Genomic DNA, 72089 nt, shown 5'->3' with positions numbered 1-72089 from the left:
GGACTTGATGTTGGTCTCATGATAGGAGTTAGTTTCCCCTAGAGGGAGTTGTTGTAAAAGAGCAAGCCTGATCCCTGGATCGCTCTAACTTCCCATTACACCATGGGATTGATCTCTTCTGCTCCTCTCCTACTCTTGTGGGAGGCTCTCATCAAAAGCCAAATTGATGGGGCCATTTCATTGACTTTGGTCTTTCAGCCTTCAACATTGTAAGCTAAACAAACACATTTTCTCATGCATTTCCTAGACTATTATGTATTTCCTAGGTATTTCTTATAGCAGTGGTACAAGTAGAATAAAGCACCTGAGTGCATGAATTTTTGAACATGCGAACTATTCATTTATAATTGATGCACATTTCTGCACGTATATTATACCTTAATAGAAGGTTGTTAAAAAGGACAACAGTAAATAATTCTGACTCTGGTTTCTAAACATTTTCTTACATTTTTGACTTTCTTTAAACTTCATTGCTTTGAATTAATAGCAAAACAGTCGTTCCACTTACCCTTGCTCATCTCAGCATGCACTAAACCCACAAAAGTGACGTAAGACCTCAGGCTTGTTCTGAACATGTCCCTTTCAGTTGCCAGCAAGATTTCTGCCAGGTGATGTTACTACAGCATTGCCTCAGTAAATACTTGTTCTGAAAGTGGAATATCAAAGCCTGCATTCTAAAGTGGAAACTGAGCTACATCTGTGCTTGGGTTCTGAGATAACTTAGTTTATGGGCCAAGCTGGAATGGCTTAGAATAAGACCTGGGCCAGAGGGTGTTTCCTAACACCGCCTGAATCTGAGGAGTTGATCAGTGCTACAGGAATAGTCACTGAGGGCAGCCAAGGCTTCCTCTTTTGGGGCTCCTTTCAGCGCCTTCATTCGACAGTGCCTTCTCACCCTGGTTGGCAGAGTTGATGTTGGCATTTGCCCACACAGCCAGTCTTACCTTCTGACTCTGCTGTCTGGCAGTCCATGAAAAGTAGAGAAATCAATCACACATTCCAGTCACAGACTGAACTAAGGCAGGTTTCTGAGCTGTCTCTAAAACTTGGACTATGCCTTCCAACTTCTTTGTCACATCAAAGAGTGCCGAACATCCGGACGCTAACCTCATAAAATGGTTTTTTTTGGGGGGGGGGATCTTTTTGAGACAGGGTCTCTCTGTAGCCCCAGCTGTCCTAGAACTCACTATGTAGACCAGGCTGGCCTTGAACTCACAGAGACCTGCCTGCCTCTGCCTCCCGAGTGCTGGGATTAAAGGCGTGCGCCACCATGCCTGGCAATAAAATGTTTTCTTAAAACCCAGCCACATAGAGGCTTCCTTTACTACAACAAACAGCAGCCATGCTGTAAAGGACTCAATTTCATAAGATAGAAGGTAACCATGTCTGAGAACTATGGCCCAAAGGAAAAGAGCAAATATTTCTTTCACTCCCCAAGTTTTCTCAAACTCCCTGCAACTCCCACCTCCTCGGCTGCCTCACCTCATGGTCAGTATAGACTACTTTTCACTTTCTGGAATAATCTGGCCTTTGAATAAGTGAGTGTGGTGACAGTCTAAATCTAAGCACGTACACACATGCACACATACATAGATGCACGCGCAGACATATATGAATGTGTGCATGTGTACTCACACATGCTTCATTCTAAAAGAAATTCCTTCCTATAGGTGCATACCAAGGCAAGAGGCCCTAGGTGGCTTTGGAGTGTATCTCATGACCTCCTGGCCACAGAGTTGGGGTAGGGAAGGGAACCTCAACAGTGTGTGAAAATAGAGTTGTTTCCAGTGTTCTACCCACAGCAGTGCAGGTAAGCACAAGCTTTGGTCTCAAGTCACTCAGGGAAAAGTGGATGGAGCCAGTAGCAGCAGGAACAAAAACAGCTAAGGCCCTTCCCCTGTGTGAATTTGCTGAATTGCTGTAACATAGCACCACTGGCTCAGTGGCTTAAATGACAGAAATTTATTTCTCCCAGTTCTAGAAGCTCAAATGTCTAAGATCAAGGTGCTGGCCTATTAGTTTCTCCGAGGCCTTTCTCCTGAGCTTGCAGGTGACTGCTGTTTGTGTCCTTAAGTGGTCTTCTCTCATGTGTGACTCTGTCCTAATTTTCCCTTCACATAAGGACACTAGTTGTATTGGATTAAAGTCTGTCTGTATGACCTTATTACTTTTCTGCAAAGACCTTGTCTCCTGCTACAGTTTGGATATGGTTCTTGTCCCCTGAGATACAAAGCTGGGTTCCAGTGTTGTGACTAAGGCAGTTAGGAGCACTCAGCAGTTAGGAGCACTGGCAGAGGATCCAGGTTTGGCTTCCAGTACCCACATGGTGGCTAACAACCATCCATAACTCCAGTTCCAAGGGATCTGACACGCTTTTCTGGCCTCTGTGGGCATTGCATGCACATGGCGCAGATAAAACACACATACATACATAGAAAAAAAATAAATCAAAATAATTTTTTAAAATAGAGGTGGAACATATATGGAAATGATTGGATCATTTGGAATGTTGATTTAGGAGGGGAATTGATGTTGTTCTCATGGGATTCTCCCAGCTCTCTGGCTTCCTAATTCATCATACCAAGGCAAGAGGCCCTAGGTGGCTTTGGAGTATATCTCATGACCTCCTGGCCACAGAGTTGGGGTAGGGAAGGGAACCTCAACAGCGTGTGAAAATAGAGTTGTTTCCAGTGTTCTACCCACAGCAGTGCAGGTAAGCACAAACTTTTTGATCTGTCTCTCTCATAGTAACTATTGCCATGATGTCATAGATACAGCCAAAGGTCCTTCACAGTAGGCCTAATTGATGGGGTTGCCCAGCATTGGACTTTCAGCCCCCAATATTGTAAGCTAAGTCAAAATTAACCTCTTTTGTTTTTAAGTTACCCAGCCTTGGATATTTTGCTCTAACAATGGAAAAGGATTGATACATCTCCTATACATCTCCAATATATCTCCTAAAACAGTTACATTCTGAGGTTCTGGGGGTTAGGACATCAACATATAAATGGGGGGGACACAAGTCAATCCATAATAAAGGTAGGGGATTAGTGAACTTTTTCGATGAACTAGAGAATCACATGCCTCCTTGATGGAACTGAGCGTAGGGGATCAGAGGCTCCTCTTGGTTCCAGACATCAATTCTCAGTTCTAGTTCCTCTAAGATTTTACTCAGCAGAGTTGTCTATGAACTTAGAAAATGGCTTGCCACTGTTCCTCATCTCACCTTGGCGTAAACAAACCCATCCCTTGAGCATAAGCCAGCTGAGTAGCTTTTCCTGGAAGCTGAAAACATCACAGATGTTGAGTTAGGACAAATGTTGTCTACTTACAAATAGGTGGATGTAGGGAGAAAAGGTTAAGAAATGAGATCCTTAGGGACTGGGGCTACAGCCAGGAGCTCCTTTTCTTTCTACTAATTATAAAATTCCTTCTTTTTCATGTTCTGGCAATTAAGTTAACAATGAAATCAGGTGATTACAGTTATTACAAAGAGATGGGTGGTTATGCGCCTTTATATTGGTGCTTATAAACTCTTGGGTACGTAGTGCCCAATTATGTATCTTTTAAAACAAAGTCTTCCCAAGGGCAGGCAGAAATAGCAGGGCACAGAACACAGACTCCAGCTCCTGTGGGGTCATGGGTTTTGGCGCAGCTGATAAGGGAATTTGTTTGGCTCCACACTTTTCTAAATATAACCTCTGCCAAGTTTCCTCAGCAGAGTAGTCTTGTGGCTCAAGGGAGTGAGATAAAGGCAAGTTCTTAAAGGAAAACGATTCAGAAATCATTGACTCAGCAATGAAATAGGAAAATATTTCTGTCTACCTTGTCTGGGAGGTGAAAGCTCATATGTCAGGAAGTACTTTTTATTTATGCCTCATAAATCAAACAGAACACAAAAGGACGATTTGCAAAAGCACTGTTGACAAAGACTGGCATTTTTACAAGGAAAGAATGATCAAGGGTTACTTTCTTTCCCATTAATTTCTGCAGACTGCAGATTGGTGGTGTGAGGGCCAGAGTTCACCCCAGACAGATTTTTGTGAGCTTCTCTGCCTTACATTACATATATGTGTGCATATATGCATATGTATTTGAGTAAGTTCCAAATTTTAAAAATTAGATTTTATACAAGCATTTCCTGCTCTTTTAGGAAATCTTTTCTTTTTTAAAAAAATTATTTCTCTTTATTTTACATGTATGAGTGTTTCCCCTGCATGCAAGTGCACTTGTGTCATGCAGTGCCCGTGGATCCCCTGAAACTGGGGTTACAGACCGTTGTTAGCTGCCATGCGGATGCTAGCAAGCAAACCTGAGTCCTCTGCAAGAATAGCAGGTACTTTTTACCCGAGTCATCTCTAGCCCCTTGTACTAGTATGTTTATTTCTGTCCTTCCTGTAGGAACTAGAGGTCAATGTGGTGCTGGGGCCTGGGTGGTACTATTCCTCAAGAACTGGGCTGAAGTATGGGTTTGTTGACTCCAGGACAAGGTGAGAAACAAGGGCCAAGTATTTTCCTCAGTTTACTTCTGTTCACACCCACCCTTCCCCTTCTCTGTGTTTAGGTCAAATATAAATAGCTTTTATTTTTATTTTTATCAACATTTTATTCTGAATTTTAAATATTTTATTTATTATTTTTTATTTTATTTTATGTGTATGTGTATATTGCCTGCATGTGGGTAAGTGCACCTGTGTCGTGCAATGCCCATGGAGGACATAAGAGGCTGTCGAATCTCCTGGAACTGGAGTTACAGACAGTTGTTAGCTGCTGTGTGTGCTGGGATTCGAACCTGGGTCTTCTGCAAGAACAGCCAGTGTTCGTAACCACTGAGCCATCTCTCCAGCCCTTATTCTGAATTTTAAAAAGTATTGTTATTATTTTAAATTAGCTTACAAAGTAGCATGTTTCCTTATGGAATTTTCATACATACTAAGTTTTGGCTGACCTTCCTCCCCACCTCTCTGCTCTACCATTTCTTTGCCCCTCAGCCCTGCTTAACCCTTCCACCCCCAGTTATCCACACTTCTACTTTCAAAGCACATGTGTTTTACTACCCTCCTGACCCCTTCATCCTCAAGGCCTCTTTTTGCTCCCTTCATGAATCCCTTTACAGTTTCCTGTCCTCTGGTTGGTTGGTGTTTTGTTTTAGATAGGGGCTTAAGTACTCTGAGCTGGCCTCAAATTTGCTAGGCAGTCAGGAATGACTTTGAACACTGGATTTTCTGCCTCTACCTCCCAAGTGCTGAGATGACAGGTATGTGCCATCATGTAAGGCTACCTAATATAAGTTGTTAACTACTAACTTACTCTTTCATTTACAGGAAAGAGAGAAATAAAATAATTTTATGCCCATATGTGTACCCTAAAAGAGAAAAATACAGCAAAGAAAGCTATAAGCTTCATGGGTTTCAAGAAACATGGCAGAAAGCTTGTTTCTCTCAGAAGTAAAGGCAGGGGTTGGGGATTAGCTTAGTAGTAGAGCACTTGCTAGGTCAGCACAAGGCCCTGGGGTCAGTCTCCAACACCAAGAAAAAGAATCAGAAGTGAAGACAGAGCTTCCTGTGATGTAAGTTGTTCTGGCCTGGTTCCTCTTAGACATTACCTCTCTGCATCTTGTAGACACTTGTATACTTTCCCAGCTGCATTGATGAAGGGATTCACCACTCAGATGTCTGGACGGTAGTAATAAGACCCTAGGCTTAAACGCTACCATGGTCCCACCCCATCCTCTTCAGATGCCCCTTCAGGTGATCTTTAACTTCTAGACTTAGTTTTTAGTTTCTGATTTCTCATTGCTCTCACAGCAGGTTTCACATGTTTGAAGAGAAACCTAGTGGAAAGTCAACAGCATGTCCCAAAGAAGAGCAGGGTTCATTATTCTGTGTCAGTGCGTTTGTTCAGTCTGCGCCTCAGACAAGACTGATGTTGGGACATTCACATCAGAGCCCCTGAAGGGATCAGACGCACGGAGACTGTTGGTATTGTCAGGATACAGCATCAGCTGTGGCTTTGTGCATCTGGGAGCTGGTCTGTGATGGCCTGCTTATTCTTAGTAAAGCCTTAATTCCAGTATTTGTTACTTCAAGCAGCTGAAAGAACTTGGTTGTATCCATGTCCAAGACCTTCTTAATAGAAAATTTGAAAACTGTTACCGTTTTTTGAACATGAAATCGTCCAGGCATTTAAGCTTAAGATCATTTGTGAAGTTAATGCTTTTATCCTAGGGAGTTGTTTCAGAAGTTATGGATGGGTAGGCTGGAACTTTTGTTCATGTTGATTTTTTTCTGTTGTCTTGAATGTTTTTCCTTAATTCTATGCTTCCCCATCACTAAGGATCAGGATTCTTGACAAGATCCTGACTGTCAGGAGTTCATGAATTAAAGGCAAGGACCACCCATGGAGACTCTTGGGGTGAAGCAGATCACCCATGTTCAAAGTTCCCATAGACCCAGGGGGGATCCAGGGGACCATATTACTCCTGTATAGATGGAATTACTTGATACTAGACCAGTTAGAGAGAAAATACAACAAGAATAAAGCAACAAATAGCACACAGTGATTAGGTATGTACTCAACTCTGTGTGTGCACATGTGTGTGTGCACGTGTGTGCGTGTGCATGTGCGTGTGTGTATGAGCATGCATGCGTGCATGTGTGTGTGTGTGTGTGTGTGTGTGTGTGTGTGTTAGGGGTTGGAATTTAAGGGTAAGGTGCTCTGGAAACTGTCAGCATTAAGTGGGCCAATCCTGTCAATAGCCTTAGGGAACATAAGTTTATGTGTTCCACTCTCCATATGGAAAATTTGAAACATGCATAACAGTCCACAGAGCCTTGTGCTAATGCACTGATGGCCAGCCTCTACCACAATCCACCCCAGGGCTCATCCCCATCTGCATCTCCTTCCATGATAGTTTTATGAACATTTAAATACTATGTAATTTTTTTCAGTTACTTCCACAAATAAGCACCATGTTTAATATGACCAAGTGAGAAAAAATAATTAAAAATATTTTATTTATTATTTTTATTTTTTGTGTATGAGTGTATTGCCATGTTGTGCAATGCTCATGAAGATCAGAAGAGGACATCAGATTCCCCTTGAACTTGAGTTATGGATGGTTGTTAGTTGCCACATGAGTGCTGGGAATTGAACCTGGGTCCTCTGCAAGAGCAGCCAGTGCTCTTAACTGATGAACCATCTCTCCACCCAGAAAAACATAGTTTTTTAAAGATTTAATTAAAAAAATTTATGCATATATATGTGTGTCTACATGAGCATATGTGTACTATGTGTATGCAGGAGCCAGAAAAGGCCAGAAGAGGGCATCAGATCCCCTGGAACTGGAGTTATAGGCAGTTGTGAGTCATCATGTGGGTGCTGGAAACTGAACTCAGGTCCTCTGCAAGAGCAGCAAATGCTCTTAACTGCTGAACTATCTCCCCAGCCCCAACAATAATTACTTAATACCATGACCTATATTTCTTTTTTGGTCTCTTTGAGACAGTGTCTCCCAGTAGCCCCAGAGGGCCTGGAACTCACTGTGTAGACTAGGCTGGCCAGGAACTCACAGAGATTTGCCTGCTTCTGCCTCCTGACTGTTAGAATTAAATGCGTGCACCACCATGCCTGGTTCATCACCTATATTTCTGATTGTCTTGTAAATGACAGAAAATTTTCAATTTGTTTGAATTAGGATCCAAATAGGAGTCCACTATGACTAGATTGCTATGCTATGTGTTTCTCAAGTTCCTTCTAATCTACTTTACCCACCCCACCTCCACCTCGGTAACACTTGCTGGAGAAAATGAAGTTTATTTTTAACTGCAGTCTGAAGTAGGAGACTATATAGCCGAATGAGTAAAAAGGTCTTACACTCAAATTCTCAACCATTACAGTCACTTTCCTTTCCTCTGTCATGTCCCTTAATAGTTTGCATTAGAATTATGAGTCACACTATTTCTCTATCAATCAGGAGCCAGTGGCTCTCTCTTACTCATTTCCTGGTCTCCACATTGGCACAGGGTCCAATAAGCATTTTCCTGGTTAAATACAGACATCCTGTACTGGTGGAAGTCCGTGACTCAGTGTGGAAACTCAGCAGGCTAGAAGTTTTGTTTATGTGGGACCTGTGAGGAAGCAGTTCTCACACAGCAGGGTGAGGTTTTCAGGGATCAAAGGGAGTCAAAATCCCATGGTGGAGGATTATGTATAGGGAATTATATGTTGCCAAATTATTTCTCAGCACTAACCCTCACGAACTGCATGAATGGCTTCAGTACTCTACCTTCCCTGCATCCAGGCTCCCATTGTGTGACTGTTCAGTTCTTTCACTAAAGAGGTGAGCCTGTAGTCCCATGCTTTAACTTGGCTTTGGCCAAAGCATGTCAGAGACATGTTGCATGCAAGGTGTGACATACACTTTTCCATTTGTTCTGTTGGTGGACGCTAGAAAAGAGAGACAGGACAGACCAGGGCTTTCAGCGGGAAGCAGAGTTTACTCATGCTGTCACTGGCTCAGTGGATTCACATCTAAAGACTGAGCCTTGAGCACAGCAAAGCATTGCCTTACATATTCTTTGTCTGTTCCCCTTTACATTTTAGTCCCCTTCTCTCCCCTAAATAGTAACATACATGCTGATTGGGTGTTCTATGCTATAGAGTTACAACAGGGGCGTGCATTAATTGATCATGCCATGTTGTCTTTTCTTTGTTTTGGAAGACCCTTACCACATTCTTTCTTCCTCAAGGTCAAAGGGTATCATCTTGGTTTAGGGGTTTGTACTTCCATAACATCATTACATGTGTCTTTCTTTTGACTGTGGCCTCTGTGAGGCTGGAGACAAGTCTTAAACCAGGGAGGCAGACGGTAGAATCAGGCAAGTCCCCCAAAGAAAAAATGTAACACTTGTGAGGGTTTGGAATCCCCTGAAGTTGAACACCATCCCCCAAACAGCTCCTCGGGGTTACAGCTTTTCCATTTCTAGACCAGATCATGAATGATTTTTCTCATTTGGTCTGTGATCTCCTCTATGACTGTTCCCTCATCATCTATCTGTAAGCAGCAGTTGCTTAGGTTAAACATTTCACAAACTCTTCTCTCAGAAGACAGCAAGTGCTGTAAGGCCAAGCAGTTTTAGATAGCATTGTGCATTTTGGTTTGCTGCTTGGCTAGTACATTAAGCCCTTTGCAGTTTCATTAGTTATAATCTCAGCAATAGCCTACAACCTAATCATATGGTTTAGGATAGAGATGGGAGCATGGTACCCATAGGACCCATCCTCTACTCCAGTGGCTGGACCATAATAATGGATTATACCATAATAATGGATAATAATGGATAATAGGTGACTTCATCATCTTTCTGGTTCCCTTTTTTTTTTTTTGGTCTTTTTGAGACAGGTTCTCCCTGTAGCCCCAACTGGCCTGGAACTCACTATCTAGACCAGGCTGGCCTTGAACTCACAGAGACCCACCTGTCTTTGCCTCCCAAATACTGGGATTAAAGGTGTGCAAGGGGCATTTGGTGTTGTACTTTGGATGTAAAATACCATTCATGGGTTGAGAACCATTGACAGAACTAAGACATCTCAAAACAGATGAACCAAAATAAAGGCAGATTCTTTCCTGTCTTCCATCTCTTCCTGGTCATTTTGTTTTAAACCCTTGTTATCTGAGGTCAGATAATCCCTTTTTGTTGTATTTTATTTTTGCTAAGGGAGCAAAGGTCTCCCTTTTCCCCTGAGAGTCCCTAACTTTATGGGCTCAGCTCGACATGCTCAGGTACTCTTGGGTCATGTGGTTCCCAGGAGTGACTGCAGGGGAAATCAGACCCTCCTTATGGGACCTCATTCTCTACGTAACAGATAGTGTGGGATACTCTTAATAACTGACAGACTATGAGAAGAAAGAAGCTATAAATTCAGCTCCACTGGATTGTAGTACCTAAGTCATATTCTATCATCTTAATGACATCCTCATGATCCAGTGGGGGATACAGAACAGCCTAAGGTCTGGGAAACAGGCTTGAATTCTGGGACATTTTCAGTACATGGGTTGTTTGTTTGTTTTAGATAGGGTCTCTTTATGTAGCTCTGACTAGTCTCAAACTTGCAGTCCTCTTGCCTTCAATTCTTAAGTGTCGGGATTACAGGTTTGTGGCATCATGCCTACTTCTAATGTTGGCTTACAACAGGCATGTATCAGCTAAGAAAATTCTACCTATGCAATAAACTAACTAGTCAGAGTAAATCATTTAAATACTGCAACATTAATTTCTGTTCACAAAACCTGGGTAGATGGTTATACTATTTGCATACTGTGTTTGGCCACTTTTTGTAAAATACCTAGGCATACCTTGGTTGTAGTGTGGTTTGGGGACGGGTAGCAGAGGGGAGGTAAAGTGGGAAGGAAGGCCATGTAGATGGTGAAACACTAAAAGGTTGAGATTCGGCATCGTACCTTTCCTCAGATGGGATCAAGTTTTCTTCCTAGAAATAAGGGGGTTCTTAGGAACTGGGGAGATGACTCTGTTAGCAGAATGCTTTCTGAGTAAGCTTGAGGACCTGAGTTTGGATACCCAGCACCCATGTGAAAAAGCCAGGAGCAGTGGTGCACACCTGTAATCCTAGTGATGGGGAAATGGACATAAGTGAATCCTTGAAGCTCGCTGGCTAGCCAGTCCAGCCTCAACAGTGAGCTTCAGGTTCAGTGAGAGACCCTGTCTCACCCTGTCAAACAATAAGATGGAGAGAAAATGAGGAAGACATCTAATGTCAGCCTCTGGCCTCCACACACATGCACTTATGCATTCACACACATGTGCACACACACATAAACATGTACACACACAGACACATGCACACACATAGAGTGAGAATAGGATTCTCAGATCTGTCATGACCAAATTATTGAGTGATATATGTATAAAAATTTTTTGATACAGATCTTGCCATATAGCCCAGTCTAGCCTCAAACTCACAATCCTCCTTGCCTCAGCCTCCAGGTATGTACCAGCACATCATGGCATTTTGTTTCTGTTTCTTAAATATTTTTTTTTTGGTCTTTTTGAGACAGGTTCTCTCTGTAGCCCCAGCTGGTGTGGAACTCACTATGTTGACCAGGCTGGCCTTGAACTCACAGAGATCCGCCTCCCTCTGCCTCCCAAGTGCTGGGACTAAAGGTGTGTGCCACCACACCCAGCCTCAAATACTTTTCTAGTTTCCTTTCTGTTCTTGTGATAAAATACCTGACCAAAAGCAACTTGGGGAGGAAAGGATTTATTTGGCTTTACAGTCTGTCATTAAGGGAAGTCAAGGCAGGAACTTAAGGCAGGAATCTGGAGGTTGGAACCATGGAGGAATGCTGCTTGTTGACTCACTCTCTTAACTCCCTCACAGGCTCATGCTTACCTAGTATTCCTTTTTTAAAATTTTATTTTATTTTTATTTTTAAACATTTTATTTATTTTTTTATTTTATGTGTATGAGTGTATTGCTTGCATGTATATAAGCGCACTTGTGTCATGCAATGCCTTCAGAGGTCAGAAGAGGGTGTCGGATGCCCTGGAACTGGAATTACAGATGGTTGTTACCGCCATGTGGGTGCTGGGAATCAAACCTGGTTCCTCTGCAAGAACAGCCAGTACTCTTAACTGCTGAGCCATCTCTCCAGCCCTTAGTTTTCTTATACAGCCCAGGACCATGCTGTCCACAGTGGCTTGGGCCCTGAACCAGTTAATAATCAAGACAACCTCCAGCAGACGTGCTCATAGACAAACTTAATAAATTACTCAATTGTGACTTTCTTCTCATATGACTCTAGACTGTGTCAAGTTGACAGCTAATGCTAACTAGGACAAGCACTAAAAACATCGTCACCACAACTCCTTCACCATCCTCTCTTTTTATAAGACAGATTGCCAGGTATAAAGAATTATAACTTAGTTCTGAAATCTCCCCCAAAGGCCATATGCTCAGACCTCGGCTTGGTACTATTGGAAGGATATGAAACCTTTAAGCTGTAGAGCCTAACAGAAAGAGACTAGGTTATTCCTTGAAGAGGATGTTGGGACCTGGCAGTTTCTTCCCTCCTCCCTCCCTTCCTCCTGTTCCTTCCTTCCTTGCCACTATGATGTGAACAGTTTCCTCTATCATGAACTGCCACCATTATGTCCTGTTTTACAGTAGACCCAAAGCAACATGACCAAGTGGCTCTGAAACTGTAAGCTGAAATAAATCATCCTTGCTTATATGTTGCCTAATGTCAGGTATTTGGTCAGAGCACTGGAAAGCTGATGAACACAGAGGGCTATTTCTCTAGCTTTTCTACCAGCCAACCACACACCATGAGGACCCTAACTCTGCCACTCCTACCCATGTGTTGGCTGAAGCTACTATTGGGCTTTCATGAAATGGGACACGTTCTCACAGAAACATTCTTCCTGACTTCTGGAGGGTCCCAGAATGAACATTGGTTCTTTTCCTTACCTTCCCATAATCTGCCTGGCTCCTGGGACAAAATGATATTTGTAAAAGAACATGCTGTACTGGGAAGGAAGGGTCTCATCCATATGCCTGCAGCACCAAGGTCCAGATATGGTGCAACAAACTGTCTGGCCATGGAATCCCTGTTCCTGAGTGCACTTGCAAATATTTAGCTATTGGAAATGAATTATGTTGAGAAGGGAGCTCTGTAGACAGTCTGCCTGGGTACAATTCCTGGCTTTACTCCTTACTTCTGGGCCTTAGTGTCTTTATCTGTTGAATGAATAATATTAACAGCCCCCAAAACTGATATGAAACATAAATAAGCTAGAAAATCAAAAGAAAGCACATAAGGGATAGGGGCTGGAGAGATGGCTCAGCAGTTAAGTGCACTTGCTGCTCTTGCAGAGGACCTGGGTTCAGTTCCCAGCACCCACATGGCAGCTCATAAAGAAAACACATAGAGAAATGCATTTGATAAACATGACACAGGGTATTAAGTCCTTGTGTCTTCACAAAAGGAAGAGAAGCATAGTTGTGTTTGGGCAAGGCAGACTGAGGGACGTCCTGGTGGAATTAACATATGGCGGCTGTGGAATGTGGTGAGGCCAGGATTCTTCAGCCTCTGTACTTTCAACTGGGACCAGATCTTGGCTGTTGACTGTTCTGTGCATTGTAGATCACTTTGTCAAGCTTCCTAGCCTTTACCTACTAGGTGCCATAAACACCTCTTTGTCCCCAGATGTAAAGCTTCCAGTGTCTCAAAGCATTGTCCCACGTCCCAGGAGGAGGGGGGAGAGAAAACCTCCTCCTCTTGAGAATCACTGGTCTAGTGGGAGCTAATGAAGCCACTGCAGTAGATCTCATGAGAAACCCCAAAGTACTGACACAAACTAGTGACTAGTGTTCACTCCTGGAGAGCAATAGAACTAATGCAGAGGGAGCACCGTAGGAATGAGCACGTTCGCCTTCTATTTTTCCAAAATTGAAGACAAATATATTTATTTGGGTAGATGCCTGAGTTATGCAAAAACAAGTCCAGAAAAGAGAAGGAGCAAAAATACTCCTAGAAAAGAAAAACAGCTTAAATAGCCGTGTTTTCACGGCACGTGGCTGAAGATCATTGAGACCGATGAAGCTGTCACCTTTAGGCTCTGTGAGCTTGTGACCCTGCTGTAGCATTTTACGAGGTCATGGGGACTGACGCTACTGTGGATCACCCTATGGCCCATGGCCCCTGCCCCCAAGCTGAGACTATATCAGCTTGTACTTTGTGTCTCCCCCAGACTAGGTTCGTTCTTTGCTTCCAGAACAATTCCCACTGAGGTCTCTGAGGAATCAACTGTCTTAAGGAATTCTAAAGTATTGGAAAATAGCCTAGGAAATGGTACTTTTCCATTTTCAAGGCGTCTTTTTCTAATAATCCATTAACTTTGACTCTTTAGAGTACTTAAACTGTGAGGGTTTTTTTGTTGTTGTTCTGTTTATTTTGTTTTTATTTATTTAAAAAAATATTCTATTTTCTACTTTTATTTTATGTGTATGAGTGTATTGCCTGAATGTATGTAAGTGTGCTCATGTCCTGCAATGCCCACAGAGGACAGAAGAGGGTATAGGATCCTCTGGAATTGGAGTTATGGATGGTGTTAGCCGCCATGTGGGTGCTGAAATCAAACCTAGGTCTTCTTCAAGAGAAACCAGTGCTCTTAAGTGCTAAGCCATTTCTCTGGCCTCCTTTGCTTTGTTTTTAATAGATCTAATACTCGAATCATCTGGGGTTCTTTTTAAAATAAATCCTTATCTGGTAAACAGGGAAGCAACAAAGATTCAGAATTTCTAACAAGCTCCTGGGTTGCACCAACACCACTGGCTATAGACCCCCAGAAGTCATGGTCTAGTGAATGATTTTTTTAAAAGTTCTTCTCGCTGGGTGTGGTGGCGCACGCCTTTAATCCCAGGACTCAGGAGGCAGAGGCAGGTGGATCTCTGTGAGTTCAAGGCCAGCCTGGTCTACATAGTGTGTTCCAGGACAGCTGGAGCTACAGGGAGACCCTGTCTCAAAAAGACCAAAAAAAAAAAAAAGTCTTCTTGATTAGTGCCTAAAACTATTTCAATAACACTCTAAAAGCCACAAAAGGGCATATACAGCACAGATGGGTTTTTCTTTTTCTTTTGTGTCTGTGAATGCGTGTACACATGATTGTATATAGAGGCCAGAGGCTGATGTTAGATGTCTTCCTTAGTAGCTCCTCAACCTTATTATTAAAAAGTTATTGTTGTTACTAGTGTGTGTTCATGATGCGTATTTGTAGACACATATATGCCATTGCATGTGTGTGGAGGTCAGATGACAACTTGGTGGAGTCAGTTTTCACCTTCCACCTTTACATGGATTGTCCAGGGTAGAATTCAGGTGATCAGGCTTTCATGGCAAGTGATTACCCTCCCCGCCCCCTCAGCCATCTCATTGGCCACCACCTTATTTTTTGAGATGGAGTCTCCCACTGAATTTGGAGCTTACCATTTGATTAGACTGGCTGGTAGCTAGCAAGCCCCACAAAATTCTATGTCTCTACTGCTCCAGCCTTGGACTGCAGGTATACACTGCTGAGCCTGGCCTTTTATATAGGTGTTTGGGATTTGAAGTCAGGCCCTCCTCATACATGCACAGCAAGCACATTACCGATGAGGCCATCTCTTTAGCCCACAAAGTGGCTTTTTCTTGGCTATAATTAGATAAGCATCTCTTCTTGTTTTTCTCCAGGATATGCTGAAGCAGGATGGAAGGGAGTCAATACTGCATTTGACTGAAGACTTTATTTTCCCCATGCCTATGTTTCAAAGTGTACAGTAGAGCACAGATACCTTTCAGAGAGATGAAAGGCAAAGATAAGGGGGAAGTAGCGAGAAGGATGAGGAGGAAGAGGAAGAGGAGGAGGAGGAGGAGGAGAGGGAAGAGGAGGAGGAGGGGGGAGGAGGAGGAGGAGGAGGAAGAGAGAGAGAGAGAGAGACAGAGACAGAGAATGCCTCTCCCAACAACAGGTTGAATCCCTGAGTCTGTCTTAACACATAGGCATGTACCAGCACTGGAGGCGACCACCCTGTGTGCAGTACATGTGGCTGTTTGGAAAGTCAATAATAGCCAGGGAGTGCTAAGGAGATGGGCACATAAGACACTGCTGTAAACTATACTAGTTTCCCAAAGGATTTTGTGAATGCTCACAAAAGTTCTAAGGATAACCTGAGCCCTTTATGAACAGGGAGATTATGGACTGGACTTTACCACAGCCTAAGTGTGCAGTACAACAAGTTCATTGTATCCCTTGGGCATTCACATTGAAAACAAAATATTAGCTAGGTGGTCTGGAATAATGAAGGCGTTTATGACTCCAGCTAAGCATATGTACATCAGGTAGATCCACACATTTTCCTTACGGAGTCTGGACGCACACAGGCTTCACAGGGGCCGAGCCACAGAGAAGAGATGAGGATGAAAGGCTCAATGATCTAAGTGACCCAGGGAGACTAAAGAGCTGTTTATCCAGGGACACAATGAAATGAGCGATAGATTCTTCTGAAAACTGGGACTAGTTTCTAAAAGTGTCCTTAAAAATTCTGAAAATAGTTTCAATCTAGTATTCACAGGGGAACACACACACACACACACACACACACACACACACACACACAGAGACACAAACCCCCAAACCCATGTGGTTGTAAAAGGTTTGAGAAGCCTTATAACCCAGTGAGCTGAGAACAAGTCTGGAGGGCTGGATGTGGGAGTCAGAGGTTGGCAGGAGGCTACTGTTGGGTGTCTCAGGCCACACTCACACACCTGATGCCACACGAAGGGTCATTCTCTCTGCTATTGGCTCAAGAGGACTCAGCTACTGGATTCTATTGGCTATTCTATGGCTAGAGAGGCAGAGAATCCCATAACAGTCCATGTGTAACTGGAGACTGGGGTACCAGTAGCATGACCCAGGCTAAGTCCAAAAGCCCAAGACCAGTAAAGGAAAAGATGTAACTTTCTGTCGAAGGCCTAAGACCTAAGATTCCAGAGCCCACTGGTATAGGCAGTCCTGGAGACCAGAGGCAGTAGAATCTGATATGTTGATATCCAGGGGCAGGCGAAGATGGGTGTATCTCAGCTCCACGGATCTATCCAGACTCCCAGCAGACTGCACAGTGCAGGCCCTGATTGAGGACAGGTCTTTACTCAGTTCACTGTCTCCTGAACCGGTCTCTCATAGTCACACCCAGAAGGAAGGTTTTACCCATTCTCAAGATATTCCTTAATCTAGTTGAGTTGGCACCTAGAACCAACATTTCATGCTGTTTCCTATGTGACCCTCTAGTGAGAGGACCTGAATTCCTTTTCAAGCTGCTGGACTCAGAGGGGTTGTGGATCCCTGGTACTATGTGGATTTGTGTTCTGAGTAGTAGACCCTGAGAAAGGCATTTTATTTAGGAAGTATCAGTTGAAGATGGTGAAAGATGCATGAGGAGGCAATCAACACAGGTGTTAATGAAGAGACTACTCTTTCTGGAAAGGGGAACAAGATCTCCCTGGGAACAATGCTTCAGGTTGTACTATCTAAGGGGTGAAGAATTGAAACCTTTACCAAGACTTGGGTAAGTGCCATGTCTGAAGACCATGGCTGGGTTTAGCCTAGTTAGTTAGGCTCCTTTTTACCTGGGTGATGTCTGCAATGTCCAAGAAGTCAGTGACCAATCATAGACTATACATGCAGTACCACAAGCCAATCTGTTTCTGTTTTTTCTTGGGACATGATCACGTAAAGCCACTTCTGAGCAACTGAAGTTCCTAGACTCTGCATGCAAGGGCTGTGCACCCCAATCAGGTGGTGACAACACCATTCAGTTTCACTTGGATATGCGAGCTGAGACACCCATCATAAGCTGCCACTTTTCAATCTTGAGCCTACATCCCCAGATGTTTTCTTTGATGGAAGCAGTGGATATTTTCAGACATTTCTCATAAAGTGTTTTGTTACATGGAATAGCAGATTATTGCAGAACATTCAATTAATACCTTTGCAGCCGCATGATGTGAAAGTTCATGGTGGGATTTGAGTAATTGAAGGCAGCATAGAATAACAGTGGGAAGAGCTAGAAAAATCAGTTTGTTTGATTCAAAGGAGGTGTCAGGTAGGAGGAATCCTTACTTTGGGAAAGGTCAAACTTTGAGCCTTCTGCAAACCTTCAACCAATTATATGAGGCTCACCTACATTAAAGAGGGCAATTTACTCAGCCTACTAATATCAAGACTATTCTCACCCAGAGCACCCTCACAGAAATAATCAGAATAATGCACTTATTCTGAATGAAATATCTGGGCACCCATGACACAATTAAGCTGAAACATAAAGTTAACCACCATAATGCCCTTCGTTTCTTATAGAAACTCCATTGTACAGATGTGCTGAAGTTTATGAACATGGTCTCCTGTTGGTGAATGTTTGATTTTTTATAATATTTTATTATCACAAGTAGTTCTATAAGAAAACAACCTTGTGCATACACATTCTATTGCTTTGCCATTGTACGTGAAGGGTGGCTTCTGAGAGATGAGATTGTGGGATCAAAGGGTCAATGGATATATAATTGTCTCTCTTTTTTTTTTTTTGAGCCAGAGTCTCCCAGTAGCCCCAGCTGGCCTGGAACTCACTATGTAGACCAGGCTGGCCTTGAACTCACAGAGATCCGCCTGCCTCTGCCTCCTGAATGCTGGGGTTAAAAGCGTGCGCCACCACGCCCGGCGTAATTGCCTCTTTCTGAGGGCTGTGCAGTTTTGCATTTTAATAGCAATGTCTGAAGTCTCCAGTTCTTTGGGAAACAGGTGCTCAGTATTGGTCAAAGAGAACAACAGGGCACTTGGCCACAGAAGCTGGCCAGTGAGAGGATCAGTGGGTTTTGGTGACAGTATTAGAACAGAGAAGCTGCCTTCCCTTGGGGATGGCTCAGCTGATTGTTGGAACCTTTGACTCTCTAGAAGCTGCCATGTGGAGAAAGCCTAGCAAAGGAGGAAAAAAAAAAAAAAAAAAAAAAAAAAAAAAAAAAAAAGAACAAAGAAACGAAGAGAGAAGCCTAACATTCCTGATGGACTAATGGAGTTCCTGAATCCAGTTGGGCCCAAATCAGGTTAATCCTTGCCAATCATGAAAGCAAAAATTAAGCTCTTAAATTTTCTAGTTAAGTTTTCTTTGCAAGTAAGTGAGCCTTGCCCAGTGCAACAACTGCCATAAAGCATGATTTCTGCCTTGTGAGCTTGTATACAAGATCAATGTATCAGCAGCCAACCAGAAAACAGCATAGCCAAGTAGCAAATGCCACATTTTATGCTATTGACTGAGTCCCAGGAGTCCTTCAGAGCTCAGAGAAGCCATGAAAGAGAAGGGACACGAAGTGAACCTTAAAGTGCTGAGATTTGGACTGACAAGAAATAGTCTTCAGTGCTCCCATGTTCACCAATTCTTTGAGGCTGGGGTGAGAGCCCATATCTGGACCCCACTTCTGGCAGAGAACAAACCTTCCCATGGGGAACCTTTGTAATCAGGCAGAACACTTTTCACCTATGTTCTGGACAAAGGCTTTGGCCATCATAAGGTTTCCAAAGGCTGATTCTTCTTGGGTTTCCAAAGATGAGCAACCCCACTGCTGCCCAGATGTCTGGTGGGACCTGGTCCTCAGGCAAGTTCATTGCCAGCTTTGTAGTGATATAGAGAGAAGCCTCTTTCAGCTTGGGATAAATGTAATCCTCTAAACAGACACTGATCCAAAATTTCCATACAGGCAGAGCTTAGGGACAGCCATCTGGTTGGAAGTGGGGATTAAGGGACTTCCATTGGAGCTTCCTCATTATATCAGGTTTACTTGGGCTGTATGTTATGTTGGGATGGCTTTGTGGAGGTGTTGGTAGCTATTATAAAAAAAAACTAAAGGCTGTCATCCCTCAGTGCCATCCTTCCTTATGAACCAGCTAGAAGAATCTAGAATCTTCTACACATAGAAGAATCCAGAAAGAATGCATGGGGACAGAAAAAAGCCAGTGTGGGGACCTTGACAGATGCTAGTTTTGTTTTTAACAATACTTGTTTTTGTAGGCAAAACAAGTGGAATCTCTGTTAGAAAGACTAACGATCACTGTTGAATTCAGAAGATCTGCTGTTTTCACTGTTGTAATTTCTACTAAAATCTCTGAAGCAGGCCCTGCAATCTAGCCCCTGGCCTGTCTCCCCAGATGGTTGTGGCTATACAACTGCCTCCATCTGTCTAGCTGTGAAACTGTGTTTATCACATCATTAGTCCATCTGCAGAGATTCTAGAATTTATGACTCTCAATAGTTCACTGAATGGAAACAGATGTTTTGTGAGAAAGTCATTGTCAAAAAGAAACATTTAATATTGGCAATTAGTAAAGGAAAAAGGAGGTCAAAATGCCTAACTCAAACCAAAATTCTTCCCCACAGGATAAATGTAGCATAGTTTGAAGCCATGAATGAAAGATGCTTTTCACTGCAATTTCCTGCTTTTTTGTATGAACCCAGGCGAGCTAGTGATTATGATTTGGACAAAGGAGAAGATCTCTGTAGAGGACATTTAAAAATCACACTAGTAAAGAAATGAATCTGGTGGAGCATCTACTCAGAACACAGCTGTTGGTATTATGGAATAGCACAGTCAGTAACCACTAGGCTTCTCCTATGCATTGGGCTGCATCATTGGTGTGAACTCCGATGCCAAGGAGACCTCTCATAGAAACAAGAAACCTGATGTTCTTTGGAACATAAATTCTTGGTGGAGGGACAAAGTCAAAGGAAGACAGGTTCTTCCTGTCTGGGTCAAGTTCATACAGCGTACTGAGGGAAAGCTAAACTTGCCAAGTGATTCCTGAAAAACAAATGAGTATGAAATCATCAGTGCTCTACTGTCACCTGGAATTCTATGGCTGTGGGATTGTTTCCTTCCTCTGCAAGAAATGCAGACTTTGGAATGGGGAATTATCTTTAAAAACAGAACTCTTCTATGAAGGGAGGTCTTGCACCCGCTAACAGCATCAGCTTTCAGCAGATACATTTTGGCAGTAGAGTCACAGTTTTCAAGCAAGAAAGCAGGGGTTTCTGTTTGTTTGGGCTTGAGTTTGTTTTTTTGAGACAAGATCTCATTGTGAAGCCCTGACTCGGCTCAAAGTCCTGATCCTCCTGCCTCAGCCTCATGAGTGTTGAGACTATTGACAAGCAGCACCATATCTGACTGAAAACTAAGTTTTAATTTTGTTTGCTGTGTGCGTGTTTGGGGGCGGCTGTATACATATGTGAATGCATGATATAGGGTCTCTCATTTGAACCCAGAGCTTGATGATTCAGTCAGTCTAGCTAGCCAGTTTGTTCTGGGGATCCCCTCTCTCTATCTCCTGGGCACTTGGATTACAGGCCAGCTGCTGTGCCACTGGGCATGGGTGCCAGGGTTGGAACTCTAGTCCTCATGCTTAAGAGGTGAGTATCTTATCCACTGAACCATCTCCCCAGCCCCTTGAAAGCTAGGTTTTAAAATATAAAAGTAGCAGCTATTGTGGCTGACAGGAGGTGCTTGCTTTTGTTGACACTTAGTCCCAGAAGTCCATAGAGGATTTTATGGCCTGGAAAGTGGCTATTTCAATCATTCCTTGCAAGTCTTTTGACTTCTTCTTCGTTTTTTTTTTTTTTTTTAGTCTTTTTTGAGACAGGGTCTTCCAGTAGCCCCAGCTGGCCTGGAACTCACTATGTAGACCAGGCTGGCCTTGAACTCACAGAGATCCACCTGCCTCTGCCTCCTGAGTGCTGGGATTAAAGGTGTGTGCCATCACACCCAGCTAAGTCTTGATTTTTAATACTCATTACTATAAGCTAAATCATACCACTTATGTGTCCCTTTATAAGAAGAAAATTCTTGCAGTTCAAACATAAACTCTCTGATTGTGAATATTCATAGTGGGGATAGCCAAGACAGGAAGCCAAAGATGCATACAGAACAATTTCAAATTCAAATACTCCATTACTTTGTCTTTGAAAACCATTAAAGTGTCTCACAAATCCCAATATTCTAAATCCAGATATGTAACAATTAAAACACTAATGAGCATTACAATGACTTTATTCAGATGTCACTCGGGATCGACAATTCCACTATGATTTATTGCAAAATCTGTGCACACTAGTTCACATGTTTTGTTTATTATCATGGTGTTTATTTTGTGTACTTGGGTTTGGGGGTTTGAGTCACAAAGCTCATGATCATCTTAGCGATAAAAACTGTGATGTGGGTTCCAAGCTCACTGGTGCCAGCCTGCCAAGAATGACAGAATTTCCAAGTCAGTTGTACATTTGGGCAACTTGAAGAGGGTTTGAAATATTATTCAGCTATAAAATGCTGGGGCTATGGAGATGGCTCAGTGGGTAAAGTGCCTGCTTCACAAGCATGAGGAACTGAGTTCAGATCCCTAGTACCCATCTAACACTCCTACACTCCTAGCACTGGTAAGGTAGAGACAGGAGGATCCCTGGGGTTTGCCAGCCAGTCAGTCTAGCTAATCAGTGAGTTCTAGATTCAATGAGAGACCCTGTCTCAAAAAATAAGGTGGAGACAGATAGAGGAAGACACTGGACATAGACCCGTGGCCACCTCCCCCCACACAAACGCGTGTGCTCATGTTCTTGCATATACCTCTACATGGACATGTATATACACCACACATACACACAAGAAATAAAAGATAAATTGCATAGCATCAAAAAGAATGGAAGCTGGGCAAAGTGGCACATTCTTGTCATCCTATCACTGAGGCTGGTTCTTGAATTTAAGGGTCTGGGCTACACGGCAAGTTCCAGGCCAGGCTGAGTTACCTTGCAAGACACTGTCACAAACAAATGAATGCAAAGAGTGGAAGAGAAAGTGCTTGCAGGTGTATTTACAGAATGAATTGTTGGGTAGGCAAGGAGTTAAGGAATTGGGAGAGGAAGTGTATTCTCAAAATGGTGGTTTAAAAATTTCAAATGTGTTCCTCCCATCTTGCAAGATGTTGGGTAAAAATGCTGAGATATTTCAATATTCTAAATGCAGATATCACTTGATTACAAAGGAGAGGAATCTGCAGCTAAGAAGGCTGGTGATGGTGCTGGTGTTGGTGCTGGTGCTGGTGCTGGTACTGGTGCTGGTCCTGGTGCTGATGCTGGTGATGGTGCCGTTGATGGTGCTGATGCTGGTGATGGTGCTGGTGATGGTACTGGTGTTGGTGATGGTCCTGTTCAGGCATGGTTGAAAAGGATGACCCTAAGGTTAAAAAGTCAAAGAAGGGGAAGCCACCCTGCTGCAGCCTAAACCCTGTTCCAGTTAAAAAACTGACAGATACTCCCTGAAAGGCCCTGTACAAGAGGAGGTACTCTACTGCTAAATCCAAGGTTGAAGAGAAAAAAAGAAGGTTCTTGCCACTTTCACAAGTAATCTCATCAGTTGATAAGGTTAAGAATGGTGGTACCCAGGTGGTTGAGCTCCCCCAAATGCTTAGGTATTATCCTACCAAACGTGCCACAGAAGCTGCTGAACCAAGACAAGAAACCTTTCAGCACATTAGAAAGATGCAAGCCAGCATCACCCTGGGGCCATCCTGGTCATTGTTACCTGGGTGCCACAGGGGCAAAGAGTGGTTTTCTTGGCATAGCTAGGTAGTGGCTTGCTACTTGTGACTGGACCTCTTTCTTTCCAATTGAGTTCTTTTGTGTGGAACAGACCAAAAATTTGTCATCACCATCTCCACAAAATCTGATATCAGCAATGTAAAGATTCCCCAGCATTTCACTGATGCTTCAAGAAGAAGCAACTATGGAAGTCCAGATACCAGGCAGGCAAGCTCTTCCACAAGTAGAAAGAGAAATACATCACAAAGATTGGCCAGAAAGCTGTGGACTCGCAGATTTCACCAAAGAGCAAAGCTATTTGGCAGCTCCAGGACTATAAATGTATTGTTTTTGCTCTAACAAACAGAATATATCCTCATAAATTCATGTTCTAAATTTCTTACCAAAAACCCAATTTAAAAACTGACCATGCACATCTACATACATACACACACACACACACACACACACACACACACACACACACACACCTTTCTGGGTTAGAGAGATGGCTCAGCAGTGAAGAGCACTGGCTGTTCTTGCAGAGGACCTGAGTTTGGTTCCCAGAACCCACATGGTGGCTAACAACCATCCATAACTCCAGTTCCAGGGGATCCCATGACGCCCTCTTCTGACATCCTTGGGCTTTGCACAACACAGATACACTTACATACATCAAAATACTCATACACGTAACATAAAAATAAAGAAAAAAGAAAAAATCTTAAAAAAAACTTCAAATGCTAACTTTTCAGCAAACAGTCCTTAAACTGCTTATCACTGCTTAGGTAAAAATGAACCAGACAGAAGAGCTGGGGTCTTGTAAGAAAGGTTATAGGTGAACCAATGGCAGAATCTTAAAACCCACTACAAGGCTAAAGGATAAACTGATCACAGTAAATACATCTGCTGTTCCTTCCAGACCCAAAGCTAAAGGGAAATGCGCTGATTAATATGGCTAGCTATCTTCTCTATCAAACAGCCATCTGAGTTGGGGGTGGGAGGCACCAGAACAGCCTTTAGCGGAATGCAAAGTTGAGTCAACAGTAAGGAACGTGGTTAATTATTTCTTCCTCGGTTGACTGAATGAAAAATGAAGAACCCAATTTTCATGTCACCCAGGGCAGAACTGTTGCATACTGATACTCAGCAAGAACTACTATAAGAGTCACAGACAGGGGGCCGGAGACATGGCTCAGCACTTAAGAGCACTGCCTATTCTTGCAGAGGACCCTGGTTCACTTCCCAGCACCCACACGACAGCTAATAACTGTCTGTAACTCCAGTTCTAAGGGAATCTGATGCCTTCTTCTGACCTCCATGAGCATTCCACAACATGGGTACACTTATATGCATGCAGGCAATACACTTATACACACAAAATAAAAAATATAAATAAAATAATTTAAAAAAAGAGTCACACACAGGACCGAGTGACCAGTTCTTTGTTCTTTTCTTGATCTGCTTGCCTTGTCCCTTCTTACAAGATGAATAGTCCTCCTTTCTCTGGGATCATTAAAAGTCCCCTTTAACCTTTTTTTCTGGTGTCCGTTGGTACTTTGTGTGAGAAGGTGCTCTTGGGGAGGTCTTTGTTACCCAACACTCAGGTGTTTCTCTAGTTACAGGATGTCATTTGTTTTAAATAATTGTTAAATTTATTTCAATCTATTTATTGAATAAATGTATTCAGTTACCTGGGCCAGTTATTTCAAGAGCTGCAGAGAGGGCATTTCTTATGGATGGAAATCTAGCAGCCTCGGCTTTCTAGCTGTTGCTGTGGGTTATTAGAGTACGATGGGCATGTTCTTCCCAATGACATCCTCCTTAGATTATCCTCTGCTCATTCCTCTCCAGCTGACCTCCAACACTTCGGCAAACTTCACTCTCTTCATCCCTGAACCTCATTTCTCTACTCAGAATCCATCGATGATCATCCATTGTTACCACTGTTGCTGATGTCAGAGCCTGGGCCCTGGCAGCCCTAATAAGCTGTCCCTTATTGGATACCTGACCTCCTTAGGCCAGTTAAACAGACAAGGAAGTAGTGAAAGCCACATAAGGAAGAGGAACAAAGAGATCCAGTGACCCCCACCCCCAAGTCACTTCCAGATTGAATAGAAGGTAAGAGGTGTGTATAACTAAGCAATCCTAAGCAAGAAGTGGTCTGGCCCATCATTACTGTCTCAGCTCCAGTTTCTCCTGCAAAGACTCTGTGAAGCCTTTTTTTGGAGGCAAGCTCTCCCTCTGGTTGGCACCAGGCTTTAGCCTGTTCCTTTTCCCAGCATGAGACTCCTCAGGGAAAAATTCCAGTTCCTCGGGGACTAGTTTCAGTAGTCTGACAACTAAAGGGAGGGGCACACATGTTTCTTTAGAATATCTTCATTCCTGCCAGGGTGGTCAAACCATGACCTAAGAAAAGAGTCCACATTTTTTAGGTTGAAAAAATTGAGACTGCCCACCTAGCATGCTCACCCAACATCCACTCTTTATTTCTGTCTTAAAACACTGGCTTTGCTCAGTTAAAAGATGGTATTTGACAGTTTTCTGTGCAGTCAACTGTTTTAGTGAGGATTCGCTAGAGGAACAAAACCAACAGAATCAAATCTCATCTCACCCAGCTCCACCCCTCCCCTTTCCCTCTTCTCTCCCTTCCCTCTCCCCTCTCCTCTCTCCTCCTTTTCTCCCTCCTCTTCCTCCTCCTCCCCCCCCTCTCTCTCATAAAAAAAGCTTACACTACAGGAGGCTAGGTCATCCAACAACAGCATGCTAGAAAGATACAGAACCAGGCAGCAACTCAGTTCATGAAGCTGGAAGCCTTAGCAGCCCCAGTGAGATGCTAGAAGTCTGGAAGATCTCTGGAAAGTCTCTGGTGTGAGTCTGCATTGCAAGGCTGCAGAGGCTGGAGCGTAATGCCCATCCCAGTGGCAGCAGCCACAGACGCACTCACTCATGAGGATGGAGTTTGCACACACTAGCTAGCTTTCTCTTCTTTTATTCCATCCAGGTCTCCACCTTAATGGAAAATGCTACCCGAACTGAGGCAAGTCTTTGTCTGACACGTCATTCTCTCTGGAGATACCTCCACATTACCGCTCTGCCAGTTCCAATGACCTGTGTCTTCTACTTCCTCCCAAAGAATGCTCCCCTTCAGGAATGATTGCATAGACTGTGGGTGTAAGATCTGGCCTTAGGCGCTCACTTGAGCGGCTTTGAGCAAGCTATGGGACCAATAAAAATTTAAGAAACCAAAACCTCATGCCAGGTGTATGATGGTACACACTTAGGATCACAGCACTTGGGAGGGAAAGGCAGGATTGCAAGTTTGAGGCCAGCTTAGACTGCACAGAGAGGCCCTGTCTGAAAATTAACAAACAAAGCAAGACAGACTAAAAAACAAAACTCCAAAACTCATTGCAAGGAAATAAACTGCTTTCACTTTGGATGTTAGGCAGTGGTCTGAACTTAGAAATCCAGACCAGGAATTTGATAATACTGTTTCTCTAAATCATTGGTATCCAAAGATGTTTCAGGAGATGCACTCCATTACTCTGCTTTGAGTTTCCTATCCATGAAGTAATGAGAAATAGTTCACTAAGAATTAAAAACAGAGGCTGGGTATAAAGCTCAGTGGTAGAGTGTTTACCTGTCATGTACAAAGGCCTTCAATCCTTGGTGCAGAGAAAGAGGGAGATAGAGAGAGGGAGAGCGAGAGGTACTTTTGTGGATGTTAGCATGCAATTTTCCTGTTAAAATGAATGGCTCATTCATTGTGTCCTACTGGGGTAATAACTTCTACCTTTGTGTAGTGCCAGCCTTCAGCTAATTTACTGCATTTTTGTACACCCAGACTAATTTTTCTCAATTTGCTCTAACACAGGGCCAGATAATCAAGGAGGCAGTAATATATTTGCAGTTGGCAACATTTAATGATCATCAAAGGTGCACACTAGGGATGAGGGGGAAATGAAAAGCTCCATGCTGGGCAAAGGTAGGATCTGGACTCAGCACCAAAGGGAAGTGGCTAAGTTACCCTGTCACTGAATCAGGTGATGTAATTGGATCTCTGTGAGTTCAAGGCCAGCTTGCTCTACATAGTGAGTTCCAGGACAGCTGGGGCTATGGGGAGACCCTGTCTCAAAAAGACCAAAAATTTTTTTTTATTTATTATTTTAATTTTATGTATATGAGTGTATTGCTTGCATGTGTTTAAGTGCATCTGTGTCGTGTAGTGCCCATGGAGGTCAGAAAAGGGCGTCAGATCCCCTGGAACTGGAGTTACAAATGGTTGTTAGCTACCATCTGGGTGCTGGGAATTGAACCCAGGTCCTACAAGAGCAGCCAGTTCTCTTAATCACTGAGCCGTCTCTCCAGCCCCATGATAAGGTTCTTGAATGAAATAAACCTGTTCAGTTTCTTCCAGATATGTGAGTTTTGTTTTTTGCTTGTTTTTTGAAAGACATGAAAACAAAGTATTCTCAAGTCTCTAGGAAGAGGAAGACCTTTCATAAACAAGACCATGATGGGAGTAATTCCTCCATAGAGCTTCCATCCTCAGAGCCAGTGCTGTCTGCTGATCTCTGATCACCCCCTTGCTGGGAATTCCTGTCTCTAGACAAATGTCACTCACTTTTTTTTTTTTTTTTTTTTTTTTTTTTTTGAGACAGGGTTTCTTTGTATAACCGTAACTGGCTTCAAACTCACTATGTCAACCAGGCTGGCCTCAAATTCACAGAGATCCACCTCTGCTGGGATTAAAGGTGGGTCACTTTTTTTCTGTTGTTTTTCTGAGACAGGTCTCCCTGTAGCCCCAGCTGACCTGAAACTTGCTATGTAGACCAGGCTGGCCTCAAACTCACAGTTAATTAATTAATAAAATGGAATTAATAAAATGTCACTTAAAATATTTAAAAGGGGCTGGAGAGATGGCTCAGTGGTTAAGCACACTTGCTCTTACAGAGGACCTGTGTTTGATTCCCAGCACCGATGTGGTGCTAACAACTGTCTGTAACTCCAGCTCCAGGAGATCCAATGCCCTCTTCTGACCTCCATGTGCATTGCATGACATGGGTACACTTGCATACATGCAGACAATACACTCACACAAAAACTAATAATAAATAAGATTATTTAAAAAGATTTCAGAATATTTTTAGATAATAATTTAAATAACTCTTTGATAATTCACACATGTATTTTGATCATATTCACTCCCTTCCCCCATCTCCTCCCAGACCAGATCCACCTCCACCTTCTTACCCACCTATTTCATGTTCTTTGCTTTGTTTTTAAAGTCCATTGAGTTCAACTTATGTTGTCCAAAGCCACTTTGGAATGGGTCCATCCTCTGGAACATGGTAGACCCACCAATGATCACACCCTTAAAGAAAACTGACTCTCCCTCTCCCAGCTGCTATCAGTTGTTACAATCTCCTCAGTTAATGGTGGGACTTTCTGCCTACCTCCTCTCTCCACGCTGGGATTTTGTCTGGCTTAAGTTTGTCCAGGTCTTGTGCATGCTGTCACAAGCACTGTTAGTTGAAATGTGTAACTTCCTTGTTGTGTCCAGGAAAACACTGTGTCATTGTAGTTATCTACTTCCTATGGTCCTTCCCCTCTTCTCCAGTAGTCCCTAAGTCTTGGGGAGGAGAAGAATGTGATATGGGTGTCCCATTTAAGGCTGAGCACTTCACTGTCTCTTATTCTTTGTTGACTAGTTGTGGGTCTCTGTGTTAATCACATCTACTACAAGAAAAAAAAAAGCTCTGATAAGGATGAGAGATGTACTAAACTATGAGTTATAATGCTAAGTCCTTAGGAGTCTATTTAATACTATGCCCATTTAGCAGAATAATAGTAGTAGGGTCTCCCCTATTACCTATCTAGTCACTGGTTCTTGGCTGTGATAACAGGGCCAGATATGGGTTCCATCTTATGGAGCAGGCCTTAAATCCAATCAGAAAGTGTTTGGTTACTTCCATGACATTTGTGCCACTATTGCATCACTGGGCATGTCTTTCCAGACTGGTTGTTATTGTGGCTCACAGAGTTCACAGCTGGGTAAGAATGATGATTACTTTTCTCTTCCAGTAGTGTGCATAATACCTACCAGCACTATGAAAGCTAGTAAGTAGGGATGGAGCTTTGAGGGCCTTACCAGCTTGATTTCTTCATGTTCTATCATTCAAGTGTTAGTGTCTTCAGCAATAGGGTCTTACCATCAAGTATTGAAGGGTAACCAAGAGCAAAGGCAATAGCCAGTAATGCTTGAGAAGGGTCTATGGGACCCTCTGGCCAATGACTCCAAAAAAAGGTAGCCCATCCCTGGCACTGAACTTTTTATTTGCTAGCCTGTGGTGTCTAGTAGGGGCACTGTCCTCCCCATTATTGAGAAGCTCCACTTAGACTCTTTTTCTATGTGTGTATGTATAATTGTAAGCAGCTTTTACAGTAGTAGGTTTACATATGGTGCATGGTAAAGGCAATCCTGGCATACTTGGCAGCCATCAGCAACAGCACACCAGAAGTACATACAGCCATATGGGTGTATCTTCAAAATCCTGTACTGCATGAGACATTTGCAAAATAAAAAATGAATAATGAAAAGGAAAAGAAGCCTAGGGCTTACCACTTACCAAAATAAAAAATACAGGAGTACAGAAAAAGAACTTTTTAAAAAATATTTTATTTATAATTTTTATTTTATGTGTATGAGTGTATTGCCTGCATGTGTGTAAGTGCACTGTGTCATGCAATACTCATGGAGGTCAGAAGAGGCTATCGGATCCCCTGGAACTGGAATGGACAGTTGTTAGCTACCACGTGAGTACTGGGACTCGAACCCTAGTCTGCTGCAAGAGCAGCCACTGCTCTTAATTGCTGAGCCAACTCTCCAGCCCTCATATGACTTTTTCAAAAGACCTTTCGTGTTAGTCATCTCTTCTCACACTCCCTCCTCTACCTTGCCCTCCCATTCCCCAACCCACTTAACCCTTCCTGTTCCATTATTCTCCATTACCCCTTTATACCACTGCATTCTATCTCCCCTACCTTAAAAGCTCCCCCCACACACATGGCTCCTTACTAGTTTCCTGACCTCTATGGGTTTTCCAAATGAAACACATATCTAAAGATTCAAAGCTAACATCCATATATAAGAGAAAACATGTGACATTTGTCTTTCTGGGTCTGGGCTACCTCACTCAGAATAATTGTTTCCTTCTCTATTTACCTGAGAATTTCTTAATTTTAATTTTCTTATCAGCTGAATAATATTTGATTGTGTTAATGTACTACATTTTCATTATCCATTCATCAGTTGATGGACATTTAGGTTGTTTCCATTTCCTGCTATCATGAATAGAGCAGTAGTGAACAAGGATGAGCAACTATCTTTGTAGTAAGATATAAAGTCCTTAGAGTATATGCCCAAGAGTGGTATCACGTGGTAGATCTACTCCTAGCTTTTCATGGTACTTTTACACTGATTTCCACAGTGGCTACACCAGTGTGCGTTCCCACCAGCAGTGAGTAAGTGTTCTTTTCTCCATATCCATGCCAGCATTTTCTGTCATTAACTTTTTTGATGTTAATCATTCTGACTAGGGTGAGATGAAATCTCAAAATGGTTTCAACCTGTATTTCCCTGATAGTTAAGGATGTTGAGCATCAAAAAACATATATTTCTTAACCATTTGCATTTCATTATTTGAGAACTCTCTGTTTAGATCCTTGTTGCAAATTTTAATTGGGTTTTTTTTTATGTTTAGTTTTTGGAGTTCTTGGTATAGTTTAGAAACTAGCCTTCTGTTAGAGATATATCTGGTGAAGATGTTTTCCCATTCTGTAGGCTGTCTCTTCACTTGAATGATGGTGTTCTTTGCTGTGCAGAAGCTTTTTAGTTTCATGTGATCACATTTGTCAGTTGTTGGTCTTAATGTCTGTACCGTCAGGGTCTTGTTCGGAAAGTTCTCTCCTATGCCTATAAGTTTAAGCATATTTCTTTCTCCTCCATCGTATTTAAGGTATTGGGTCTTATGTTGAGGTCCTTGATCCATTTGAAGTTGAATTTTGTGCAGAGTGAGAGATAGGGATCTAGTTCCAGTCTTCTACATGTAGCTATCCAGTTTGACCAGCACCGTTTATTGAGGATGCTGCCTTTTTTCCATTGTGTATTTTTTACCTCATTGTCAAAAATAAGGTGGTGGTAGGTACATGGAATTATATCTGGGTCCTCAAATTTTGGGGATGTCTTTTTGGGATAGGGTCTCCCTGTAGCCCCAACTAGCCTGGAACCCACTTTGTAGAGCAGGCTGGCCACAATCTTACAGAGACTCTGCCTCCCAATCAGCTGAGATTAAAGGTGTGCACCACCATGCCCAACTCACCTCAATTCTATCCCATTGATCAATGTGTATCTTTTTATGCCAGTACCATGCTGTTTTTATTACTAAGACTCCATCAGAAAACTCTTAGAGCTGATAAATACATTCAACGAAGTAGCAGGATACAAAATTAAAACACAAAAATCAGTAGCATTCCTATATCCCAATCAAAAAACATATTGAGAAAGAAATCAAGGTAACAACCTCATTCACAATAGCCTCAAAAATATCTTGGAATATATCCAACCAAGGAAAGACATTGAAAAAAGATATGCAGATGGAAAGACTTCCCATGCTCATGGTCATCCTACCCGAGAGCAATCTACAAATTCAATGCTATTCCCATCAAAATTCCAAATCTAGTTCTTCTTAACAGAAAATGAAAAAGTAATCTTAAATTTCATATGGAAACATAAAAAAACTAAAGCAGCCAAATAAATCCTGAACAATAAAAGAATTGCTGGAGGTATCACCATACCTAAGTTTTAAAAGTTTATTTATTTGTTTTATTTTGTGTGTGTTAGTGCTTTGCCTGCATGTATATAAGTGCACATGTATTGTGTAGTGCTCATGGAAGCCAGAAGTAGGTATCAGATCCCCTGGAATTAGAGTTACTGATGGTTGTTAGTTACCATGTGGGTGCTAGGAACCAAACCTAAGACCTCTGTAAGAGCAGTCAGTGCTCTTAACCACTGAGCTATCTCTCCAAACCCTACTATCCCTGATTTTAAGATATACTGCAGAAATATAGTAGTGAAAACAGCATAGTATTGCCATAAAATTTTCATTTTTTATTATGTGTACGTGTGGGTCTGTGTGTGGGTATGTGTGCATGCGTTCAGTTGTCTTCAGAGGCCAGAAGCATTAGCTCCTTGGAGTCAGAATTACAGGTAGTTGTGCATCACCAGATGTGCTGAGAACTGATGCTAGGTCCTCTGCAAGGGCAACATGCACTCTTCACCACTGAGCCATTTCTCCATCACCAAATGTCACTGTCTTAAGAACTGTTAGCGAATCATACTCCAGTTGAGTGACCATTGTGCTAGGTCTGTGTCAACACAGAGCCATGGATGACTAAAACGTAAAAAGTACATGTTACTTATAAGGTGTATCTGGGGATGTTTTTGGAAATTTGCATTTGAATCTGTGAACTAGGTTAAGCAGTTTGCAATTTCTAGTATAAGTGGACTTTACCCAAACCATTGAACAGGATGAAAGACAGAGGAAGGAAGAACTGGCCTCCCTTTTTCCTGCCTTAGTGCTGGAGCTGGGGACATTTTATCCCCTCAGATACAACCTGCATTATCTCCGCCCTAGTTCTCAGACCGTAAGAATCAGATGGAAGTGCACTCCTGGCTGTCCTGGCTCTTTAGCCTGGTGGCAGCAGATCATGGGACTTGGCCTCATAAACATGTGAGACAATTACTTCTAATAAGCATTCTTTTATTCTGTGTGATTTCTATTGATTCCCTTTTAGCTTTGTTTCTCTGGTGAAGCATAAGAAAAATAGTTAGATGCTCTATTTTCTTTTTTTTTTTTGGTCTTTTTGAGACAGGGTCTTCCTGTATCCCCAGCTGGCCTGCTGGATCTCATTATGTAGACCTGCTGGCCTCGAACTCACAGAGATCCGCTTACTTCTGCCTCCCAAGTGCTGGGACTAAAGGCATGCACCACCATGCCCAGCTAGATGCTCTATTTTCTAAGAAAATTGAAGGAAAAACAGTTTAAATTGATAGTTAACATAAATCTAACACAAAGAGAAGTTTATATATATATTTGGTCTTTTTTGAGACAGGGTCTCCCTGTAGCCCCAGCTGGCCTGGAATGTACTATGCAGACCAGGCTGGCCTTGAACTCACAAAGATCTTTCTGCCTCTGCCTCCCAAATGCTGGGATTAAAGGTGTGTGCCACCATGCCCGGCCAATTTTATACATTTTTATATTTTATTATCCATCATATTTACCAGTTAACGTAACTTTAATTTATTCAAAACAAGTATGTTTTAATATTGTAGATTGGGATGTTATAATCTCTCTTCCTCTCTTTTAATCCCCATTTTTAATTTGTTATCTCTAAATATTATGTATACAATAAATGTTTATGAACAAGGGAGCTGTTACATTGCTCTCCTGAATTAATATTATCACATAATAGTACTGAAAAATGTGATTGCATCTCATGTCACTTTTGTAAGTACTATCAGTCCAGTCTACTCAGCAGACATACAACATGAGCATCAAGTTTAGTGAGTTTTTTTTAAATATTTTATGGGACTGGAGAGATAGCTCAGCAGTTAAGAGCACTTGCTGCTCTTGCAGAGGACTTGGGTTTGATTCCCAGCACCCACATGGCAGTTAACAACTCTCCCTAACTCCAATTCCGGGGAATCCGACGCCCTCTTCTGACCTTCTGATCTCTGAGGGCATTGCATGACTTGGGTGCACTTACACACATGCAGCAATACATTCACATACATAAAGTAATAAATAAAAATTAAAAAAATATTTTATTTGGGGCTGGAGAAATGGCTCAGTGGTTTAAAGTACTGGCTGTTCTTGCAGAAGACCTGCATTCGGTTCCCAGCACCCACATGGTGGCTAAAAACCATCCATAACTCCAGTTCCAGGGGATCTGACCCCCTCTTTCCACATCTTCAGACACTGCACGAATGGGTATTGCCTGTATGCTGAGGTAGTCATATTGGAGTTCGAAGAGCATCATTAAAATTCTACCTATTTCCCCCTCCAGCAAAAGTAATGATTTAAGTAGTTATATTTAGGGAAATCCATTCACTTATAAGTGAAAGCCTTTCTCACTTAACAAGTGTTCTACCATATATATTTATCTCATGTATGCTAGAAATAAAACCTGGGGTACCAGGACCACACTGTATTAGTCACTTTTCTGTTGCTGTGATAGAAACACTGACTGAAGCAATTTATAGAAGGAAGAGTTTATTTGAGCTTACGGTTCCAGGGGAATTACAGTCTATCATGGCAGGTAGGCATGGTGGCTGGAGGTGGCTGGAGCAGGAGCAGCAGAAACTAAGCCCTCACATCATCACACAGGCACAGGAAGCAAGAGAGCAACTGGAGATCCAGCAAGGCTTAAGAACTCTCTAAGCCCATCCCCAGTGACATGCTTCCTCCAGGATAGCCACACCTTCTAAAACCTCCCAAAACAGCACCATCATCTGGGGACAAAATGTCCAAATACTTAGAGCCTATGGGGGACATTTTCATTCAAACCATCACACCCATCAATACTGTACAAAGAACACTTTATCAGAGTAAAACCAACTCTGCAAGGCAGCATTTACCTTTGCAAAGGGTGTCGCCTCATTCAGGTACCAAGTAAGCACACAGAGTAGGAATATTTATAGGTTTTTATCACAATGCAAGAGTACTGTGTCTTTTCCTCCATTGGTTAAGTCCAACTCCACAGTCTTTCTAGGTTGGCTAGTTTTAAAAGAATCTGCACAGGGCTGGAGAGATGGCTCAATGGTTAAGAGTACTGACTGCTCTTGCAGAGGACCAGGGTTTGATTCCCAGCATCCATATGGTAGCTGACAACTGTCTGTAACTCCAGTTCCAGGGGATCTGATGCCCTTTTCTGATTTCCACGGGCACCACACAACATGTGTGTCCTTACATACATGCAAGCAACACACTCACACATATAAAATAAAAATAATAAAAAATAAGAATTTGCACAAAGGAAATAAAGGAAAGGGGGAAAGTTTGACCTCCTCCAGTCATCAAGTTCTGGTATTGCAGTAAGGCCTTTTTGCAAACAAAAATTTTACAAGGTGGGAGAGATTATAAAATAGCACTGCAAAGGTTATGTTCCGTGATTATCTTTTAATAGAAAAGATTTGAATCCTTTGTCATTATTTCCCTCATGTACCTCATAACATCAATTGAAAAAAATTTTAATAGATCAAAAAAGAAATAAGCCCATAAAGTAAAGAGATCTAGTAGTACCTGATGAGTGCATGAGACATTTCAATGCAATTTTGGAAAATAGAAAGTACAGGAATTGTGTTGACAGACATAACTAGAAGAAACTCTGGTCTTGGAATTGGCAGCCACTGTTGGGGGATGGCAGTTGAGGAATGGGCTGGGGAAAGTCAAAGTAAGTGAATGTTGCATGTCCCTGGGGGTTCATATCTTGTATGCTTAGGATCCCCTTCAAATCCTGGGGAGCCTCATCCATAGAAGTTGCCTGTACAGGAAAGGTATCATCTCCTGGGTGGGTGTTGGGCACCTCTTAAGTAAAAAGTACCGTTTTTATTTTGGCATTGCAGAGAGTGTGTGCAACTGCGGTTCAATGCTCACTCATTCTGTGACTTGACATTCTTGACATTCAACTTAGAAAAATGTGAGGAGCATTTATTTACAAGGTAAACACTAGACTCCTTTGAGGGACCACTGTTCTTTGGGCCTTATCTGTTTCTTAGTTCAGCTACTTCACCAGAGTTATAAGGGCTGGACCCTGGGCCCTAGCAGCCACAACAAGCCAGACTCAGCCATCATCTTCAGCAGACCAATGAAGTAGACAAAGTAATAGTGGAAAGCAGAAAAGAGAGATTTATTCAATGTGGTCACACTGGGAAAAAGAACAAAGGAATCCAGTGACTGCCAAGTCCACCTTCAGGGTCCTGACATGAGGATCAGGTTTAAATAGAAGTCGAGAGGTATGCTTAACTAGGCAGCTCTTGTCAGGATGTGGTCCCACCCATCATTGTCTTGGCTCTAGTCTCTCCTTCAAGGTGGTTGACAGATTGTCAGAACTTCAAGCAATCTCTCTGTCCCAAGGACAAGTTCCTCCTCTGGCTTGCACAAGGCTTCCTCCTTTTCCTTCTTCCAGAATGACACTTCTAGGGAAATTCCAACTCCTTGGGGATCATGGTTTCCATCATCATAGCCAAAGGGAGTGACCAGTGTCTCTTTAGATTATCTTCATTTCTGCCAGGATAATATACTGCTACTACAGTGGCCTCTTGCACTCTATGTGCCTTTTAGAAGACGCAATCCTGTGAGGTATGGAGAAAGTTATTACAGATTTGCAAAGGTTAAATGCAGTGTGCTAGTTTTCCATTGTGACAAATACCTGAGAGAAACTACTGAGAAGAAGATATTTGGCTCAGAGTTTCAGAGGATCGAATCCATGGTTGTTTGGCTCCCAGGGCTGTTGGCTTGTGGCGAGGTAGAGCATCACTGCGGAAAGGATGTGGTGAAGCAAAGCCCCTCAGCTCATGGCAGCTGAGAAGCAGAGAGAGACAGAAGCAGGGATCCAGGACAAATAGATTCCCAAGAGAAAGGGCATACCCCCAGTGATCTGCATCATCCAGATAGGACCACCCCTGAATGTTTCCATTACTTACCAATAATGTCATCAAATTGCAACTCTATCAGTGAATTAACCCACTGATGAGGTCAGACCCCCTCATGGGCCAGTCACTTCTCAATGAACCAGCTAGAGATCAAGCCTTCAACCATGAGCCTTTTGAGGAAACACTACATATCCAAACTGTAGCACATGACCGTTAGTAGAAGTTAAATTATATAAGCTCGACAGTTGAAGAAATTATCCTTAAAAGGTCTCAAAAAGACCAGAAAAAAAAGGAAAGTAACAAATGCTCAAAACTTATCTCTTCCTAAATATTTTATTACACTTCATTATTTGTCATGCTTGAAGATCTTTATGTCTATTGGGCCCAAATGACAGTATTGTGTGATACACCACTTCTCCTATCAACATTTAGTGTCTCATATTGATAACTTGAAACCCACCATGGTGAGTGTTTACATCATTGAAATAAGCAAGCCAGTTATCAAATGTTTACCAGAACAACACTGGTGCAATCTATTCAAATGTTTACCAGAACAACACTGGTGCAATCTATCAGCACCTCCTTTCAGACTTTGCATTATTATTTACCTCCTGCCCCAGAATTTGATACTCAGTTATGGACACCATGTGACATGCTTGGCACCTCCTGTGCATCCTGAGAATGCAGGGAAGTTAATGCCTTGTGGAGCTATTTTTGATGATGGGAGCTGGGAATGGGTGGGTTAATCCTTACCTCTTTCTCTTTCCAGACAGTCTCTTCTACTTACACCACATCTTCGCTCGCAGTCCCACTGAACTGAAGAGGTGACTGTGCGTCCTGGCTGCCAGCTCAAACATCTCTCCTAGTGTCAGCTGCAGTGGACTGGCAAAGGGATGAGGGGGTGAGGAGAATGAAGACACAGGTCCAAGCTACTACCCAAAGCCTGAGGAGTTCTCTGATCTTTTTAGGGACATTGATTCAGGTAATGCCAGATTCTTGACCTCAGCATAGAAAAGAACCTCAGGACAAGCCAGTATAAAGCAGAGTTGGAGTCTATTAAAAGACATTTTTAGCATAGATATTAAGAATAGTTTAGCTGGGCATGGTGGCACACGCCTTTAATCCCAGCACTCGGAGGCAGAGGCAGGCAGATCTCTGTGAGACTGAGGCCAGCCTGGTCTACATAGTGAGTTCTAGGCCAGCTGGGACCAAAAAACAACAACAACAAAAAACGAATAAAGTTTAAGAGAAGAAGGATACACCAGATCATGGATATAAGTTGGTTTCTTGTTTGTTTTGGATGCTGATTTTATTTTAGGAGCAAGATAGACTTTGCAAGGATCAAAGGAGACTACTCCGATCCCTGGGCAAAGGTAGGTAAAGGAAATAGCTAGCTTTCTCAGGGTATGGGCTTCTTAAATAAGAATCATGGGCTGGAAAGATGGTTCAGCAGTTAAGAGCACTGACTGCTCTTGCAGAGGACCTGGGTTTGATTCATAGTACCCACATGGCAGCTAACAACTGTCTGTAACTCCAGTTCCAGGGGATCCAACACCCTCTTTTGAACTCCGTGGGCATTGCACGACATTGGTGCACTAACATACATGTAGGCAACACACTCATGCACATAAAAAAATATTCTTTAAAAAGAAGTGTCACAAGTGTCTGTACAGTAATCATAAGTGATCTTGCAGTAACCATATTTGCTGTTTTTTTGGAGGCCTCTTAAGTTATATCTGTCAAGGTTACTAAGGAATCTAAATGAGAGCATATAATGGTACCTATGCACTGGATAGGATCACTGTTGATAAGGTAAAACCCTAATCACAATCATTGGAGTGCAAGTTAAGATGTGTTTACTAGAAACAAAAGTCCATTGTTTCTAAGATTCCCAGGAAATACCAGGAAAGGAGTAAGGTGGTACTTGAAGGTCACACAGGCTTAGGCCTCAAGAATGGTTTATTGCTATTTTAACATTCTTCTTTATATAGAACGAATATTGTCTCTAGGTTGGCAACCATCACAGCAAATATTAACTGTGCTAGAATTCCTGATTCTCTGTTGGTGGGTGGCTTCCACTGGACTCTAGGGTGAGGGACTCCACTTTCTTCCCACGTCCCTTGTCTTTTCTGTCCTGCCTCACTAGTACTGACTATCCCTCCTTGTCCTACCTTCTGTGATTCCTCTGCTCTGGGACTGAATTCTCTAAGAATACATTGCTACAGGCTCTGCCTGAGTTTGGTTTCCAGCACCCATACTAGGCAGCTTACAACCACCTGTAACTCCAGGGATTTGATGCTGTCTTCTGGCTTCCATAGGCACCTGCACTCAAATGCACATACACACATAATTAAAAATAACAATAAAAATCTTAAAAATAAAGAGTCTGGGTTCCCAAAGGGATTCTATCAGTGCACCACAGCACCTACTGGTCTACCCTCTTTGTGCCACTGCACTCCATTTGCCTTGAATAGATCTTTTTCCTGCCAGGTAATGTTTGCCCAAGATTCTGACTGGGCAGGTTGCCTGGGAAGCATAGAAAGGACAGAGATATATGCTGTGATCTCCTCCACCATGTCTGGTCCTAAAGCCGTAATGTACTCTCATCATCTCTCACCTCTATTTTGCATCCTTTCAATACCTTTGCCATGGCCTATACCACCTCTGCTGGCCTGCATAACTTACTGGAGTGAGTGACCCTATTCTAGTTTGCTTTCTGTTGTGATAAACACCATGATCAAAACTAACTTGGAGTGGGCAGGGTTTATTTCAGCTTACAGATCTATTATCAAAGGAAGCCAGGGCAGGAATTCAAATCAAGACAGGATCCTGGAGACAGGAACTGAAGTAGAGACCATAGAGGAATGCTGCTTACTGGCTTGCTTCCCTCTGGCTTGCTCAGCTACTTTTCTTATACAGCCCAGGCTCACCTGCCTAGGCCCTTCTACATCGATTAGCAATTAAGGAAATACTTCACAGACCTGCCCACAGCCTAATCCGACAGCAGCATTTTCTCAATTGAAGTTCTCATTTCCCTGGTGTGTCAAGCTGACAACTGAAATTAGCCATGACAGAGCTGGATCTTCGCCCCTGAGGAGGCTGATTGTCCATCACAGTCTTGCCCACTCAGGCTTGCTGCTGCGTTTATTCATCTACCATCAAAATTTAGGGGGACGTGGCAAACCAAATGTAGTCAGACTAATCTTCCAAATCCCAACCAGAGTAAGTCCATTTTGCAGCAAGATGCCAGTTAGCTGTTCGCTCTATGTGCCAGATTGAAGCAAGATCTGCTGTCCTTCCTAAAGCTGGACAGTATCCACAAAGCCCAGAATAATCCATGATAAGAGGACACAGCACACATAAGCATCCAGTTTTCTCAGAGTCTGGTTTTGTTTGTGACTAAGCTTGTAACCATCTCTGTAGCTTTGACACTAGGTCGTGCTCTGAGCCTAGTGTGCATTAATTCAGCTGTAGGCTTAGTTCCATACAAAACAAGTTTGGTGGCCAGGAGGTGGTGGTTCAGCTGCTCATGAGTTACCCACGAGTTTCCATAAATGCCTTAATATATTTCATCAACCTGAACTTGTTAGAATCTTTTCTTGGTCTGTCTGCGCCCTTCTTATTCGGGGGAGCATAGATGTTTCTTTGAGGTCTCCCAGGAAAGTCATGAAACAAGAGACATTCCAAGACATCACCAGGGTGCCAACCCTGTTAGTCCCTGGACTCGTTCCATAAGGGCAGCCCTACTTCCTCCTGGTGAATATGGCTGACTTGCCTGCCAGCATGGTGCCTTGTACTCTCTTGACAAGAACAGCCTAAAGTGACAAGGCAACAAAAAAAGCTTCAATTTCATGGTGCTCTTCTTTTGTTGTGGAAGAAGTGCTCTCCCATACCGTCCTACCCCAGGGACCAGTGCTGCCCTTTAGGATTCTTTGCAATGACAGGGGCATTCTATATCTACTCTGTCCAACATGGTAGCCACCACCTACATGTAGTTATTGAGCCCTTGAAATCTAGATAGTGTGACTTAGAAAGTGAACTAATTTTATTTACTTTGATTAATTTAAATGTAAATAGCTATATTTGGATAGTGGTTACCATTCAGCTCTGAATCATTAAAGCTTAAATATGCCAGGGCAGAAAATACAAAACGCCAACATGGGTCATTGAACATGTCAGTGGTGGGTCATGCCTATTCATGCCTGGGTTCTACAATCATGGGGGCTACATTCTAGGATCCTCAGTGGGAGCCACTCAAGTAATACCAAACTTTTCATGTACTGTTTTGTTTCTCCCCAAACATACACACCTATAATCAAGTTTAATTTAAAAATTAGGCACAGGGGGCTGGAGAGATGGTTCAGCAATTAAGAGCATTGATTGCTCTTACAGCAGACCTGGGTTCAAGTCCCAGCACCCACATGGCAGCTGACAACAATCCATAACTCCAGTTCCAGGGGAATCCGATGCCCTCCACAGGCATTGCAAGACATATATGCACTTACACACATACAGGCAATGTACTCATACACATAAAATAAATAAATAATAAATAAAAAATTTTGAAAACTTAGGCACAGGCCAGATGTGGTGGTACACACCTTTAATCCCAGAAGTTGGATGCAGAGGCAGGCAGATCTCTGTGAGTTCAAGGCCAGCCTGGTTGACATAATGAGTTCCAGGCCAGTCAGGCCTATATAGCGAGACCCTGTCTCAAAAATAACAACAACACAACAACAACAACAACAACAACAAAACCAAAACAAAGTAGGCCCAGTAGAGACTAACGATAATAACTAATGATAAGATCTAACAATTATAACAATATACTATATCAGAAGTTAAATAACTTTCACCTTTTCATTTAAAGTAAGCATGTTGCAGCTTCTCTTTGGCATATCTGAACTGCCACCATCATTCTTGTGGTTCAAGGACATGATTCAGTAAAATAAGGGGTTTGAAGCCAACGAGATAAGTCAGTGGGTATAGGCACTTGCCACCAAGCCTGATGACCTGAGTTCGATCCTCAGGACACACATGGTGGAAGGAGAGAACAGACTCCTGCAAATTGTCCTTTACCTTCTGCTTGTATACTGTGGCATGCATGCACATGGATGAGAGCTCCTGGGAGAGTGGCTGCAGCCTTGGGTATGATAGGTCCCTTGGGCGGAGGTCAGCAGGCAGAAAGTTCTCAGCTATGAGCAGAACTCTCACAACCGCCAGGTGGCAGCATTTCCCTAAACAGCCAAGTTCAGAAAGGCTCTACAGGCCTCCAGAGAGCAACCTAAGTGAAAAAAAACAATGCCTATTTCCTAAAAAACATTTTGCAAAAATTTCCCTAAAACCATTGATCATTTGAACACATTTGAGGGATTAATTAAAGGAGTCATAATATTGGTTGAGTTATTCCTGCTGATATAATCTGGATGTATCAAAACACCTACTTTAGTCAGTGGAGATTGGGATAACCTCCCTGTGCTAGTGTCCCCAGAGCCCTCAATTTCTTCTCAAAGAATAATAATAATAATAATAATAATAACAAGAGGGAAAAAAAAGACTGAGTTGGTAAGGGAGGGTCACTCTGAGGGTGCTGAAAAGCGTAAGACCTAAGAAAATTGTGGGGATCCACGTGGGCCCCCACAAAGTGCTGAGCTCCAAGTAGTTCTTCCAAACTTTTTACCTTCAGGACAGTGACCATCATAAACGACTTATACTTTTGATTAGAATAACTTTTCGGGGATTGTTTCCTGCTCCATCAGAGGTGGAGAAGGGCTGGGACTGCGCACAGAGATGACAGACCCGCAGAGCTGCTGGGGAGAAGCTTTGGGGATAGTGTGCTGCAGGTTTGTGGTCTCAAGTACACAGCTGGGCCAGCTCTTCTCCCGCGCCCTCTGCTGGAGAAGATCAAGAATTGTTTATGAAAGATAAGGAATGAGTCCGGTCTGAGAAAACTTTCCAGGGTTCTCTGAAAGCCAGCCCAGGATGTCACAAACAAATGCTGTACCATAGACTCCCTAGTCGATATTGTATACACAGAGCTGTTTGCCTGGAGCAAAATTTCCCCATCTTAGACTGGGAATCTTACAGTATTCAGCCTCCTGTGTCTCTTGTGAAACTACAAACCCCCTGAGGGGAAGAAACTTGGTATTTGATTATTTGAGTATTCGATTATTCAGCAGATGGTCAAATAAATAAAAAACACATTCCATTTTTTGCTCGTTATGTTTTCTTTTGAGACAGCTTTGTTCTATAGCTCGTACTGGCCTGCAACCTGTGATCCTCCCAAATGCTGGGATGATAGACCATGCCTGGCATATAACTGTATCTTTAAAACACATTTTAAGTGCACTGCAGAAATGTGACCAATCCTCCCCATAGAGCTTGGTGAACTTTCTGTAATTACACTCCCTTCTATAAACAGCGTCTTAGAACCAGAAAGAGGACATTCATAGACGGTGTCGTAGTCACTACCCAGTCCTTACAGGGTAAGGTCTTCTGCCTCTGACAGGTGCATTCACACCTATCATAGAGTCACTCTTCTCACATGACTTTGTTCATTCCTTGTAGGTGTGTGAGACTTATTCACATTATTTGGTCACCATAGCTACTGCAACATACTGTTTCCCAGAATTGACACACCATACTTTGGTTTGGATTCTCCAGAACAAACCCTGAGCAAGGAACCAGCTATTACTGACAGATGAGGGAACTTTAGAGGGTTAAAGGGGAAGTAAGGAAAGAAAAGGGCGCAATTAGTGATGGGAGTCATACCAAGTACATTTGTCGCCTTAGAATCCTGTCCTTCTGGGACCTGGGGGGACTGTATAGGGGCTTCCAAGCGATTGCTGGACATGGTATCTGTACCTTCCTTCAGACATTGCAACTGGGTCAGAAGTGAGTTGAATATTTCCATCATTCCCAGGATGCCACAAAGATGGGCAAGGGAGCTTTGAGGCCCAAGGAAGACCTTGGGCAAAGAAAATTGGTAAAGACTGTCAGGACCCAAGCAGGGAGGGTTAGGGTGAAGGTCCAGATTCAGTGCTGACAGACCTGCTATAGACCAGTGCTGTGGGACCCAATGTGGATGCTCCCGTGTTCATCAAAGAACATTCTAGACCAGATGCTGCTCTTATAAGAACATTACCCTCCATCCAGCATCCTCTCATTCTTTCTCTACTTTTCCTTTGAACAGCTCTGCTTTGCTGATGTATACAGCCTTACTGGACCAAGGGTAACTTATGACCAGAGACAGGCCAGGCAAAGCCTGTCCCTTGGGGCAGGAAAGGACAGAGACTGACTTCTTGGGGTGGTGGCAGCTTGATTGACTATACATTCATTCTCAGTGTTCAGGTTCCTGAGATGGTCCTGATTGCTACTTAAGGCTTTTCTTATTTCCTGAACTACCCAGAGTCTTCTAGCAAATTCCTCTTCTTGTTTGTATAACCCAGGCTCTTCAAGCTCCAGAGGCCCAGATGTAATTAGATCAAGAAGAGACTTATCGAAGAACATGGGGAGGGGACCAGAGAAGGGTGGCAAACCCTTCATCTGACATGGAAGAGGGGAGAGAGGAAGGAAGTCAGTCTATGCTCCGCCCTTCTTAAACAGCTTCAGCAATTCTTATGGGGAATCCTTAAGCTAAAGTTGCCTGGATTTCTGAGAACACTCCTGCCTTAAAAATATCTACTATACTTTGTGATCACTAAAAGATGATGGTGAGAAGTGTAGCCTCAGTGCATGAAGTCAGCTATAACACCTGAAGATCTTGGTTAGTTATACTCTGTAGGACATCGGAGAGACACATTTCCCAAATGGGAAGTAAAGGGTCCACCAGATTATGGCCAGAGAGGGGAGGAACCTTCAAAACAAGGATGAAGAGATAGCTAGGCAAGCAAGAGGAAGCCAGGGGCATGTGCAGGCTGGCAGATTGTTAATTGGTTTGTGCTATGAGGAGTCAAGGGCTAGAGAGAGGAAGAAAAGATGAGCAAACAGAGCCAGAGGCAACTCTCAAAGATGATGCCTTGAAGGTGAAGAGGGAGGCTCTCTCTCTCTCTCTCTCTCTCTCTCTCTCTCTCTTCTGTGCTGGGGCTGGAACCTATAGCCTTGCACATTCTAGGCAGGCTCTCGACCACTGGCTCTTTGAGACAGGGTCTTGCCATGCAACATAAACTGGCACTGAAGTCATAATTCTTCTTCAGACTCTTGAGTACAGAAATGACAGGCGTGGCCTATTGTGCCCAGCTATTTTCTTTTCTTTCTTGAGTTTTTTGTTAACACCTATTAACTGTACCTGTTGAGGGGGTTCAGTGTGAAGTTTCTATGCAGCACACACACTGATTTAATTCAACCTGTATTGGCCATCCGTAAGGTAGATAGGTTTTTTTTTTTCCTCAAACATTTTTATTCTTTGCTGAAAATATAACTAATTTCCATCTGCAATTATTAAGATAAACGTAAGTCAGCTGAAAAAAACAGGTGGAGCATGGGGCTAAGGACCGTCACTACCGTTGGGCACAGCACTGTGGATGAGTTGCTGGATGGTGGTGGGAAGGACCAGCTAGTGAGTCTTCTATAGGAAGGCTTGCAGCACCTGAGGCATTGCTGCTACACCAGCTCAAAGTCGGAGTCATTGCAATAATATGGATCTTCAATAATGAGTTGTTTCTGTGAATCATAGCTCCCAAGTAGCTCAGTGCTAGCTTTGCCAAAGTTTTTAACTCGATTACTTTTTCTATTCAAATCTTTGAGATTGCTTTCATCTATACACAGTATATAATCGATCATGCAGTCTTTTTTGGTAATTTGTCTTACTTTATGGGCTGTGTGAATGCAATGATTTCTTAGGCAGCTGACAGCTCTTGGGTCTGGGGCCCGCCCCATGTTCCAGTTGGAGACAGCGCTGCTGTCAATGGCTCAATTATCTAAAACATTTTCATCAGTTACCAGTTTTCTGAAACTGCTTCTGCAATGGATGACCGGCAAATGTTACCCAGACACAAGAACAGCACCGAGCTGGACCCACACTCAGATGTTTTCCAGTGCGGACAGTGGCGCCCAGTGACCGCATAGGTTTGTGGGTCATGCGTCAAGAGTTTTTTGACTCATGCTCTTGTAAACTCTACCCAGAGTTTAATAAGTGAAGAATCTACTTTGATCATTTGAAAGCAGGGGACACAGTCATAATCCCAACTGTGTGGCACACATGACTGGCCCCTAGTCACAAACAAATAAAAAAATCAGTCTTCAGTGAGGAGTGAGGCCTAGCCCCTTGGAGCCCTAAGCCACCTCCTGCACCCTGCACACTGTGGCCCTAGGAGCTGTAAGCTTGATCAGCAAGATGAGCCACCATTTACCTCCTAAGCTTGTGTTGGCCTGCTGACTGTTAACTATTGACTGTCTTAGAGCATGTGGGAAGTTACAGGCTTGTCTGGTTGGTGGGAGCCACAGATCTCTGTTGTATCACTGGGCACAGAAAGCTAGGGACAGCTAAGCGGGGACCAGTGGTCTTCTTGTTTGAGGGCCGATGACACATCCTACTTCCATCCCCTTTTCCCACCCACCCACACTGTTTGTATACATGCATGCTGTTTATTCACAAGAGTATCCTGGAGGTTCTCTGTTCATTGAAGATAATGTGGAAGAACAAACACAAAGTTCTCCAAGTCCCATTTGTTCAGAATATGTTCCTGAGTACTTAAGGACTCTCTCCTAAATGCACAAAGCTCTACCCTGGCCACCCCCTACTTCATGTGTGTTTTTCTCTTTTTAGTTAGGTGGGGATGGTGGCTTAGGGCTGAAAGGGGAGGGCATGACTCTCCAGCCCTGAGACACTTGGCGAATTCTTCCTGTGTGACAGCTGAGGTGCTTCCTCTCTCTAAAAGCCTCTGAAATGGCTTTTGACATGCATGTTGACAGTTCGCTGACTACCTGTACCAAATGATGTCCCCACGTATTGCATGCTAATGATAATCTGCTGCTTCACATGAACCTGTTGTCTGTCATCCAAAAACATTTCCGTGATAAATATTGATTTGCATATGTAAAAACTCTCTAACAGCCCATTAATTACTGTGGAGCTCCTGAAGACTGATGAGGGGATGCTTCCTCAACAGTGTTGTTAACCTTGTCCACAAACAAATACGTACCCATCAGATTTACCTGTTTAACTTAAACTGTAATTATTGAGCAATCAAACAAACCAACAAGTGTAGGTGCTAATTATCCAAATGAGACATGGAATGTTCGGTTACCTGGTTATTTTTAGCTTCTCAACTATTACCATGTTACACATCCACTGTCAGCATGCGTAACTTGTGTTCAGTGAATTGACTTAGCAAGTGTTTTCATTAATATTAATGGAAATATTTCATGCATGAAGTAAAGAACACTTCAAATATGTGGGTTTTTAGAATAAAACAATGAAACCACAAATGCTTGACTTAGAGGGACAGCCAAGACCAGCAGATGGCAGTGTGGACCAGAAAATAAAAATCCTACAAAGATGAGCCTTGGGGGTTAGGCACTCCAGCTCTTCTTACCACTCCTGAAGAGCTTTCAAGTCAAAAGACCCTTAGCTGCCCATGCAGAAGGGTTTGTGGTGGAGGATACAGAGAGTCATGCTCTGTACAAGGCTCTTGGGGTCTGTACACAGCTGCCCAATATGCATTGCACAGGCAGAGACCCCAGTCAGCATAGCTGCCTCCTCCAGGTCCACAAGTTTTGGGACTCAGATGAGTAGTGCACATCATCCTGTTTTCCCATTTCCCATTCTGATCCCTTCCTGAAAACCCTTACTTGAGCTCTGTGCTCTAACTCAAATTTACAGCAACTTTACTGCAGTGCTATGGAAGGAAAAGTTATTTTACATTATTGTTTTGTTAAACATTTGTTTCTTAGCCTTAGCTCCAAGGAGGGTTTAAATGAAAATGAGGTCATTTAAAAGAATATATTCATTTTGGACTCTCTTTTTGGAAAATAGCCCACTTAGATATAAGTAAAAGATTTGTGTCCTCTGGAAAATGTGCTCAAGGATCCCACTAAACAACCATTCCAGTTAAAGATACAAACATAAAATGACGGAGATGGAAATGGAATGGTTAGCTGGACGTATTAGCCTGGCTATCAATGTAAAAGGCTGACCCTCTAACCAGATCACTCTGTTCGAGTGGGATTAATGTACAGGCATAAAATTTGTACTATATTTGCTCTCTTCTCATCCTTTGTTGTTACATATGTTTGTTTCTCTGTTAACTTTCTGAAAAGAAGTAGCACTACACCCAGAGCACTAAGTGTCAGTTTTCAGACACTCATTCAACTTCTTGTTTTAGAATTTTGAGCACTGTGGAGCATGTTTTGTTTGTTTGTTTTCAGTAAGGTCTTCTTATGTAGCCCAGTCTGACCTTGAATTCACAGTCCTCCTGCCTTAGTCAGCTGAGTGCTAGGATTATAGGTATGTATACCATGTATGCTGACACAGGTTTTTTGTGGGATGTTTTCATCCCTGAATTTGTCAAGGTTTCCAGAGAATCAGAACCTATAGAATGTGTCTATATATAGACATAGCTGATTTAAAAAAAATTTTTTTTGTCTTTTTGAGACAGGGTCTCCCTGTAGCTCCAGCTGACCTGGAACTCACTACGTAGACTAGGATGCCCCTGAACTCACAGAGATCCATCTGCCTCTGCCTCCCAAGTGCTGGGATTAAAGGCATGTGCCACCACGCCCAGCATTTAAATTTTTTATTTATTTTTATTTTATGTGTATGAGTGTATTGCCTGCGTGTACGTAAGTGCACCTGTGTCATTCAGTGCCCATGGAGGTCAGAAGAGGGTGTCTGATTCCCCTGGAACTGGAGTTATGGATGGTTGCCAGCCACCATGTGGATGCTGGGATTTGAACCCGGCACTGCTGTAAGAGCAGTCAGTGCTCCTGAGCATCGAGCCATCTCTTCAGTCCCTAGAGATATCTGTTTTGAGGAATTGGCATAAAATCTGCAGAAAGTCTAGTGTGGAGATCCAGCTTAGTCTAGAGGTGGACTGCAGCACAGTTCTTTCTGGTTGGGGAGAAGTCAGTTTTTCTTTTAATGCCATCACCTGAATTGATGAGGCCCAACCACTATAGAGAATAATCTATTTTATTCTAAGTCCACTGATTTAAATGTTTATCTCATCTAAACTTACCTTCATGAGAGCACCTAAGATGATGTTTGACTGAATATCTGGGTAGTATGGTCTAACCCATTAATGCATAAAATTAAACCTCAAATGATTTTCAAATTTCTCTCTCTCTCTCTCTCTCTCTCTCTCTCTCTCTCTCTCACCTAGAACTCACTATGTAGACCAGGCTGACCTCAAAATCACAGGATTCTCCTGCCACTACCTCTCACATGCTGGGCTATATACCACCATGTGACACCCCCACTCCCCTGCCTCTGGCTCAAAATCTTCTCTTGAAAGGAATTCCTGAATACATGGAGAGCCTGGGAGGGGTACACACTTCCCAGGTACCCTTAATTCAGGGAACACAGCAGTGCACAGGGAGTGGATAGGGAGGCAGGACACGAGTACAAGTCCCGTCTGTCTGATACTGCCACTTGCGCCACACTGGGGAACATGAGGCTTTTCCAGTCCATAGTTTCCTTCACAAGTACAGTGAAATCCCCAGAAAGCTGGGGGTCTTCTAGACAGGCAGTGACCCACTGAAAGGCACAAATCAGAGGTCAGAGATGTCACAGGAAGGCTAGTTGGGCCAACAGGTTGAAATCCAGCTCCTGGAAGATTCAGGGACTTGGGAGAGATAGCTCGTAGGGACTAAAGGAGAGCCCCTCTTATGGGTTAGAGATGAAGACCAGAGTCTAAACCAGAGCTTGAAATGTATTCTTTTTTTTAAATTATTTTTTAAAATTTATGTTATTAAATTTAACATTTATTTTAAAATTATTTTATGTGTATTGCTATATTGCTTGCACGTATACAAGTACACCTGTGTCATGTAATGCCTGTGTAGGTCAGAGTGTCAGATCCCCTGGACCTGGAGTTATGGGCAGTTGTTTACCTGTCATGTGGATGCTGGGAACTGAACCTAGGTCCTCTGAAGAAGCAGCCAGTGCTCTTACCTGCTGAGCCACCTCTCCAGTCCCTTGAGATATATTCTGTAATATCTTGTGACGGAAAAGGGTTGCTACAGGTAAAAGGTCTTGTAAATGGCTTGCCAAAATGGCTGGGACTATTCTCCTCTCTGCATCCATGTCATTTATTTATTTGTTTGTTTATTTATTTATTTATATTTTATGTGTCTGAGTGTTATGCCTGTATGTGTGTAAGTGCACCTGTGTTGTGCAGTGCCTGTGGAAGACAGAAGAGGGAGTCAGATCCCCTGGAACTGGAGTTACGGACAGTTGTTAGCTGCCAGGTCTTCTGTAAGAACAGCCAGTGCTCTTAACCACTGACCCGTCTCTCAGCTCCTAACCATGTCATTTTTCATAGAATTCTGAAGCTCCTATCAACAAAATGTAGAGCCAATTTTCCTATCCCTTGAATCCAATTGATTTTGAGACTAGTCTTTATCAATATGTTGTGGCAGAAGCCATGATGTGATAGTTTGGAGCCTATCTCTGTAGAGATCTTACATGCCTGCTCTATCCTTCTTAAAACCTTGCTCAACACCATGTGAATAACCCTGGAGTAGCCTGATAGAGAACAATAGACACATGGTCTCAGTACTGCTCTGGCTTTACCTCTGAGCCTCAGATGCTGTCACCCAGCTGACAGACAACGGAGTACTCTGCTGTGTCCAGCAGAGTCACCCAGCAGAGTTACATTGCCAACCCAGAGAGTTGCGAGCTGCATAATGGCTTGTTTAAAGCTACAAAGTTAGGTGTGATTTGTTAAGCAACAGAAGCACAAAGGGGCTGACCCGCAGCTCTAGTGAGACTTGTTCTCCTAAAGGTTGCCAGGGCAGCACAGCTCCAGTGGCTGGATGTTCATTCCACAGCATACCACTAGTAATAGCTAAACTTTGATTGGCACAATTACATTCATATGCAAAGGAGGCAGATAAAGAACATCTTTCTTACCCTTAGTAGCGTCTTTTCTTCCTCCATGGTTCTGGTGCTGAAGCTCTGTCATTGTGAATGTTAGATATATACTTTTCCACTGAGCTATACTTTGAGCCTAAAAGCATCTTTAATTTTCTGGGAGTTCTCAAGATCAAAAGTTGTGTCAGATAAGGCTACAGTTCAGTTCTCCCAATCTAGTGATCTTTAAGTCATTGTATCCTCTTGAGAAATGTACTTCTAGTTGGAAATGTCTAGCAGGCTATCTTTGTCAGTATTCTTTGTCAAAAACCCTGCTTCAAGCTTCTAAAATGCATCTGCTTCTCAGTCTACACCCAGTCCAAAACACTTGTATCTACCCCATATGGCCAAATCCTGTAAGAGGCAGGTTGTCCTCTCCTAAGTACCCCTATCCCTTTCAGACTGTGGCCCCTAAGCCCTTTCAATACCAGTCGAAGTCAAGAATGAGAATTATTAAGCCACACATTCAGGGCACCTGTACTGTCCCACCACAGGTCTTCTTTTTGTTGTCAGTCCAGCCACTGGACTTGTCCCATCTGGCAGCTCCATATCCAAGTCTTTCCAAGGTTGGAGACCAGGCCTGTTTGCTTCCAATCTGCCTGGATTCCTGATCATTCCTGATCCAATGAACTTCACCCTGCAGGTGGCAGGCACCCTGCTATCTCCTCCCCAATTGAGCATGACTCATGCTCAGGCTGTTAAGCCACTTCACTATGCTGAGGGTCCACTTGATATACAAGGTGGCGAACAGACCATGCAAATCACTCAACAGGACTCTAAAAGCTCAGGGAACTTTATTTCCTCTTGGTAAAAAAATAAACAAATTAGCTAGTGATTTGGGCCCATTTCCTAAATGAACTATGGAAGGCTTTTATAACACAGAACAGTTTTCACATGTTAGTGTTGGAGTTTTGTGCAGCTGTCTGAGGTAAACAGGACAGTTACCAATATTCTCATCTTACAGATGGAGAGACTGAGGCTTGAGCTCATGGAACTGAATTCAGTACCACTGATTCCAAACCCATTTTTCTTGGGGTAGAGAAGAAGAGAAGAACCAAAGCTTTGGCAGCATTTGGGGTCCCAATCCCTCTTTTTTCCCCTTGGAGACATATCCGCAAGGATGGTATGGCATGAGATAAGCTGTTGTCTTTGACTGAAACAAATATTAAAGGAACCCATTACTATGGATGTAAGTGTAGTCCAATGGATGAAATGCTCTCTCTGAGACTGCTAGCAGAAGTAATCCCTCTGCCCAAGTTGTTTGTGCTGGAGCTAGGGAGGGAAACTCTGTTTTCCAATTCTAGGATTGGCTGTATAGTTAGCGACAAGAGCACAGGTTTATGGCCCACTCAGAGTGTGGCATTACAAACAGGGGAATTAAGGGGCGGGAGGATGCGTCCTGGATACCTCCTGTGGACCTGGGACTTCAGAAGACTTTGGGGATATATGTGGCAGCTTGTTTCACTTATTTTTTTAAATATTAGAAAAATGATTTAAACTGGATGTAGTGGCATACTCTTCTGTCCCAGTGACATGAGCGGCTGAGACAAGGAAGATCAATTGAGCCAAAGAGTTTGAGGCCAGTTTGGATAACATAGTGAAGCCCTGTATAAGAAAGAAAAAAGAACAGATTTGGTAAGCAGCTAAATCTCCTTTCTACTTTATTATGAACAAAGATGTCCCTCATACCCCTCACCTCCCCTGCATTTTCTGGACTTTGCCTTCAGGTGCTTTGTCTTAAGTGAGCATTTTTGTATTTAGAGACACACATAGGCATAGTATTCTGTGGGCTTTCCTGTGTATCTCCTCCAACCCCAGACTCTCTAGCCATCAGAAGAAAACATCATCTATTAGGGTGTTTTACAAAGGACTCCAGAACACATGGATATTAAGAGAAATGTCTGGAATAGGAGGGTCCTCATGCCCTGTGCTCCTGGATGGAAAGCTTCCAGCATATTCCCTAGTAAGGAAGGACTAGGTAGCACAGCCACTCCTTCCCCTTGCACCCTGGTAAGGCCCAGTATATCCACCACTGGCCACAGCACCTTTGTACTTTCTAATTCTTGGCTGTCATTTAGTTCTTAACAATCACAGTCACAGATCCAAAAAGATTCAAAAGAATGAATTAAAACAATGCTCCCCTCCATCAGTGTGAAGTTTAATAATCAGCCAGGTTAAAGCCTTCTGCTTTGGGATAGTTCTCCAAAATTTCATTGAACCAATAAGAATTCACATACCAAACTGCAAAGATGTTCTCTGCTGTCAGGCCTTGCAACAAGTTTGTGAGGAGCCACCTGAGCAAACTCAGCCAAGCTTAGGACACACTTGTTTAGAAATGCCAGAATTTCCCCTTTTCCCTTGATCTTGGCTGCTCCCATGGAGAAGTCCCAAGAGGGCTGCAAACAGGACCCAGGGCAAGCCTGGGCTGCCATCAATTCCAACCTTCCTTTCCTTTCCTTTCTTTTGGAGCTGCAGGCCTGCCCTATAATGGGCACTCACTAGGGGTCAACTTGGTGACTGTTATTCACATTTCCCTGACATCCCTTCTAAGCTTGCTGTCAATTCTGCAACCTACAGCTGTACTTTCCCTGGGCAAGTCTTTCTGCTCTGGGAACACTCTGCCCTCCCTAAACTCTATCCCTGATGCTCTAAGTGTGAAACTCAGCAGGCTGGGAGAGCAGAGTGACAGCTCATGCTCGGTTCAGAAAGGGTTCAAGTGCTCTGACTCTGAAGAGTTCCCTTGAGGAACATTTCTATGCTCTGTAGCCCAATGTGAGTTCAGGCTGTATTTATAATATTGTTATATATGTGTGCTTATCTGTTTAGGGTTGCTCGGTTGTTATGTGGAAAACAATAGTTCTCCTGCCCCAAATATCTCAGTGAAATAATCACGTGGCTCAGGAACAGGCTGGAGACCCTGGAAATGCCGACACTCCACAAGAAGGACTGAGCTTCATCCTCTCTGAGGTCTCTTCTTGCTCACCTCTGGCCCTAACTATATTTGTATTTCCCTTCTCTTTCCAAGGCCCACATTTGGTCTGAGGGGGGTCCCATCATAACCAGCCAAGGCTGGCACTACAGGATCACACAGTTCCATGCTCTTCCCTTCCAAGTGTCTTCCCAGAGCCCTTGTACTTCTCAACAGAATGACAAAGAGCAGAAGTTTCCTCACCTCTAGCCCTGTAGGATCTAAGGCTGAGCATCATAGACACGTCTTATGTATACATCTTCAGCGCTATAGTCTATAGGGAAGAGGCTTGGAACTTTTATCAGACTATCAAAATCAATCAGTGACTTCATTATTTACTTTTGTGTCATTGTGACCAATAAGCCCTGAGAGAAACTTGAAGGGAGTCATTTATTTTGAGTCATCATTTCAAAGGGTCTAGTTCATGGTCATTTGGCCATGTGCACTTGGATAGAACATCAAGGCAATGAGAGTATGCTAGAAATTATGGCTTAGAGAGAGAGAGAGAGAGAGAGAGAGAGAGAGAGAGAGAGAGAGTCCAAGACTCAGCCCTCGGTGATCTAATTCTCCCAGTTAGGTGTTCCCCTCTTAAAGTTTCCACAGCCTCTCAAAATAGTGCCACCAGTTTATGAACAAGAGTTCAATGAAAGTGTGTGGGGAACACTTCATATTCAATCACAGCGGTGATAAAAAAAAAAATCAGAACCATTGTTGTTCCGAAAGGGGGAGGAAGAGAACGGTGGGAATAGGAGATGGAGGAAAGGAGGAGGGGAAGGAGAGAATGGAAAAGAAGGGAGAGAGAGAGAGAGAGAGAGAGAGAGAGAGAGAGAGAGAGAGAGAGGAGAGAGCAGGAGGAAGGAGGAGGACAGAGAAGAAAGAAAAGGAAAAGAACGAATTACTTTGACACATACAGTAAATTCATGACTCAGATTGAGCATGTTTTCATAAACTGAATTAAAAGATAACCTCAAGCTGGTGTGGTGGTGCACCTGTAATCCCAGCATTTGGGAGGCTGAGACAGGAAGATTTTGAGACTAGCCTGGGCTACATAGTAAGATCCATTTTTAAAACAAAAACAAACACAAAACTAATAAACAGGGGCTAGAGAGATAGCTCAGTTATTAAGAGTGCATACTGCTCTTGGAGAGGACCTGAGTTCAGTTTCCGGTTGGTTTGTAGTGCTGACACTGGGTGGCTCACAACCACTTTAACTCCATCTCCAGGGGGATCTGATGCCTCTGACCTCCAAGGGTACATGCACTCACTTGCACATACCCACATGCAGGCACATACATACACGCAATTAAAACTAAAAATAAATCTAAAGTAAATAAACATCTTCAGCTGGCAGAATCCAGAATCCAATCCTCTACTCACATTGGCAGACAGACACCCCAGGAATCAGTTGGGTGCTTTCTGGGAAGCTTTGTGAATGAAAGATTGAGAGTGGGGGCTTCTGTTTAACCACTTGAGACATTCTCAGATCTTTGTGGAAGTTCTGGGCACAGTGGAGTCCTTACCATTCCCACGGTGACATTATATGAGAGGAGGCAGCCGAGAGCCATACTCAGGACCTTCCTTCATTGAGGGGCAGGGATGAGATGGGATGAAACCCCTCAGCCCCATCTTCATTCAGTGGGCTCCCCCTTCCTCCTCCCTTCCTCTCTTCCCTCCTGAAGTGCTGTCCTCTCCACACTGCTACTATCTAGGTGTTCACAGTCACCTGGCTTCCTTCCTTCTCTCTAAATAAGCTACTTCCTTTCTGACACAGCTGTCCTAGTCACCTGGTACCTCATTAGAGACTAGAACTAGTCATTTCACTTAAAGAGTAAGTGTAAATTGAAAATAGTTCTATAGAGCCTTCATATAATCAACTCTAGAAAAATAGCTCTGATCCACAGCACTAGGCCAGCAAATCAGACAGGAGCTTCTGATGGTTTTATTATTTCTACTTTGTGCATATATATGCATATACTTTTCTCTAACTAAAAGTCTAGTTTGGGGCTAGAGATATAGCTCAGTTGTAGAGTGCTTGTCTAGCATCTACAAAGTTGTGTGTTTGATTCTCCAGCACTGCATGAACTGGGTGTGGTGGCGCATACCTATAATCCTAACACTCTGGAGGTAGAGGTAGAAGAATCAGAAGTCTACTATATAACAAGTTCAAGGACAGCCTGGGCCAATGATATCCTGTCTAAAGAAAAAAGTTTGTTTTTAATAGTAGCTTCTATATTTGTATGTGATATAGTTTTAGTTTCGAGTGCTAGATCTCTGAATATTGTTAGGTTGATTTTAATTATTTTCTTAAATATCAAGAATTTAGAGGGATTTTATTTTTACAACACTAGGAATATCTTGGGAACACTATTATCTCTGTTATAGTGGCATGTTGGGAAAAAGAATGAAACATTTCCAAAGAATATTTAAGGGAAGCTTTTGTGATCCATTTCTTGGTAGATGCTTTGACTTGGTTGAAATAATACAGCAGGTTTCCAGAATGGATGATCTTATTATTACTTATCTAAGAATTTTATCCCCTGACATAGATGGATGCAGGAACAGGGGCCAGGCAGCCTGGGAGATGAAACGTGGTGCTCCAGGTGTGGCAGGGCAGAGATAGATCCACAATGGCCAAGGACAGGAAGCCCATATGGCTAGTAGAAGATAGTGCTAGGCAACCGGTAGTCACCTTGGCAACCGTCAGGGTTGGGAGGAGTCCAGCAAGAGGTGACAGGGAGTCCAGATGATGGGACAGACATGTACACAGAGGCAAACCATGGATGTAGACACTATGTAGAGACCCAGGCAGGTGATCAGCCTTGAGGACATCTGTCAGCTATAGGGACAAGACATTAAGCCAAGTGAAGGGCAAGAGGCAGAGTTTCAGGATCAGAAAGATGTGAAACTGTGGAAGTCATTAAAAAGGGAGCAGGCACAGGGGAAAGAGACGTGGCTGCAGGTGGGAGAATTAAAGCTCCAGGTGCTGTGAGATTCCGAGTGCAAGCAGAACCAAGTGGAGCTAGAACCCAATGGGGCTTATGGGCCAAAGAACTGTGGCATTGCTAAGCATTTGCCTCGGACTTCTTAATTTCCCCTCTCTGTAGTCCATGGAAGGACAGGGCATTTCCAAATTGAGGGTCTCTGGCTAGATATTATTGGGTTTAGAAGTATGGAGAGTTTTTTAATCAGGGGAAAGGATGGACATTATGTAGTCTGTGTGTGCCTAAGACTATGCCAGTACACAGGTGTGAGTCTGTGCAGGTTTTTTTGTTTGTTTGGTCTTTTTGAGACAGGGTCTCCCTATAACACCAGCTGGCTTGGAACTCATTATGTAGACCAGGCTAGCCTTGAACTCACAAAAATCCACCTGCTTCTGCCTACTGAGTGTTGGGATTAAAGGCTGGTGCTACCATGCCTGGCCTATGCAGAGTTTTAAGAGCATTCAAGTGTGTATGCATGTGAAGCAGCAGCTGACCTTCCTGTTTGGTGGTCAGAAGGTAGAGAGCTAGCTCAGTGTGACTTCCTGTGTAATACCTACCAGTGCGCTATGTTGTCAAGGCTGGGACTGGAGCCTCACTTTCATTTTCTCAGAAGACACCATCCTTCCATCTTTAATTTCCTCCTGTCAGAAAGGCTAACTAGTGGGCAAACTATAACAAAATAATGCCCCTTGTCCTGGACACAGAGCTTCAGTGGAGATTGGACAAAGTCTTATTTGCTTTTGCCCTCCTGGACAGAGCCTCTGCTTGGGTTTTCATGCTTCTAGGTGAGAGGGGTCCATCCCAGATGTGGTCTAGGCTGGGGAGGGCAATAAAGCTGTTAAAGTATAGGGCCGGAAATAAAGTCACAACTTTAAATGGTCATGGACTTAACATTGTCCCATCTGGGATCTCTCTAAGATGATCTTCACTGAAAGAACTGAAGATGCTCACTTCTTCTTCAGATTTCTCCTGCCAGGACCCATGCAGCAAAGAGGAAGGCTGCAAACCAGCCTTCAATAGTCCTGGTGGTTCTAGAGTAAACAGCTGGGCTGGGTGTGGAAGACAGCGGTCCATCCCGATGAATGGAGCCCTCAGTGTTTCTGGTGCAGAACTGTTCTTCCTTTGTCTCTCACTCTTTAGCTGTCTGTTATCTAAACATCTGGAGGACTGAGTATCATTTTTGTACTAGTAAAGAAAGAATTCATCTTATATTCCCCTACAAAGAGGCAAAATGGTATGTGGGCCTCACCAGGGTAGGAACTGGAAAATCTGTGTGGAGTGGCCTTGAAAGAGTCACACTTGGCCTATGAATCACTTCTCTTTCTTCCTCTAAACATCTGTGAAGCAATGAAATAAATGTGTGAAGAAGACTCAAGCTTCCCTTCCGGATCAATCTGAGTGTATTTGTTTTACATCAGCAGCCATAAAGAAACAGGATACTGTATCAAATGGGAATGAAATTGCCGTCATAGAATTTTTCAAACCTGTTTGACAGCCGATGTATTAAGCAGCCTGACAATTACCAAACTGTTTATTTCCATATTCGGAAAGTTTTCTGTTTTAGTTAACTGTGTGTATACTTTTAGGGGCTAGAGTATTAAGAAAACAGAAACACAATTAACATTGTTACTTGACCAATGTTCTGTCAGGAAGATGAAACGAAGGGTTTGATTGCTTTAAACATACTTTGGTCATGTACAGCCTCATTGAAGGCTCTGTCTGGGTGGCTGTGTTTGTTTGTCACAAACCAGGTTTGCTTACGACTCACAAGTGGCTTTTTAAGTCTCATTTCATAGTCTTCTGACCTGTCTTTATTGAGAGCCATATTTTTATTTAATTTGATCATTTTATATATCCATATCTTGTATAAAAATATCAAGAAGAACTGATGCTGTGTTAACGTACCCTTACTTTGACTCCAATCCACTGACAAGTATTTAGTGAGTCTCTGCCGTGTATCAGGCACTGGTATAGGTGCTGAGGACAGAACAGCAACTAAGAGAAAGCTCTGCTTTTATGGAACTGTGGTGTCTGGAGATAGAGAGAGCCAGATAAGCAAGCAACAAGGCTTACTGTGATCTCTGATAATTCTGTCTAAAAATGAAACAAAGACGAAAAATCTCCAGAAACTGAGCATGGTCGCTCACATTTGTAACCCCAACATTGTAGAGGTGGAGGTAGGAGGCTCTTACTGCAAGTTCAAGGCCAGACTGGGTTACATAGTGAGTTCTAGGCTAGCCTGGGATACAGAGTAAGACCCTGTTGCAAAAAACAAAAACAAAAACAGAAAAAACCCCAAACTTTCCATAGTTTTATGATCCTTTTTAGATTTGAGAAATCAGACAAAACAAACTAGATTGCTGGGGGTATAGCTGGTATCCATGGAATCGTTGTTCACAGAACCACCTGTCAGATGGATTAAGAGCAACTGGGCTAAGAGAAGGAATGTGCTAAGAGATCTCTGAGTTTCCATCTAATTTGGAGAGTCTTAAAATTAATAGAAATCCTGGTTAAGCTTATTACTTTAGGGAAACCCAGGGAAAAAGTGAGATTAGTGAAAGTCTCGTTCTTTAGATGTGATCTTAGTGCTCATCTACCTTTAGAGGGAGAAGAAGGGGCTGGGGACCAACAGAGGTGGGTCCCCCACAAGAATAGCTTCGATGTCAGTGCCAACCATTCAAGAAGAGTTCTTCACACCCTGGTTCAGGGTGAGTTCTTCCAGGTGTGTGTCCAGGGTCATATCAGATAAATTGGTAGAATAATTGCCTCTGGAGGAAGGGTGTCCATGGATTCAAGCACTCTATTTAAGTAGGGCTCTATAGAAACCAGCTAAATGTCTCTAGTTGTTGATATAATTCCTGGAAAACAATTTTAATAGTAGTAGAAACAGGGGCTTGGAGTCCAGGCAAAAACTACTGTGCATATAGAGATTTTGTTCTGGGCCTCTTACAAGAAGTCAATGAACTGTCTAAGTTGGGAAATAATGTCTTCTGTAGTGGAGTGTCTGCTGTGAATTGTCATTTCTAGTTCGTTTTCTTTTAACCAAAGGCTTAGATAGAGAAATAAAAGTCAGGTATGTTTGAAATAAGAGCAGGGTAATGTCCACAAAAGCCATATCGAATAAGAACTTTCTCAACTAGAGGCAATAACTCTGTATAAGTAGCCAGCACCCCTGTGCCACCCAGAACTTCCTAATGTTTCTAAGCATGGTAGTCGGAAACTCTTCAACACAAGCTTAGAAAACTGCATGCTCTTATCCTTGGCCTTTGTCGCTTAGCTTCTTGGATGGGGAAAAATATAAGAAATGTGTCGTTTCAATTTTGTTGCAAGGTCATTTTGGTTCATTGCAGAAGGGTGTCTATGAATTCAAATGCTCACCCTCCTCTGGGTGGCTTGTATTGACAGTTTGAGGTGAATCCTTCTGCTTGCTCTTGGGATGAAAAGAAGATACTCAAACTAGAACATCATCTACATTGACTATTCTTCCTCTTAACAAACAATTATTAAGACAAGACCCTCCTAAGTATGATGCACTGGGAGTATGGGTAGTATATGGCCCCTAACCTTGAGGATGACATCCTTTAAGAAGAAAAGTAGGTACACAGAACATCAGAAGCAGCTGAGGCATTTGGGGGACGTTAAAGCATCTCATGTTGGGGCATCAGGCCAGTTCCTTGCTAAAGAGCCTCTGTCCAGGAGGTAGCTCTAAATTCTCACTCGTATGTGCTGTCAGCTTTACTTGTGTTCCTGCTTAGGGCAGGACTGGCAGAGAGAAAGACTTCAAATGAGAAGCCGTGAGATCCATTTGCAGGAGAGTGTGAGTGTGACCAGTCTCCAGAGGGTCTTGTAAACTGGAATTTAATGAGTTGACAATGAGAAGTTGTTGAAAGTTGCCGAGTGGGGACCTAACTGAATAAATTAATCTTGTGGGTTTGTACAATTAAGCTGCAAAGACTAAAACCATAAAGATTAAGTAGGATGTAGTTTTAAATGGACTTAAACGACTATGGCTGCTGCCATAATATATTTAAGTGGACTTAGTGATTCCCTAAGATTGAGGTGTTATTTAAATGACAAAAGACCTCTAAGAAAATACAATTAAAACACATTTAAAGATTTTATACTCTCCCAGATTTAGATTTATAACTAAAGCATGTTTCAAAATGGTCGGCATTTTTGTACTTCTACCATTGGGTTAGGAGAAATGTAATCTGATGAGATAGTATTTCAACCACTCAAAGCAAGCTTTTGTGCTAAGATCCTATGTGTCAACATTGGCTGAAACCCTTAAAACTCACTGACTCTTTGCTGTTCTTTCACTGGACTGCTACATCCCTCTTCCAATGTTCTATGCCCAGAAAGATGCCTGTTGCTTGGCCATTTGATGTATCTACTTCCAAAACCTTGACAAGTGACAATGAGAAAACACATGCCTTTGCATTCTATCCTTGAGTAGAGAAATTTCTGGAATTTTGGTGTTCTCAGCACTTGAACAGAACATGTTGGCTGCGCTCACCACATTCTTCCAGTAAAGAGTGGAGCCCCTGTCTTCTGGATCTCATTGATGATGTCTGTAGTTGATTATTTTGTTACCAATGAAGCCATGTACATAGGAGAGCTGGCCAGTGTCACCAGTGTTCGTGCCAAGGGAGCACCTTCTTCTTGCTAGTCCCCAAAGTGCCAGTGCTTTTTGATTGAGTAATTCATTTATTTATCCAGCAAATAGAACCATTGATAACCTTCTCTATATAGGATTTGGCACTGGACTCTATGGATACTGTTACTCCTATCTCATCCTTATGGAGTTCAAGATTTAGTGTTGAACGCACTTAGAAAATACACAGTTCAATCAGAAGGGGCTTTTCAGATTTGAGGTTGATTGGAAAGATGTCTTCACTGCATTTGGAAGCTATGTTGAAGATTTCAGTCTTTGTAAAGAGCAACTCAAACCCTAATCCAAAGGGTGAGCTGGACTGGTTTGGGGTTTTGAGGACAGTATAAGTCAGAATAGAAGCACAGATTGTACAGTGGGCAAATGGAAGTGAGGAGAGTAGCTGCCAGGAGGATGTTAGGGTGCAGGGGAAATGGTGGCAGCATTATCTGTGAGACAGTCATGCAGAGACAGAGAGGACCACCACAGCCTAACCTTGGCATCCTAGGTCTTTCCAAAGAGTACAGTGGGCACCGTTGCAAGGACCTAAAGTCATATTTGTCCCACACCAGTCCAAGGAGATTCTCTCTTTTGTTCTTTTGGCTTAGTCTTAAGGGATCACTGATTTACACTAGCAATATCTCGTTCCAGTGTTTTCCTGGAGAGCCAGTCCCATTCCTTTAGTGGCAAGGAATGTTGGGATCCTAAAATGATATTAGCTTGGGCTCCAGCGGGCCACCAAGAATGGATGTTCATACTTCTGGAAGTGGCCAGTTATCAGAGTGGCTATTGTGGAAAGTAAGCTATGTTTTGGAGGTACAAGAACATTTCAGTCACCATCTAGTACATTTCCATTATATACAAGTGTCAATTAAACAGAAATTTCGATACTGTGAGATGGGTGGCCCAGAGTTTCTACATAGGATCAGTTGTTCAGCTGTAATAGGTAGCCAGTAGTTGAGGTGGAACTTTGGAGATGACTTACATGAAACTTTGTAGAAAACAGAGGAAGTGTCAGTTGCTCACATTTTTAAAAATTGATGGAAACGGGGTGCCTGAACTAAATCTCTCTCTCTCTCTCTCTCTCTCTCTCTCTCTCTCTCTCTCCCCCCACACACACACACACACATATCTGTGTACACACCCCTCCCATCCCAAGCATCCTGCCTAGAGCCTCCATTTTGAAAGATAAATGTTTAAAACTGTGCAGTGAACAGGTGTTTGTTTGTTTGTTTTTTTTTTTTAAATGGGAAATTAAATTCCTGGGACTCCTGGGATGATTGTAGGAAAAGGAGACACACTACAAATATAGGTATTCTTGCACAGCTAGGTATGTGTCTCAGCTTCTTAAAACTTAAATAAGCATTTTAGCCATCTTCATTCTCTTCTTGTTTCTGCCTGGAAGTTTACTTGTTCCCAAAAGATACCAATTCCCCAACAGCTGCTACCGTAAACCAAGACAGCAGGGGGCGCAGAAGCACAGAGCCATCAAGGAAGAAAAAAACGTTGGGTGCGTTTCTGCCCTTGGCCACAATTTGCTTCCTGCCTCTGCAAGATACAATTCAGGAGTGAATGACCGACTGTGGCCTTGGGCTGTACATCGACTTAAAGAGGCATGCGGAATCCTAAAAAGCAGTATGAGTTCTTTTTACTCCTGGAATTGAAGGCAATTATATAGTGTTTCTTAATTGTATTCTGTAACATCTCTTAATTGAAATCAACTAAAGCTTCCATAGCTGTTATTTTAAAAAACCAACCAGAGCAATTATTAAAAAAACAAAACAAAAGTCATTATGGCTGTCAGTAGACTCAAATAGCACACATTTGGGAGAAATGGTAAAATAATTGGAAATGCTGGATTCCATTCTGAAAGCTCAAAAAGGCAATGAAAAGGATGAAGGCAGAAATGACACTTCAGCAATAAACACATTCAAGTAAGCATCAGTTTCTGTGTTCACTCCATCTCCATTGGCATCCGAGCATGGATCTTAATTCAAGAGGTTTAACCTGCTTGAAGGAAAATGAATAAAAAAGAATGCAGCACAATGCTTGAAGATCTTCACATTTATAGACTGGTGAACTCTCCCTCACGCACTGTAATTTGGGTGGCTTTCCTTCAAAACTATTAAGGCATCTTCATTGGAGCTGGGGTAATTCTAAGCAACACTAATGGTGTGCTCGATGTTACAGTGAGATAAATGACAGCAAACTTGTCTGAGCAGATGTACCTAATAACAGAGGCGTAGAAGAATAATATGGTGAGAACAGAGACGTTCAAAGGCAGAAAACAAGAGCCCATGGAATCACTATGAGCAGGTTAGTGTCCAGGCACTGAGTGAACGATGCATGAGTCAGAGCACTTTGTCTGTTTCTGTTTCTAGTGCAGCCTGCATCTTTAAAAGGCCAGGGTCATAAATAGGAGAAGGAAGCCCTCTTGGATTTCAGGTCTCCATTTTTAGAGAACCCTGAGAAGTTTCTAGTGGAGGAATAAAGAGAAAGCCCTTGAATTATAGAATATCTATAAGGAGAAGAGATTGCATCTAATACCCATCTACCTCCAAAGGAAATGACACATTTGTCCATTTCAGGCTCAATTTTCATAGGCCAAAGAAAATCCTAACAAGTAGATGTGGCTTACAGCGTAGACTCAGCTAATGGGCTGGTTTCTCTCTTCCACTCCCTTCCCCAGTGTGATTGATGGCTTTCTGACTCACATTTGCAATAGAAAGCTCTGAAAACCTTGGCTCATCACCCCCAGAGAGAACGATTGAAGGGGAGAAAAAAGATAGAGGCAGCGTGATTTGAGTACTTACTTTTAGTGTTTAAATATTTAATGGGAAAGAGAGAAAAGCATTTAAAATCTTTTATTTATTATTTATATTTTGTGTATATGTATTGCTTGCATGTATGTAAGTGCACCCATGTTGTATAATGCCCACAGAGGTCAGAAAAGGGTATTAGATTCCCCTGGAACTGGGTACAGATGGTTGTCAGTCACCATGTGGGTGCTGGGAATCAAACCTGGGTCCTCTGCAAGAGCAGCCAGTATTCTTAACTGCTGAGCCATCTCTCCAACCCCAAAAGAAGCATTTTAAAAAAGACAACATCTTTTGACCTCTAGTACTAAAATTTTCAAGACTGCTTTTAAATGATCCAGTGGAAATGGGCCTTAGCAAGGCACGGTTCTGAGTGGGAAACTGCTTTCTGGCTTTCTCTGAATCTCAGAATCCTGACTGTAAAGATTAAACATGGTTCATTTGCCCCTGGAGGTCACATACTGCATCTTTTTGTAAGTTTTATTAATTTGGGATTTAAAATTTTTTTTATTTTAGTTTATGTGTATGTGTGTATTGCCTGCATGTATGTAAGGACACCCGTGTTGTGCAATGCCCTTGGAGGACAGAAGAAGGTATCAGATCCCCTGGAACTGGAGTTACAGACAGTTGTTAGCTGCCATGTGGGTGCTGGGATTCAAACCAAGGTCTTGTGCAAGAACAGCTAGTGTTCCTAACTGCTAAGCCATCTCTCCAGCCCCTAATTTGGAATATTTAGGAAGAGAGTAAAAGGATTTGTCAGTGACCCTGAATTCATACCAGACAGTTCAAACCATATGAAATTTGCCAAACAGAAATTAAGCTGGTTGTATAACCTATTAAAAGATGTGTTTTTAAAACATTTTATCAGGATGTAATTGATGTGTATAAAGCTGTACATGTTTAATGTATATAGCTTTAGTGGGGATAACTATACCTGAGTGACCCTATTACCACCAGCAAGGCCACTGACAGGGCATGATGTCCTCCCACTCCATTATTATTATTATTATTGTTGTTGTTGTTGCTGTTGTTCTTTGTATTAAGAACATTTGAAGCTATCAAGGATTTTGTTATAGACTCTGAGTTCCTCATCACAGAGGAAGTGGTATCATTACAGAGGTGTCATGGATTGGATTCCTCTTCTCTTGATGTCCCCTGTGGCCTGTGCCATTCCATCCTGTGATGTCCTCAGTCTCTTGTATACAGTTGGTTTCTGTCTCTACTTGACCCCCCCTAGCAATGGTTGTGTTTTTGCCCCTTCTAATCTTGGTCTGAGCATCTCCCCGGGTTTCCTGGTTAGCTAGTAGCATTTTCTATCTCACTTCAAAGGTGAGATGGACATTTAAATTCTGTATGAGAGGAAGAAAATCTTACTGGTAAGAATTTAAACTTAGAATGGCTTTCCTCTCCTGGAAATTCAAAATTCCTCATTAAACTCTATCAATATTTCCCTCTTCTCAGTGCTTTGGAGATAGAGTCAGGAGGTCCTTCCTATGTGTGCTCTCATGCCCACTATTGGACAGGCCAAGACTTACCACAAGGTGAACTGAGCACTATTTTCTGGTTACTATGGCACCGGAGAGCTTATCAAATATAAGGATCAGGCAGTCTCTGTCTGCACACTTTGACCCACCAGGTCCATAAGAAGCCTAGAGAACTTACTTTAAAAAAAATGTTTATTTATTTACTATTATTGTTGAGGGGAGCACAGGTACCACAGTGCGCTGGATAGCTTTAGTGTCAACTTGACACACCTGGGTTGAGGGAGCCTCAATTGGGGAATTGCCTTCATTGGACTGGCCTGTGACCATGTCTGTGGGGAATTTTCTTGATTGTTAAGTGATGTAGGAGGGCCCAGCCCATTGTGGGTGGTGTCACCCCTGGGTAGGTGGGCCTATGTTATATAAGAAAGCAGGTTGCGCATGGGCCAGGGGAGCAAGCCAGTAAGCAGCATTCCTCCATGGCCTGTGCTCCAGCTCCTGCCTCCAGGTTCCTGCTCTGAGTTCCTACCTTGGGCTCCTTGATGTACTGTGACCTGGGAGATATAAGCCAGATAAACCCTTTCCTTCCCAAGTTGGTATTGGTCAGAGTATTTTGTCACAGCAATGAAGAAACAAACTAGAATACAGTGTGCATGTAGAGGTCAGAGGATAATGTAGACCTGGTTCTCTCTGTTCACTATTACATGAGTTCTGGGGATCAAACTCAGGTTGCCAGGCTTGTGTTGCAAATGCACACTCTAGGTGTGACCTGATAAGCCATCTTACTAGCCTGAAACTTGCTGTAAAGAGCTCTCTAACCACCGGGCAATGTAAGAAAATACAGCTGAATGCTTTTGCAATGTCTCCTAGAAATGTCAACCAGCAGACTACAGAGTTCCTTCCTATCAACTTTTTCACCTGGAGATTGAAGGCCAGATAATGAACAGAATTGTACCTTGGTATATGCAAAGGGGTTGGTTCCAGAACCTTACCACAAACTCTTCAAACATATAGGTCCCCTACATAAAGTGATACAAAATTTGCATGTAACCTAGATGTATCATCCTAGATACTTCATTTTTAGATCCCTAATGCTCCCTATTACAATGTAAACATTACGTAAAATAGTTGCTATACTGTATTGTTTATAGACTGAATAGTAAGAAAAGTGTGTACATGAATCAGCAGAGATGCATGCGATCCCTTCCCCCAACGTTTTTTTTTAATCTATGGCTAGTTGAATGTGGAACCTTGTTGCTCAGTTCAAATGTACTAAGTGCTAAGCTAGTTTGGTCCTATTAGTTCATATATAAAACATGAAACAATGCACAGCTTCTGAAGAAAAAACCTGTAACTATGAACCCCAAAAGCCTGAGATGTCTACCAAAATTGTGTTATTCTGGGGAGGGATCATTTTTAAAGAGTAGAGATATTAGAAAATAAAGAACAGAATGTCCAGTGTAGGAAACAGAGAGGGCAAAGCAGTTGTGTTATAAATCAGCTGGTGGAAGCCATCCCATGCTGGACATTCAGATTCCAGACTCTAGTTATAGATTGCTATCAGACTGTGTTGTCCTTGGCAGTGTCTGCTGACTTCCTAAAGCTGCTGAAATTTAAATTATCTTTTTAAAAAGCTGAAAACTCAATTTGTTCAATCCTTCTAGCCATATTTCACGTGCTCAGAGTCATATGTAGCTAGTGGTGACTGACAGCAAAGAAAGCACAGGTAGCATTCTAGGAAGTTCCATTGGATGTACTGGCTAGAAGTAACCACTAGTAGGAAATATGGGTCCCGACAAGCCATCTGACCACCTCTGAGGTGAATGCATTTCTCTGATAATGGTGGCACTTATTGAATAGAGTCTCAGGATTGAAATGTTCTCTGGCTTAAGTTGAATCCAACAGATCTTCATAAAGGAACAAAAAATATTCAGAGAATTGTTAGGATGCCTTATTGCCTGCCTTGGCTCTTCTAAGATTGTTTAGTTAACTTCAAACTCTGAAACCCTCACAACTCTTTTGTGTGTGTGTGTGTGTGTGTGTGTGTGTGTGTGTGTGTGTGTGTATGTGTGTGTGTGTGTGTGGCTAGAGAAATGTGTGGAATCCCTGAGTCTTTATTTTTGTTCTTTTTCGTCTAGAACAGTAGCTGGGGTATCTGTCTGGAATCGCCACAGACAGAGGCCCGGTCTTCTACAGCAGAAGAGGCTAAGGCTTCCTCTTTGTTCTCCGAATAGATGACTGGAGACTCTAACTCCTGAGAGTTACTTCTATAAGGACAGAGTTGAAAGGTTGGGGTAGAAAAAGAGGAAAAAGGAATCCAGAGGAGGTTGCTCCAGGGTGTGCTATTGGATCCCATAACAAAAGGTCCTGGGCACTGAGGTGAGTTTTGCATATTTCCTGAAGGTGGTGATGTTGGAGCTTGCATGGGCTCTGTGGCTCATGAACAGGAAAGGCCCAGGCTTTTGATAAGTTCAATTACCAGATAAAGAGAGAAGCAGCCTGTACTGATGTCTGGATCATGAAACAGCACTAGATATTACTTTTTTGATGACAATAATAATAAACATAAACTCATTCAAATTCTTAGAGAGGAAAAACTGGGTTCCAAGGTGACAATATAGATATTGCTCCCTGGAGAGGAGTGTGGAAAAAAAACCACTTGGCAAAATATATTTTATAAGTGGTTTAAATGCCTTAATATGTTACAGTAGAACCCAAGTAAGCCAGGCATGGTGGTACACACCTGTAATCCCAGCACTTGGGAGGCTAAGGCAGGAGGATCATGAGTTTGAAGCCGAACTGTATTATATAGTTAAGACTTTGTCTCAAATAAACCAAAACAAGTGAGCAACTGAATAAATTCTTTTCAAAAGGAAAGAAGGGAAGAGGGAAGAAAGAAGGAAAGAAAAAAGAAATGTAGTTTATGGCTAAAGCTTCCTTTGGCATCTATTTTAACTCTAGCTTTCCAAGATGCCTCAGTAATTCTACTTCACCCTGCCAACTAACTGACACCTATTTGCTGAATGCCGTACTAGCCAAACAGAAGCAAGACATTCTAGCAGGGTATGCTGTGCCTTAATATAGAATTTCTGATATATTAACAACTCCTCCTCCTGCTCCTCCTCCTCCTCCTCCTCCTTCTTCTTCCCTGCTCCTCTCTTCCTCCTCCTCCTCCTGCTCCTCTCCTCCTCCTGCTCTTCCACCACCTCCTCCTCCTGCGCCTCCTCCTCTTCCTCCTCCTCCTCCCCCTCTCTTCCTCCTCCTCCTCCTCCACATAGCCCAGGCTGGCTTTGAACTGGCAATCCTCCTACCTCCTCTTCCTCCTCCTCCTCCTCCTCCTCCTCTTCCTCCTCCTCCTCTTCCTGCTCTTCTTTTTCTCTGGCAGTGAGGAAAGTTTTCTAGTCTCTTCTTCCTTTCCTTTCCCTTTAGCTTAGTTCAAGAGTGTGGCATATGGTCTATAAGTATTTGCTAAATGAGTGAAAGAACTGGAAAATTTTACTTAAGGTAGGATGTCCTAGGTTGAAGTCAGGAAAATTTACTTGGAGTGTGATGGTCAGAAAATTATGGAGTGCTGGCATTCTTCATAATGCCTTATATTTGGATAACACTCTTTACTCCTGCAAAGCTATTTCATACCTATAATTTCATTTGATTTGCTGCTAAACCTTAGATAATGTTGTTAGTCTTTATGTACCTTCATTTTTCACCCGTGGCAAAGAAAAGATACCCCCATGGAAATACTGTTATCTTTTCATGAAGATGTGGTAAGAGTTATTATTGAGTAATTCCCTGGAATAGCATTAGTAGTCAATCTGAATATAAAAGAGAGAGCCATCATTCTTGAGGTTTTAAAAGTCTGTTTGTTATGGCCTAAATGGGAAAAGCTGCTCAATAAATTAATACAATTCAAATACAAGTATCAGTTTACTTTTGAAACTTGGCAGAAAGTGAAAATTTTAAGCTTTAAAATGTCAGGTGTGGTGGCACATACCTTTAATCCCAGCACTTGGGAGGCAGAGGCAGGCGGATCTCTGTGAGTTCAAGGCCAGCCTGGTCTACATAGTGAGTTCCAGGACAGCTGGGGCTACAGGGAGACCATGTCTCAAAAAGACAAAAAAAAAAAAATTCCTGCTGGGATTAATCTGAAAGGCAAGCTATATAACAAGTTTGTATATTCCATAGTCAATGTGTTTTCTGTCCCTCCATAAAATCCTCTGTTTTCCCAGGTAGGTCCCACAACCAGGCTTTGTGCATGGTTCTTTGGGGACAGGAGTTAGAGAAGAGACCCAGTGATCAAAGGCAAGTGTTCAAATCCCAGCTCAACCACTTACCAACTGTGAAAGGGTGGGAATTTCTCATCTCTTGTGAATCTGGGATTTCTAATGTCTAAAAGGAAAATTACTTTAGTTATTAGGACCCCTTAGTTCCAGGACCCTCTCTCCAGATACCACATTTTAGGGACAATGTTTTAGGCACCTCTAGGATACCAAAATCTGTGGATTCCCTGGTTCCTCGTGCTAGACAGCTTTCTGCCACCACCTTAGGCAATGGACTTAAAGAGAAAAAGTTTAATTTGGCTCACAGTTTTGGCAGTTCCAGTCCATGATCAGTACATTTCTCCGGGGCTCAGGGCAAGGCAGCATATCCTGGCAGGGAGAGTGTGGTAGAGCAAAGCCTTTTACCTCATGGCCAGGAATGGAAAAGACAGAGGAAGAGGACAGGACTAGGGTTCTGCTGCCCTCTTCATGGGCACACCCAAAACTACAAGAAACTTGCCCACCTCTTAAAGTTTCTGTTATATTTCAATGGTGCCACAGGATGGGGGCCAAGTATTCAACTCATAGGCATTTGGGGGACGTTAAGATCTAAACAACAGTATCCCTTATATAAAATAGTGTAATATTTGCATATGATCTACACATATCCTTCCTTAAATTTTAAATACTTTGTAAATTACTTTTAATCGAATGTAAACAGTTGTCATTAAGTATTGTTTGGGAAGAACAAGTAAAGACCTGTACTTAATCATTATGGATGCAGTTTTTCACAAAGATTTCCCATACACAACTGGCAAACCCTATGATTTACAGGACCAACTCTACCTATTACATGTTTTAAACTTTTTACTTATTTAATGTGTATGAGTGTATTGGGATCTTCCTGCCTTTGCTTCCCCAGTACTTGGATTACAGGCCTCTGTCATCACTCTTAGCTTTGGATTTTCTTTCTCACTCATTCCTCAGTGTCTGTGGACTATTAGGAAACTGTAAGGTAAAAGCATTTCTCACCACTTTGAGTAGAATGGTGTTTGCATGATGTTAATAATATTGGTCTTTCTTTCCTTCATCTGTGGTCCATTTCTATATATAAGCTAGACATATTGTTCAAAGTAAGATGGTAGTGCTGGATGTGGTAATGCGTATCTGTAATCTTAGCAGTTGGGAGGCTTAGGCGGGAAGATGGTAGGTTTGAGGTCAACCCATGAAACTTAGGGAGGGCATGTCAAGGAATAAAATAAAATGGGCTGGGAATATGCTCAGTGGTAGAAAACTTGTTTAGCATGTGTGAGGTTCTAGATTTAACCTCCAGAATTGGGGGGGGGAGATGGTTGGTAAGAGTTATTGTAAAGTGAAAGCATGGTTTTCCGGTTTTCTGGCAGATAAATTAAATATTAAAACTGACTGTCACAAACAATTGGTAATATCACAAATAAAATAAATAGGGATAAAATGTTTTTTTTTTAAAATTCATTGATTGAACTGGGCATGATGGTGCATGCCTTTAATCCCAGAACACTCGGGAGACAGAGGCAGGCAGATTGCTATAAGATTGAGGCCAGCCTGGTCTACATAGTGAGTTCCACGCCAGTTGGGGCTGCAGGTAACCCTGTCTTAAAAAGACCCCAGAATATTTTTGTTTCTTAAAAGTGTTGTGCCCTGGGGCTAGAGAGATGGCTCAGCAGTTAAGAACACTCACTGTTCTTGCAGAAGACCCGGGTTCAAATCCCAGCACCCACATGGCAGCTAACAATTGTCCGTAACTCCAGTTCCAGGGAATCTGACAGTCTCTTCTGTTCTCTGCAGCCATTGCACAACATGGGTGCACTTACCTATGTGCAGGCAATACATGCATGCACATAAAATAAAAATAATAAATAAAACATTTAAAAAAAGTGTTGTCCCCTAATTTCCATACCTTCTTTATTTGGAACTCTTTCTCTATGCAAGAAACTTAGCAT

The 72089-nt window shown here is 42.6% G+C and overlaps 2 pseudogenes; one reads left to right on the top strand and one right to left on the bottom strand.

Annotated features, from left to right (window-relative positions):
• Positions 1–20968: 20968 nt before the first annotated feature.
• LOC103740764 lies at positions 20969–23561 on the top strand (annotated as a pseudogene).
• Positions 23562–42603: 19042 nt separating this feature from the next.
• Positions 42604–50981, bottom strand: LOC103740754 (annotated as a pseudogene).
• Between the last annotated feature and the right edge of the window lie 21108 nt (positions 50982–72089).

Source organism: Nannospalax galili, unplaced genomic scaffold, assembly GCF_000622305.1.
Source record: "Nannospalax galili isolate Female #2095 unplaced genomic scaffold, S.galili_v1.0 scaffold510, whole genome shotgun sequence".
NCBI classification, from domain to species: Eukaryota; Metazoa; Chordata; class Mammalia; order Rodentia; family Spalacidae; genus Nannospalax; species Nannospalax galili.
This window is presented reverse-complemented; position numbering and strand designations above follow the sequence as displayed.